Source organism: Salmo salar, chromosome ssa13 (genome assembly GCF_905237065.1).
Source record: "Salmo salar chromosome ssa13, Ssal_v3.1, whole genome shotgun sequence".
In the NCBI taxonomy this organism is placed as follows: domain Eukaryota; kingdom Metazoa; phylum Chordata; class Actinopteri; order Salmoniformes; family Salmonidae; genus Salmo; species Salmo salar.
In genome coordinates, this window is record NC_059454.1 from 2,787,249 (window position 1) to 2,859,337 (window position 72,089).

General features: G+C 44.3%; 1 protein-coding gene and 1 long non-coding RNA gene across 2 annotated transcripts; both read right to left on the reverse strand.

The window, feature by feature from the left end:
• Window positions 1–8,644: 8,644 nt before the first annotated feature.
• On the reverse strand, window positions 8,645–29,338 carry LOC106593306 (troponin T, cardiac muscle isoforms). The gene is made up of 9 exons (XM_045692800.1): window positions 29,137–29,338; window positions 28,065–28,086; window positions 11,342–11,405; window positions 11,118–11,234; window positions 10,138–10,215; window positions 9,882–9,989; window positions 9,671–9,777; window positions 9,246–9,377; window positions 8,645–9,133 (listed from the first exon to the last, which is right to left on the reverse strand). The coding sequence occupies exons 3-9, from the start codon at window positions 11,393–11,395 to the stop codon at window positions 9,100–9,102; spliced, it is 630 nt and encodes a 209-aa protein (XP_045548756.1). The 5' UTR covers window positions 11,396–11,405; window positions 28,065–28,086; window positions 29,137–29,338; the 3' UTR covers window positions 8,645–9,099.
• A 3,735-nt stretch (window positions 29,339–33,073) lies between these two features.
• LOC106591910 (uncharacterized) lies at window positions 33,074–41,443 on the reverse strand. Its single transcript, XR_001325521.2, has 4 exons — window positions 41,317–41,443; window positions 40,393–40,431; window positions 39,541–39,551; window positions 33,074–33,367 (listed from the first exon to the last, which is right to left on the reverse strand). It is a non-coding gene; the product is annotated as an uncharacterized lncRNA (long non-coding RNA).
• Window positions 41,444–72,089: the final 30,646 nt, after the last annotated feature.

Genomic DNA, 72,089 nt, shown 5'->3' on the forward strand with positions numbered 1-72,089 from the left:
ATGGTGTGTGGTGTGTGTTTGGAGGTGGTGCTTGAAAAAGGCAATCCGAGGGAGCGTAGATTCGGAATTCTGCCCAACTGCAGCCACTGTTATTGTCTGGAGTGTATCCGCACGTGGAGAAGGGTGAAATCTCACGATATCAAAACCGTTAAATTGTGCACGGAGTGCCGAACTAGGTCGCACTTTTTCATCCCGAGTGATCAATGGGTCGAAGATAAAGAGGACAAGCTGAAACTGATACAGACTTACAAAGATTTCCTTGCAAGTAAACCATGTCGATACTATGATCGAGGTCCTGGTACTTGCCACTTTGGCTCAAAGTGCTTCTACAAACACCACTGGCAGTGGGGAGTCCAGCTCCAGAGTTTCCAGCCCCAGAGTATACATCCCACGTGGACTATGGTGTGGCCAGAGCGCGATTACACATGGCCATTGACATCTGAGACCGAACAAGAGGAGACCGGGTACCCGTTTTACCTGAATCAAATGTTGCTCATGTTGCTGGCTGATGACAATTGAACTTATTCTGCCTATTAAACGGCTGAGTTTAGAGCTACATCTATTATCCTCCACACAAAGTCACAACCTAGGGCTGAACTGACTTTATTTGTAATATTTGTAATAGAGTTATGTTGTCATATATTGTACCTGCAAGGTTCTGTGTTATAATAATATCAGGTTGTCTCTGTTTGATACTAATTGCTATTTCGTATACCTTGGATGATGTTTATTGTGTTGATGTATCATTATTACAAAATAAAGTCCGGACATTGACAAAGTGTTCGACTATGCTTTCTTTATTTTAACATCACAGCACAAGGACAAGTTCATACATACATTCACACATACACCAGAGTGCGGCGACATTTGTAAGCGTTCTTGAAAGAGGTAGCTCCGGACCCAGGGTAGCCGATTCTGCTTAAGTCGGCTCGATATCCTTTGGCTCGATAGCTGCAGTTTCCAGGGGTGGACCTGCTGGTATCTGGAGACTCTGCGTTCCCGTTACGGATCCTGTGCACCGGTCTAAACCGGACTCGTCCCTCTTGTCTCCCTTTCCTTGCTCTCACAGGGACACCAAGTCGATCCTTAACCGAGACACCCAGTCGATCCTTAACCGAGACACCCAGTCGATCCTTAACCGAGACACCCAGTCGATCCTTAACCGAGACACCCAGTCGATCCTTAACCGAGACACCCAGTCGATCCTTAACCTCTATGGGCTAGGTGGGACGCTAGCGTCCCACCTGTGGTGCACTCCATCAACAGCAGGTGCATTTCAAGAGCGGCAAATTTGAATCCAAATAAATGTCAAAATTCAAATTTTTCAAACATACAACTATTTTACACCCTTTGAAAGATAAACATCTCCTTACTCTAACCACGTTTTATGATTTCAAAAAGGTTTTACGGCGAAAGCATAAATTTAGAGTATGTTAGGACAGTACATTTACAAGAGTTGTGTGTAATGTTTTGTCAATTCAAAGACAGGGTCACCAAAACCATAAAACCAGCTAAAATGATGCACTAACCTTTTACAATCTCCATCAGATGACACTCCTAGGACATTATGTTAGACAATGCATGCATTTTTAGTTCTATCAAGTTCATATTTATATCCAAAAACAGCGTTTTACTATGGCATTGATGTTGAGGAAATCGTTTCCCTCCAATAACCGGCAGTCAAGTCAACACCACAAATTAAATAATTAAAATTAGAAAACATTGGTAAAATATTATATTGTCATTTAAAGAATTATAGATTTACATCTCTTGAACGCAATCAACTTGCCAGATTTAACCTGTTAGGGCTAGGGGGCAGTATTGACACGGCTGGATAAAAAACATACCCGATTTAATCTGGTTACCACTCCTACCCAGTAACTAGAATATGCATATACTTATTACATATGGATAGAAAACACCCTAAATTTTCTAAAACTGTTTGAATGGTGTCTGTGAGTATAACAGAACTCAAATGGCAGGTCAAAACCTGAGAGATTCCTTTACAGGAAGTGGCCTGTCTGACCATTTCTTGAACTTCTTTTCCATCTCTATCATTTACTAAGGATCTCTGCTCTAACGTGACACTTCCCACGTCGTCCATAGGCACTCAGAGCCCGGGAAAAAACAGAATGTCGTCATTCCAGCCCCAGGCTGAAACACATTATCGCCTTTCTCAAGTGGCCGATCAAGGGACACTGGCTTATGCGCGTGACCCCGACCGCCCCCGCCTTTGGGATTTTTTCCTCTGTTTGCCGAAAAGGAGATTCCCTGTCGGAATATTATCGCTTTTCTACGGAAAAATGTCGTAAAAATTGATTTTAAACAGCGGTTGACATGCTTCGAAGTACGGTAATGGAATATTTAGAATTTTATTGTCACGAATTGCGCCATGCGCGCGACACTTCTTTACTATTTTGGATAGTGTCTGGAACGCACGAACAAAACGCCGCTATTCGGATATAACGATGGATTATTTTGGACCAAACCAACATTTGTTATTGAAGTAGCAGTCCTGGGTGTGCATTCTGACGAAGACAACAAAAGGTAATCAAACTTTTATAATAGTAAATATGATTATGGTGAGTGCTAAACTTGCCGGGTGTCTAAATAGCGAGCCCGTGATGCCTGGGCTATGTACTTAGAATATTGCAAAATGTGCTTTCACCAAAAAGCTATTTTAAAATCGGACATATCGAGTGCATAGAGGAGGTCTGTATCTATAATTCTTAAAATAATTGTTATGCTTTTTGTGAACGTTTATCGTGAGTAATTTAGTAAAATGTTAGCGAATTCCCCGGAAGTTTGCTAGTTCTGAACGTCACATGCTAATGTAAAAAGCTGGTTTTTGATATAAATATGAACTTGATTGAACAAAACATGCATGTATTGTATAACATAATGTCCTAGGGTTGTCATCTGATGAAGATCATCAAAGGTGAGTGCTGCATTTAGCTGTCTTCTGGGTTTTGGTGACATTATATGCTGGCTTGAAAAATGGGTAACTGATTATTTCTGGCTTGGTACTCTGCTGACATAATCTAATGTTTTGCTTTCGTTGTAAAGCCTTTTTGAAATCGGACAGTGTGGTTAGATTAACGAGAGTCTTGTCTTTAAATGGCTGTAAAATAGTCATATGTTTGAGAAATTGAAGTAATAGGATTTTTAAGGTTTTGAAAATCGCGCCACAGGCTGGCAGTGGCTGTTACGTAGCCTAGCCACCTAGCCCATAGAGGTTAAAAATAACCTTACTGGGAAATCACACTTTGCAATAATCTGAGCACTGCGCCCAGAAAAATACGCGTTGCGATACAGACTAGACGTCATGTTGGGGAGATCTAAAATCGAAAATACTATGTAAATAATCCATTACCTTTGATTCTCTTCATCAGATGTCACTTCCAGGTATCACAGGTCCATAACGAATGTAGTTTTGTTCAAAAAAGCTCATAATTTATGTCCAAAAATCTCCGTCTTGTTAGCACATGATCTAAGCCAGCCGGACTTCTCGTCATGAACGAGGGGAAAAAATATATTTACGTTCGTTCAAACATGTCAAACGTTGTATAGCATAAATCATTAGGGCCTTTTTTAACCAGAACATGAATAATATTCAAGGTGGACGAATGCATACTCTTTTATAACGTATTGGAACGAGGGTACCCAACATGAACTCGCGCGCCAGGTGTCTAATGGGCCATCATCGTTCCATGGCTCTTGTTCGGTCAGATCTCCCTCCAGAAGACTCAAAGCACTTTGTAAATGCTGGTGACATCTAGTGGAAGCAATAGGAAGTGCCAAAATATTCCTCAGCCTCTGTGTTTTTCAATGGGATAGGTTTAAAGGTAATACAACACATCAGGTATCCACTTCCTGTCAGAAAATGTCTCAGGGTTTTGCCTGCCAAATGAGTTCTGTTATACTCACAGACACCATTCAAACAGTTTTAGAAACTTTAGAGTGTTTTCTATCCATATATAATAAGTATATGCATATTCTAGTTACTGGGTAGGATTAGTAACCAGATTAAATCGGGTAAAAAAAAAATATCCAGCCGTGCAAATACTGCCCCCTAGCCCTAACAGGTTAACCGAGACACGTTCCTTGCAATTGGAGACACTTGGGGTTGTGCTTTGGGAAGAACAGTTGAAACTTAGGTTCTTGACTCCCACTCGATCCCTTATTGATAGGGTCTTTATCTTGCACGACAAGTTGTCGACTTCCAAGGGTCGTCTTTTCCTTGGGGCAGATGGAGTGCATTGCCTCCGATCTACAAATAGTTTCTTCGCCAACACCTTTCGTAGCGTATTGCACAGGTTCCGATGTTGTGTAGCGAAAGATGCTCTGTAATCATCCATCAGTTCTCTGTGTGAGATGGCTAGAAACCTATCCAAGGTGACATGCTTGAAGTTGTCACTGTGAAAACATTGGTCCCATTCTGTCAGATAGGACTGTACAGCCATGTCTTGCAGATGTGGCTATTGTGTAGGAACCTATGTTGAGATGTGTACAATGTTAAATACAAACTATCTTTGGGGTAGGTAGGCTTTATACACTTTCACTACATTGTCCTGGTTGGAGACATCCGCCACGGTTGACCACAGTAGCCCCGGTCAGAGTGCTTAGACACTTAGGTGATTCGACCCAATCGGATGTCTTAGAGCTGGCTGCTGAGTCAGCCCTGATCGGATATTACAGATCCCATAGACACATCATGGGTAGGACACTTCAGCCCTGGTTGGTGATATGAGCCGTTATCCTTGATGTATTCTCCATCTGATAGACCTTGGTGAAAGAATATATATATATACAGTCACATAGGGCAGATACACTTACACATCTCCACAGCTCAGAGAGACACCAGAGTAGATCAACAACATGGAGTTGACTAATAAATTCAAAATGGCCAAATACCTCATGAGAAACAAAGACATGTTCCAGAAGCTGGTTGCCGCAATTCAAGACCACAGAAACATCCCTCTAGAAGGTACACAAAGAGAACCACTACGCATTATGCTTAGGAGGAATAAGTCAGAAACCTTTGTGAAATATCCCGAGACTCTGATGAATAAAATGTACTCCTACTTGGGCAGGGAGGTTGCCTGGACTCTTATCGTGGACACACTCCGAAAGCACCATGTTGACTTCAGAGTCACTGACAACGAAGCGCACGGCCTTGAAGGGCTGGCTAAGCATGATATGTATCGTGATTCGAACCTACGTTCAACATTGGAAACCACACTGGTCAACCTCAGTCACGCTGATGTGAACCGAGTGAAACTGTTGCTGTCATGGGAGATTGTCAAGGGGTACAATCATATTCCCTATGGTGTCATTGAGATGAAAGATATTTACGGCCTAGCAGATAGGATTTACTCTTTCCACTTTCAACACGCAGTCTATGTGATGACTCTGATCCTGCCACATATAGAGCAAATGGACCTTGTCGTGGAACTAACCTCGGCATCAACTGAAAAGAGGCAAAGAACCAGAGTGGCCCTGAACCCAAAGTGATGCCCGGTGACAACATATTGTACGGCTCTCCGCATCACAGAAAGGTGTTATCTTTATCATGTCAATGTATATGTAACCCATCTTTTTGTATATGTGAAATAAACCCCATACCTGACATATGTACCAATAGTGATTGGTTATTGTGTCTTCATTGTGCTATACAAATATAACCACATTTCATGTTGATGATACGCAAGAAACAAGTGTTAACCTGTTATGGCTAGGGGGCAGTATTTTCACGGCTGGATAAAAAACGTACCCGATTTAATCTGGTTACCACTCCTACCCAGTAACTAGAATATGCATATACTTATTACATATGGATAGAAAACACCCTAAAGTTTCTAAAACTGTTTGAATGGTGTCTGTGAGTATAACAGAACTCATTTGGCAGGTCAAAACCTGAGAGATTCCTTTACAGGAAGTGGCCTGTCTGACCATTTCTTGAACTTCTTTTCCATCTCTATCATTTACTAAGGATCTCTGCTCTAACGTGACACTTCCCACGTCGTCCATAGGCGCGAATTGCGCCATGCTCGTCACCCTTATTTACCCTTTCGGATAGTGTCTTGAACGCACGAACAAAACGCCGCTGTCTGGATATAACGATGGATTATTTTGGACCAAACCAACATTTGTTATTGAAGTAGCAGTCCTGGGTGTGCATTCTGACGAAGACAACAAAAGGTAATCAAACTTTTATAATAGTAAATCTGATATTGGTGAGTGCTAAACTTGCCGGGTGTCTAAATAGCTAGCCCTGTGATGCCGGGCTCATTATTTTCCAGTAATGAGTTGATATGCAATTATGAATAAAATATTTCAAAATATGAATACAATCCATTTCTTTCCAAAAGTTTGTCTGATGAGTATACACTTTGAGTTTATACTTCTAATGCTTCCTATTTGTCATTTGAGCAAATATTAATTACGTCTATCCTTATATGTACTCATATACACAATGTCCTTATAAACCATATGTTCTTATAAACCACCACATACAAGGCTTTGGCTCCCGAGTGGTGCAGCGGTCTAAGGCACTGCATCTCAGTGTGAGAGGTGTCACTATACAATAGACACCCTGGTTTGAGTCCAGGCTGTATCACTGGCTGTGATTGGGAGTCCCATAGGGCGGCGCACAACTGGCCCAGCGTTGTCCGGGTTTGGCCGGTGTAGGACGTCATTGTAAATAAGAATTTGTTCTTAACTGACTTGCCTAGTTAAATAAAGGTTACACATACTCAGCCTTGTCTCAGGGCAGTAAGTTGGTGGCTGGAGATATCCCTCTAGTGGTGTGGAGGCTGTGCTTTGGCAAAGTGGGCGGGGTTATATCCTGCCTGCTTGGCCATATCCGGGGATATCGTCGGACCGGACCACAGTGTTTCCCGACCCCTCCTGTCTCAGCCGCCAGTATTTATGCTGCAATAGTTTATGTGTCGAGGGGCTAGGGTCAGTCTGTTATATCTGGAGTATTTCTCCTGTCTTATCCGGTGTCCTGTGTGAATTTAAGTATGCTCCCTCTAATTCTCTCTCTCCCTCCCCTCCCGGAGGACCAGAGCCCTGGGACCATGCCTCAGGACTACCTGGCCTGATGACTCCTTGCTGTCCCCGGTCCACATGGTCGTGCTGCTGCTCCAGTTTCAACTATTCTGCCTGCGGCTATGGAACCCTGACCTGTTCACTGGACATGCTACCTGTCCCAGACCTGCTGTTTTCAACTCTGAATGCTCGGCTATGAAAAGCCAACTGACATTTACTCCTGAGGTGCTGACCTGTTGCACCCTCTACAACCACTGTGATTATTATTATCTGACCCTGCTGGTCATCTATTGTAACGGCTTGTCTGTTGTGTGGCGGAAAGAAGCGCAGGAAGCAGCGAACACTGTGTGGTAATTTTAATAAACCACAAGCACAAAATAAAAGGTTTCCCAACAACAGGGAAAATACACGCAAAATACAAGCACAGTCGAACAAAACGCAGTCGACACACAGAAAGACAATCCCGCACAATAGGGAGCGGGCCAGCTGAACTAAATAGCCCTCTTAATGACTAACTCAGGGCAGGTGAGAAAACATAAAAAAAGGGAAAAACAAAAAGGGAATCGGTGGTAGCTAATAGGCCGGTGACGACGACCGCCGAGCGCCACCCGAGCAGAAGGGGGTGCCACCGTCAGTAGGAATCGTGACATCTATGAACATCTTGGCCATGTTCTGTTATAATCTCCACCCGGCACAGCCAGAAGAGGACTGGCCATCCCTCAGAGCCTGGTTCCTCTCTAGGTTTCTTCCTAGGTTCCTGTCTTTCTAGAGAGTTTTTCCTAGCCACCGTGCTTCTACATCTGCATTGCTTGTTGTTTGGGGTTTTAGGCTGGGTTTCTGTATAGCACTTAGTGACATCAGCTGATGTAAAAAGGGCTTGATAAATACATTTGATTGATATGAATGTATGTCCTTATAAACCACCATAGGAATGTTTGCAAAGACTGCAATCACGGTAAATGCTGCATGTGTCGACTCAAGAGGAAATGACCGTCACATTTCAATCGCGATACTGCTCAGATCTTCAGCGCTACAGATTGAATGGAGCCCTAATACTGTATTTGACTGTTAGGGCTTGTGCTCTGCTCCCAAACCCCTGACAACCCCCCGACAACACACATACAAACACATACACACACACCATCACAGATCAAAAATGAGATGAAGTATTTTATTTACACCACACACTATGGGGAAAGAAACAGAAAATATCAAACCAGGTTTGGGAGAGGAAGGAAGAGGGTAAGGAGACGAGGGAGGGACGGGGAGAAGGATGTAAGGAGAGAGTTGTAGGAAGAGAGAGAGATGCGGGAAGGAGAGAGAGATGTAGAAAGAGAGAGATGTAGGAAGGAGAGAGAGATGTAGGAAGAGAGAGACGTAGGAAGGAGAGAGATGTAGGAAGGAGAGAGAGATGTAGGAAGGAGAGAGATGTAGGAAGGAGAGAGAGATGTAGGAAGGAAAGAGATGTAGGAAGAGAGAGATGTAGGAAGTAGAGAGAGATGTAGGAAGGAGAGAGAGATGTAGGAAGGAGAGAGAGATGTAGGAAGGAGAGAGAGATGTAGGAAGGAGAGAGATGTAGGAAGGAGAGAGATGTAGGAAGGAGAGAGAGATGTAGGAAGGAGAGAGAGATGTAGGAAGGAAGGAGAGAGAGATGTAGGAAGGAGAAAGATCAGACAATAGACAGAAAGGCCAGACAGCTGATCTCCTCAGCCAGTCTACTTCAGTCCACCTTCAGTCTACTTCAGTCCCTCTTCAGTCTACTTCAGTCCCTCAGCCAGTCTACTTCAGTCCCTCAGCCAGTCTACTTCAGTCCCTCAGCCAGTCTACTTCAGTCCCTCAGCCAGGCTAATTCAGTCCCTCAGCCAGGCTAATTCAGTCCCTCAACCAGTCTACTTCAGTCCCTCAGCCAGTCTACTTCAGTCCCTCAGCCAGTCTACTTCAGTCCCTCAACCAGTCTACTTCAGTCCCTCTTCAGACTACTTCAGTGCATCTTCAGTCTACTTCAGTCCATCTTCAGTCCCTCTTCAGTGCCTCTTCAATATCTCTCTACTTCCTCAGGCCTCTCTTGGTTCTCTTGGTGCTGCAGAATAGAGGACACTTAGTTACACAGTGTGTGTGTGTGTGTGTGTGTGTGTGTGTGTGTGTGTGTGTGTGTGTGTGTGTGTGTGTGTGTGTGTAAGGGTTGTCCGTACGTCTTCTGGTGGTCTGACACTCTGTTGCGGAGGACGTTGATGTCATACTTCTGTCTGCTAATCTGATACTGCAGATCAAACTTCTCAGCCTCCAGCTGCTGCTGCCACAGCCACAGCTCCTGGGCCTTGTCTCTACACAGAGACAGAGAGGTTAGGATCTAGTAGTATAGTATAGTGCTGCTGCCACAGCCACAGCTCCTGGGCCTTGTCTCTACACCGAGACAGAGAGGTTAGGATCTAGTAGTATAGTATAGTATAGTATAGTATAGTATAGTATAGTATAGTATAGTATAGTATAGTACTGCTGCCACAGCCACAGCTCCTGGGCCTTGTCTCTACACAGAGACAGAGAGGTTAGGATCTAGTAGTATAGTACACATAATTGTAGTAGTATAGTATAGTATAGTATTGTTGTAGTACTGTACTTCAGTTTGTCCTGGCTCATGTTCTCGATGTCCAAAGACTTTCGTCTGTCCTGTAGAATCTTCTTCTTCTTCTCTCTTTCTGTCTGTCTCTTCCCTCTGACCTCCATCTAGTCATGTCATAATAATGAGATACATTTATATAATAATAATGTAATAACGACTTAATATAATAATCTACTGATAATGTATATACAGTGTATTATAATAGTACCTTCTGCATGTAGCCTCCAAAGTGTAAGCTGGTCAACGTCTTCTTCTTCTTAGCATCATCATCTGCTTTCCTCTTTGCCTCCTCCTCCTCTTTACGAGTCCTCTCGTCCTGGAGAGAGAAGGAGAGAGAAGGAGAGAGAAGGAGAGAAAGCACGCGAGAGAGAGAGAGAGAGAGCGAGAGAGATCACCCATAAAAGCTGCTATTCAGGTTCAATACCCGGCCTGATACACAGTGTCACTGAGACTCTCTCTCTTACCTCCAACCTCTTCTGTCGTTCTTTCTCTCGTTCGCTGCGGATCCTTTGCTGCTCTGATCGTTCAGAACGTCGCTTCTCCTAGAGAGAATATCCAGATCCCTAACTTTAGGAATAACATGACCGTAGTGTACAATGCTCTCTAAAAGTAAATACTAGCTAGTTTGAGTGACAGGGGTCAAAGGAGGGACTAATTTGACTGTCAGGAGTCTGGGGAGGGGCTAATTTGACTGTCAGGAGTCTGGGGAGGGGCTAATTTGACTGTCAGGAGTCTGGGGAGGGGCTAATTTCACTGTCAGGAGTCTGGGGTGGGGCTAGTTTGACTGTCAGGAGACTGGGGAGGGGCTAGTTTGACTGTCAGGAGTCTGGGGAGGGGCTAATTTGACTGTCATGAGTCTGGGGAGGGGCTAATTTGACTGTCAGGAGTCTGGGGAGGGGCTAGTTTGACTGTCAGGAGTCTGGGGCGGTGCTAGTTTGAGTAACAGGGGTCTGGGAGGGGCTAGTGTTAGTGACAGATGTCTGGGGCGGTGCTAGTTTGAGTAACAGGGGTCTGGGAGGGGCTAGTTTTAGTGACAGGTGTCTGGGGCGGTGGTAGTTTGAGTGACAGGGGTCTGGGAGGGGCTAGTTTTAGTGACAGGAGTCTGGGAGGGACTAGTTTGAGTGACAGGGGTCTGGGAGGGGCTAGTTTGAGTGACAGGGGTCTGGGAGGGGCTAGTTTGAGTGACAGGGGTCTGGGAGGGGCTAGTTTGAGTGACAGGGGTCTGGGAGGGGCTAGTTTGAGTGACAGGAGTCTGGGAGGGACTAGTTTGAGTGACAGGGGTCTGGGAGGGACTAGTTTGAGTGACAGGGGTCTGGGAGGGACTAGTTTGAGTGACAGGGGTCTGGGAGGGACTAGTTTGAGTGACAGGGGTCTGGGAGGGGCTAGTTTTAGTGATAGGGGTCTGGAACTGGGCTAGTTTGAGTGACATGTCTGTGCCACTCACAATCCTGTCTGTGAGGTTGATAAGCTCCTCCTCCTCCTTCTTCCTGCTTTCAAAGTGAACCTCGATCAGTGTCTGCAGCTCATTCAGATCCTTCTCCATGCGCTTTCTGTGGATGTCCTGCAGAAATAAAAACAATAACAACAACAACAAAAGATCCTTCTCCATACTCTTCCTGTCCGGCAGAGATGATAACAACGGTATAGTATATCCAGTCACATACTTACATCAAAATCTACCTTCTCTCCATCTGGGATCTTAGGTGGGATGAGGTTGGGCATTATGAACGGCCTGAGAGAGGGAGAGAGAGAGGGAGAGGATGAGAGAGGAAGAGGGAGAGAGAGAGAGAGAGAGAGAGAGAGAGAGGGAGAGGATGAGAGAGAGAGGAAGAGGGAGGGAGAGAGAGAGAGAGAGAGAGAGAGGGGAAGAGGTTAGAGGAAGAAGGAGAGAGGGAGTTAGGGAGAGAGGGAGAGGGGGAGAGAAAGGGAGAGGGAGAGAGGAATATAATCAACTTCAACTACAGGAAACGGAGGGCTGAACGTGCCCCCATTTACATCAACAGGGCTGTAGTGTGGCAGGTCGAGAGCTTCAAATTCCACAGTGTCCACATCACTTAGGATCTATCATGGTCCACACACATCAACACAGTCGTGAAGATGGCACGACAATGCCTCTTCCCCCCCTCAGGAGGTTAAAAATATCTCAAAACCTTCTACAGCTTCAGCATCGAGAGCATCTTGACTGCTTGGCATCCGACCGCAAGGTGCTACAGAGGGTAGTGCTACAGAGGGTAGTGCTACAGAGGGTACAGAGGGTAGTGCTACAGAGGGTAGTGCTACAGAGGGTACAGAGGGTAGTGCTACAGAGGGTAATGCGAACGGCCCAGTACATCACTGGGGCCGAGCTCCCTGCCATACTCTATAGCAGGCGGTTTCAGAGAAAGGCCCAAATTTATTTTAGACTCCAGCAAGCCAAGCCACAGACTGTTCTCTTTGCTACCGCACGGCAAGCTGTGCCAGTGAACCAAGTCTGGAACCAACAGACCCCTGAACAGCTTCTACCCCCAAGCCATAAGAATTCTAAACAAGACTGCTGAATAACTAACAGATTTATTACCCGGACTACCTGCATTAACTCTATGCACACACACTGGATTCTACCCACACACTGGACTCTACCCACACACTGGATTCTACCCACACACTGGATTCTACCCACACACTGGACTCTACCCACACACTGGAATCTATCCACACACTGGATTCTACCCACAGACTGGACTCTACCCACACACTGGACTCTACCCACACACTGGACTCTACCCACACACTGGACTCTACCCACAGACTGGACTCTACTCAAACTGGACTCTACCCACAAACTGGACTCTACCCACAAACTGGACTCTACCCACACACTGGATTCTACCCACACACTGGACTCTACCCACACACTGGACTCTATCCACACACTGGACTCTATCCACACACTGGACTCTATCCACACACTGGACTCTATCCACAAACTGGACTCTACCCACACACTGGACTCTACCCACACACTGGACTCTACACACACTGGACTCTACCCACACACTGGATTCTACCCACACACTGGACTCTACCCACAGACTCGATTCTACCCACACACTGGACTCTACCCATACACTGGACTCTACCCACAGACTCGATTCTACCCACAGACTCGATTCTACCCACACACTGGACTCTATCCACACACTGGACTCTACCCACACACTGGACTCTACCCACACACTGGACTCTACCCACACACTGGACTCTACCCACACACTGGACTCTACCCACACACTGGACTCTACCCACACACTGGACTCTACCCACACACTGGACTCTACCCACACACAGGACTCTACCCACACACTGGACTCTACCCACAGACTCGATTCTACCACACACTGGACTCTATCCACACACTGGACTCTACCCACACACTGGACTCTACCCACACACACTGGACTCTACCCACACACTGGACTCTACCCACACACTGGACTCTACCCACACACTGGACTCTACCCACACACTGGACTCAACACACTCTGAACTCTACACACACTGGACTCTACCCACACACTGGACTCTACCCACACACTGGACTCTACCCACAGACTCGATTCTACCCACACACTGGACTCTACCCATACACTGGACTCTACACACACACTGGACTCTATCCACACACTGGACTCTATCCACACACTGGAGTCTACCCACAGACTCGATTCTACCCACACACTGGACTCTACCCACACACTGGAATCTACCCACACACTGGACTCTATCCACAGACTCGATTCTACCCACAGACTGGACTCTACCCACACACTGGACTCTACCCACACACTGGACTCTACCCACACACTGGACTCTACCCACACACTGGACTCTACCCACACACTGGACTCAACACACTCTGAACTCTACACACACTGGACTCTACCCACACACTGGACTCTACCCACACACTGGACTCTACCCATACACTGGACTCTACACACACACTGGACTCTATCCACACACTGGACTCTATCCACAGACTGGAGTCTACCCACAGACTCGATTCTACCCACACACTGGACTCTACCCACACACTGGAATCTACCCACACACTGGACTCTACCCACACACTGGACTCTACCCACAGACTCGATTCTACCCACACACTGGACTCTACCCATACACTGGACTCTACCCACACACTGGACTCTATCCACAGACTCGATTCTACCCACAGACTGGACTCTACCCACACACTGGACTCTACCCACACACTGGACTCTACCCACACACTGGACTCTACCCACACACTGGACTCAACACACTCTGAACTCTACACACACTGGAATCTATCCACACACTGGATTCTACCCACAGACTGGACTCTACCCACACACTGGACTCTACCCACACACTGGACTCTACCCACAGACTGGACTCTACTCAAACTGGACTCTACCCACAAACTGGACTCTACCCACAAACTGGACTCTACCCACACACTGGATTCTACCCACACACTGGACTCTACCCACACACTGGACTCTACCCACACACTGGACTCTATCCACACACTGGACTCTATCCACACACTGGACTCTACCCACACACTGGACTCTACCCACACACTGGACTCTACCCACACACTGGACTCTACCCACACACTGGACTCAACACACTCTGAACTCTACACACACTGGACTCTACCCACACACTGGACTCTACCCACACACTGGACTCTACCCACAGACTCGATTCTACCCACACACTGGACTCTACCCATACACTGGACTCTACACACACACTGGACTCTATCCACACACTGGACTCTATCCACACACTGGAGTCTACCCACAGACTCGATTCTACCCACACACTGGACTCTACCCACACACTGGAATCTACCCACACACTGGACTCTATCCACAGACTCGATTCTACCCACAGACTGGACTCTACCCACACACTGGACTCTACCCACACACTGGACTCTACCCACACACTGGACTCTACCCACACACTGGACTCAACACACTCTGAACTCTACACACACTGGACTCTACCCACACACTGGACTCTACCCACACACTGGACTCTACCCATACACTGGACTCTACACACACACTGGACTCTATCCACACACTGGACTCTATCCACACACTGGAGTCTACCCACAGACTCGATTCTACCCACACACTGGACTCTACCCACACACTGGAATCTACCCACACACTGGACTCTACCCACACACTGGACTCTACCCACAGACTCGATTCTACCCACACACTGGACTCTACACATACACTGGACTCTACCCACACACTGGACTCTATCCACAGACTCGATTCTACCCACAGACTGGACTCTACCCACACACTGGACTCTACCCACACACTGGACTCTACCCACACACTGGACTCTACCCACACACTGGACTCAACACACTCTGAACTCTACACACACTGGAATCTATCCACACACTGGATTCTACCCACAGACTGGACTCTACCCACACACTGGACTCTACCCACACACTGGACTCTACCCACACACTGGACTCTACCCACAGACTGGACTCTACTCAAACTGGACTCTACCCACAAACTGGACTCTACCCACAAACTGGACTCTACCCACACACTGGATTCTACCCACACACTGGACTCTACCCACACACTGGACTCTATCCACACACTGGACTCTATCCACACACTGGACTCTATCCACACACTGGACTCTATCCACAAACTGGACTCTACCCACACACTGGACTCTACCCACACACTGGACTCTACACACACTGGACTCTACCCACACACTGGATTCTACCCACACACTGGACTCTACCCACAGACTCGATTCTACCCACACACTGGACTCTACCCATACACTGGACTCTACCCACAGACTCGATTCTACCCACAGACTCGATTCTACCCACACACTGGACTCTATCCACACACTGGACTCTACCCACACACTGGACTCTACCCACACACTGGACTCTACCCACACACTGGACTCTACCCACACACTGGACTCTACCCACACACTGGACTCTACCCACACACTGGACTCTACCCACACACAGGACTCTACCCACACACTGGACTCTACCCACAGACTCGATTCTACCACACACTGGACTCTATCCACACACTGGACTCTACCCACACACTGGACTCTACCCACACACACTGGACTCTACCCACACACTGGACTCTACCCACACACTGGACTCTACCCACACACTGGACTCTACCCACACACTGGACTCTACCCACACACTGGACTCAACACACTCTGAACTCTACACACACTGGACTCTACCCACACACTGGACTCTACCCACACACTGGACTCTACCCACAGACTCGATTCTACCCACACACTGGACTCTACCCATACACTGGACTCTACACACACACTGGACTCTATCCACACACTGGACTCTATCCACACACTGGAGTCTACCCACAGACTCGATTCTACCCACACACTGGACTCTACCCACACACTGGAATCTACCCACACACTGGACTCTATCCACAGACTCGATTCTACCCACAGACTGGACTCTACCCACACACTGGACTCTACCCACACACTGGACTCTACCCACACACTGGACTCTACCCACACACTGGACTCAACACACTCTGAACTCTACACACACTGGACTCTACCCACACACTGGACTCTACCCACACACTGGACTCTACCCATACACTGGACTCTACACACACACTGGACTCTATCCACACACTGGACTCTATCCACACACTGGAGTCTACCCACAGACTCGATTCTACCCACACACTGGACTCTACCCACACACTGGAATCTACCCACACACTGGACTCTACCCACACACTGGACTCTACCCACAGACTCGATTCTACCCACACACTGGACTCTACCCATACACTGGACTCTACCCACACACTGGACTCTATCCACAGACTCGATTCTACCCACAGACTGGACTCTACCCACACACTGGACTCTACCCACACACTGGACTCTACCCACACACTGGACTCTACCCACACACTGGACTCAACACACTCTGAACTCTACACACACTGGACTCTACCCACACACTGGACTCTACCCACACACTGGACTCTACCCACAGACTCGATTTTACCCCCACACTGGACTCTACACACACTGGACTCTACCCACACACTGGACTCTACCCACAGACTCGATTCTACCCACACACTGGACTCTACCCACACACTGGACTCTATCCACACACTGGACTCTACCCACACACTGGACTCTACCCACACACTGGACTCTACCCACACACTGGACTCTATCCACACACAGGACTCTACCCACACACTGGACTCTACCCACAGACTCGATTCTACCCACACACTGGACTCTACCCACACACTGGACTCTACACACACTGGACTCTACCCACACACTGGACTCTACCCACACAATGGACTCAACACACTCTGGACTATACACACACTGGACTCTACCCACACACTGGACTCTACCCACACACTGGACTCTACCCACACACTGGACTCTATCCACACACTGGACTCTATCCACACACTGGACTCTATCCACACACTGGACTCTACCCACACACTGGACTCTACCCACACACTGGACTCTACCCACAGACTGGAGTCTACCCACATACAGGATTCTACCCACACAATGGAGTCTACCCACATACAGGATTCTACCCACACAATGGAGTCTCCACACTCATACACTCACACTCACAAACACTTTCACACTCACCGCATATGCTGATCTCAGTCACTTTCCCCCTACCTATATGTAGAATATATATCTACCTCAATTACCTCGTACCACTGCACATCGACTTGGTAATGGTACTCCCTGTATAAAGCCATGTTAGTTTCTACTCCCTGTATATATATTTGGCCATGTTATTTTCTACTTCCTATATATATATAAAGCCATGTTATTTTCTACTTCCTATATTATTTTCATGTTATTTTCTACTTCCTGTATATAGCCATGTTATTTTATACTCCCTGTATATAGCTGTCACGTCCTGACCATAGAAAGCTGTTATTTTCTATGGTAGAGTAGGTCAGGGCATGACAGGGGGTGTTTTCTAGTTTAGATTTTCTATGTTGTTATGTTCTAGTTTTTGTATTTCTATGTTGTTGTTTTTTGGGATGATCTCCAATTAGAGGCAGCTGGTCATTGTTGTCTCTAATTGGAGATCATACTTAAGTAGTTGTTTTTCCCACCTGGTTTTGTGGGAGATTGTTTTTGAGTTAGTGTATGTTGCACCTCTTCGTCACGGTTTGTTGTTTTTGTTTATTAGTTTATTTGTATGTCTTGCATAGTTTCACAGTGAAAATAAAATGTGGAACGATACGCACGCTGCGCTTTGGTCCCATTCTTCAGACAGCCGTGACAATAGCCATGTTATTTTCTACTCCCTGTATATAGCCATGTTATTTTCTACTCCCTGTATATAGCCATGTTATTTTCTACTCCCTGTATATAGTCATGTTATTTTCTACTCCCTGTATATAGCCATGTTATTTTTACTAATTATATTTATTTCTTATTCACTGTGCAACTATGTTATTTTTTCAATTTAAAAAAAAAGGACTCGTAAGTAGGCATGTCACTGTTAGTCTACACCAGCATGTGACAAATATGCTTTGATTTGATTTGAACCCAGTCTCTCAGAGCGTTCGATGTCAGCCAACTGACACCCTTATCAGACCATAGTAAAATCCCAATCTACTTGAACAGAGCAATACTCAACCATAAAGCATCGAAGCCGAACAAACTGCATAAGGTTAAAGAAATGCTATAAAGTAAGGAGGATAATGTAGAAACCTACGAAAAAACAATTGGTCAACAACAAATCCAATCCCTCCTAGACAACTTCCTGAACAATAATAAAGGTTTAAAGTTAGCAGAAGGAAACGTGAACAATATATTTGTTAAGATATATATATTTTTATTTTATTTATTTTTATTTCACCTTTATTTAACCAGGTAGGCTAGTTGAGAACAAGTTCTCATTTGCAACTGCGACCTGGCCAAGATAAAGGATAGCAATTCGACACATACAACAACACAGAGTTACACATGGAATAAACAAAACATACAGTCAGTAATATAGTGGAACAAAAGAAAACAAAAAGTTTATATACAGTGAGTTCAATTGAGGTAAGTAAATGAGGTAAGTAATTACAATATAGCAATTAAACACTGGAATGGTAGATGTGCAGAAGATGAATGTGCAAGTAGAGATTCTGGGGTGCAAAGGAGCAAGAAATAAATAAATACAGTACGGGGATGAGGTAGGTAGATAGATGGGCTGTTTACAGATGGGCTATGTACAGGTGCAGTGATCTGTGAGCTGCTCTGACAGCTGATGCTTAAAGCTAGTGAGGGAGATATGAGTCTCCAGCTTCAGAGATTTTTGCAGTTCATTCCAGTTATTGGCAGCAGAGAACTGGAAGGAAAGACGACCAAAGGCGGAATTGGCTTTGGGGGTGACCAGTGAGAAATACCTGCTGGAGCCCGTGCTATTGGTGGGTGCTGCTATGGTGACCAGTGAGCTGAGATAAGGGGGGACTTTACCTAGCAGGGTCTTGTAGATGACCTGTAGCCAGTGGGTTTGGCGACGAGTATGAAGCGAGGGCCAGCCAACGAGAGCGTACAGGTCGCAGTGGTGGGTAGTGTATGGGGCTTTGGTGACAAAACGGATGGCACTGTGATAGACTGTATGCAATTTGTTGAGTAGAGTGTGGGAGGTTATTTTGTAGATGACATCGCCAAAGTTGAGGATCGGTAGGATGGTCAGTTTTACGAGGGTATGTTTGGCAGCATTAGTGAAGGATGCTTTGTTGCGATATAGGAAGCCAATTCTAGATTTAATTTTGGATTGGAGATGCTTAATGTGAGTCTGGCAGGAGAGTTTACAGTCTAACCAGACACCCAGGTATTTATAGTTGTCCGAGCCGTCCAGAGTAGTGATGCTGGACGGGCGGGCAGATGCAGGCAGTGATCGGTTGAACAGCATGCATTTAGTTTTACTTGCATTTAAGAGCAGTTGGAGGCCACGGAAGGAGAGTTGTAAGGCATTAAAGCTCGTCTGGAGGTTAGTTAACACAGTGTCCAAAGAGGGGCCAGAAGTATACAGAATGGTGTCGTCTGCGTAGAGGTGGATCAGAGAATCACCAGCAGCAAGAGCGACATCATTGATGTATACAGAGAAGAGAGTTAGCCTGAGAATTGAACCCTGTGGCACCCCCATAGAGTCTGCCAGAGGTCCGGACAACAGGCCCTCGGATTTGACACACTGAACTATATCAGAGAAGTATTTGGTAAACCAGGCGAGGAAATCATTTGAGAAACCAAGGCTGTCGAGTCTGCCAATAAGAATGTGATGATTGACAGAGTCGAAAACCTTGGCCAGGTCGATGAATACGGCTGCACAATAATGTCTCTTATCGATGGCGGTTATGATATCATTTAGGACCTTGAGCGTGGCTGAGGTGCACCCATGACCAGCTCTGAAATAAAATGCATAGCGGAGAAGGTACGGTGGGATTCGAAATGGTCGGTGATCTGTTTGTTAACTTGGCTTTCGAAGACCTTAGAAAGACAGGGTAGGATAGATATAGGGCTGTAGCAGTTTGGGTCTAGAGTGTCACTCCCTTTGAAGAGGGGGATGACCGCAGCAGCTTTCCAATCTTTGGGAATCTCAGACGATACGAAAGAGAGGTTGAACAGGCTAGTAATAGGGGTTGCAACAATTTCGGAAGATTATTTTAGAAAGAGAGGGTCCAGATTGTCTAGCCCGGCTGATTTGTAGGGGTCCAGATTTTGCAGTTCTTTCAGAACATCAGCTATCTGGATTTGGGTGAAGGAGAAATGGTAGGGGCTTCTGCAGGTTGCTGTGGAGGGTGCCGGGCAGCTGGCCGGGGTAGGGGTAGCCAGATGGAAAGCATGGCCAGCCGTAGAGAAATGCTTATTGAAATTCTCAATTATAGTGGATTTACCGGTGGTAACAGTGTTTCCTAGCCTCAGATCAGTGGGCACACTCCACTGGCTTCCAGTTGAAGCTCTCATCCACAACAAGACCATGGTGCTTACCTACGGAACAGCAAGAGGAACTGCCCCTCCCTGTGTGGTTCAGTTGGTAGAGCATGGCACTGACAATGCCAGGGTTGTGGGTTCAATTTCCATGGGGGGATCAGTATGAAAAAAATATAAAAATGTATGCACTCACTACTGAAAGTCGCTCTGGATAAGAGTGTCTGCTAAATGTATCTTCAGGCTCATACTCTGCACTCTGTTCTGCCACCTCTGGGATGTTGGCACTCTCACCCCTATGGGTGAGCAGCATATATACAAATACTAATCCAACACTAGCACTTGACCACCCCCCCCCTTGCTAGTTATGGCTTTTAGTGAGGAAAATTGTAGTTACTATGCCTGTGATATGTGATTGTTCCACCTAGCTATTTTAAGATGAATGCACTATCTGTAAGTTGCCCTGGATAAGAGCGTCTGCTAAATTACTCAAATGTGAATATAAATCTGGTTATTCTGTTCCCAACCAAGGAGGGCCTTCAGCAGCACTTAGATCTTCTGCACAGATTCTGTTAGACTTGGGCCCTGACAGTGAATCTCAGTAAGACAAAAATAATGGCGTACCAAAAAAGGTCCAGTTGCCAGGACTACAAATTCTATCTAGACAGAGATGCCCTAAAGCACACAAAGATCTATATCTACCTCAGCCTAAACATCAACACCACTTATAACTTCTACCAGGCTGTGAACAATCTAAAATATAAGGCTAGAATGGCCTTCTATGGTCTGGGGTCCAATCACTAACCAAGAACTCCCATCAAAAGGAACATAAAACCCGACATCCCAATTAGGATCTGGCTAAAAAACTTAAATCAGTTATAGAACCCATTGCCCTCTATGTTTGTGAGGTCTGGGGTCCACTCACTAACCAAGAACTCCCAAAATGGGACAAACACCCAATTGAGACTCTGCAAGCAGAATTCTGTGTACAACGCAAAACACCAACCAATGGATGCAGAGCAGAACTAGGACTATACCTGCTAGTTATCAACACCCAGAAAAGAGCTGTTAAAGGAAGCGATGCCCACACATTCCTCCACAAAGCCTTCACCTACAGAGAAATGAACCTGGAGAAGAGTCCCCTCAGCCAGCTGGTTCCCCAGGACATCAACACAATTAGACCCCATAGAGCCCTCACCTACAGAGAGATTAACCTGGAGAAGAGTCCCATCAGCCAGCTGGTTCCCCAGGACATCAACACAATTAGACCCCATAGAGCCCTCACCTACAAAGAGATTAACCTGGAGAAGAGTCCCATCAGCCAGCTGGTTCTGGTTCACCAGGACATCAACACAATTAGACCCCATAGAGCCCTCACCTACAGAGAAATGAACCTGGAGAAGAGTCCCCTCAGCCAGCTGGTTCCCCAGGACATCAACATAATTAGACGCCATAGAGCCCTCACCTACAGAGAGATTAACCTGGAGAAGAGTCCCCTCAGCCAGCTGGTTCCCCAGGACATCAACACAATTAGACCCCATAGAGCCCTCACCTACAGAGAGATTAACCTGGAGAAGAGTCCCATCAGCCAGCTGGTTCCCCAGGACATCAACACAATTAGACCCCATAGAGCCCTCACCTACAGAGAAATGAACCTGGAGAAGAGTCCCCTCAGCCAGCTGGTTCCCCAGGACATCAACACAATTAGACCCCATAGAGCCCTCACCTACAGAGAGATTAACCTGGAGAAGAGTCCCCTCAGCCAGCTGGTTCCCCAGGACATCAACACAATTAGACCCCATAGAGCCCTCACCTACAGAGAGATTAACCTGGAGAAGAGTCCCCTCAGCCAGCTGGTTCTGGTTCCCCAGGACATCAACACAATTAGACCCCATAGAGCCCTCACCTACAGAGAAATGAACCTGAAGAGTCCCCTCAGCCAGCTGGTTCCCCAGGACATCAACACAATTAGACCCCATAGAGCCCTCACCTACAGAGAGATGAACCTGGAGAAGAGTCCCCTCAGCCAGCTGGTTCCCCAGGACATCAACACAATTAGACCCCATAGAGCCCTCACCTACAGAGAGATTAACCTGGAGAAGAGTCCCATCAGCCAGCTGGTTCTGGTTCCCCAGGACATCAACACAATTAGACCCCATAGAGCCCTCACCTACAGAGAGATTAACCTGGAGAAGAGTCCCCTCAGCCAGCTGGTTCTGGTTCCCCAGGACATCAACACAATTAGACGCCATAGAGCCCTCACCTACAGAGAGATTAACCTGGAGAAGAGTCCCCTCAGCCAGCTGGTTCCCCAGGACATCAACACAATTAGACCCCATAGAGCCCTCACCTACAGAGAGATTAACCTGGAGAAGAGTCCCCTCAGCCAGCTGGTTCTGGTTCCCCAGGACATCAACACAATTAGACCCCATAGAGCCCTCACCTACAGAGAAATGAACCTGGAGAAGAGTCCCCTCAGCCAGCTGGTTCTGGTTCTCCAGGACATCAACACCCAGAAAATATCTTTAAAAGGAAGCGATGCCCACACATTCCTCCACAAATCAAATCAAATTGTATTGGTCACACACACATGGTTAGCAGATGTTAATGCGAGTGTAGCGAAATGCTTGTGCTTCTAGTTCCGACAATGTAGTAATATCTAACCATTAATCTAACAAATTCACAACAACTACCTATACACACAAATGTAAGGGATGAATAAGAATATGTACATATAAATATATGGATGAGCAATGGCCGTGCGGCATAGGCAAGATGCAGTAGATGGTATAGAGCACTATACACATATGAAATGAGTGATGTAGGATATGTAAACATTAGTAAAGTGGCATTATTTAAAGTGACTAATGATAGGCATAGGCAAGATGCAGTAGATGGTATAGAGCAGTATATACATATGAGATGAGTAATGTAGGATATGTAAACATTATTAAAGTTGCATTACTTATTAAGGTGACTAGTGATACCTTTATTAAGTCCATTTATTAAAGTTGCCAGAGATTTGACTCTGTATGTTGACAGCAGCCTCTCTATGTTAGTGATGGCTGTTTAACAGTCTGATGGCCTTGAGATACAAGCTGTTTTTCAGTCTCTCGGTCCCAGCTTTGATGCACCTGTACTGACCTTGCCTTCTGGATGATAGCGGGATGAACAGGCAGTGGCTCGGGTGGTTGTTGTCCTTGATGATGTTTTTGGCCTTCCTGTGACATCGGGTGCTGTAGGTGGTGGGGGGTGATCCCTCTGCTGTTTCCTGAAGTCCACGATTATCTCCTTTGTTTTGTTGATGTTAAGTGAGAGGTTATTTTCCTGACACCACACTCCGAGGGGCCTCACCTCCTCCCTGTTGGCTGTCTCGTCGTTGTTGGTAATCAAGCCTACCACTGTAGTGTCGTCTGCAAAAATGATGACTGAGTTGGAGGCGTGCATGGCCACGCAACCATGGGTGAACAGGGAGTACAGGAGAGGGCTGAGAACGCTCCCTTGTGGGACCCCAGTGTTGAGGATCAGCGGGGTGGAGATGTTGTTTCCTACCTTCACCACCTGTGGGTGACCCGTCAGAAAGTCCAGGACCCAGTTGCACAGGGCAGGGTCGAGACCCAGGGTCTCAAGCTTAATGACAAGTTTGGAGGGTACTATGGTATTAAATGCAGAGCTGTAGTCAATGAACATCATTCTTACATAGGTATTCCTCTTGTCCAGATGGGATAGGGCAGTATGCAGTGTGATGGTGATTGCATCGTCAGTGGACCTATTGGGGTGGTAAGCAAATTGGCGTGGGTCTAGGGTATCAGGTAGGGTGGAGGTGATATGCTCCTTGGCTAGTCTCTCAAAGCACTTCATGATGACAGAAGTGAGTGCAACGGGGCAATAGTCATTTAGTTCGTTTACCTTTGCTTTCTTGGGAACAGGAACAATGGTGGCCATCTTGAAGCATGTGGGGACAACAGACTGGGGTAGGGATTGATTAAATATGTCCATAAACACACCAGCCAGCTGGTCTGCGCATGCAATGAGGATGCGGCTGGGGTTGCCGTCTGGGCCGGCAGCCTTGCGAGGGTTAACACGTTTAAATGTTTTACTCACGTCAGCCACGGAGAAGGAGAGCCCACAGGCTTTGGTACCGGGCCATGTCAGTGGCACTGTATTGTCCTCAAAGCGAGCAAAGAAGTTGTTTGATTTGTCTGGGAGCAAGATGTCGATGTTCACGACAGGGCTGGTATTCTTTTTGTAATCTGTGATTGACTGTAGACCCTGCCACATATTGTAACGGCTCGGTAGTCGGGTAGGAGGAATGAGGTGCAGGAAGCAGCGAACACATGGAGTGGTGTTTTTAATCACACAGGATAAACAAAAGTTCCCAACCATAGGGAATAAAATACAAAATAGACGACCAGGTAAAGCCGACGAACAACACTTCGTCAAAGAAAACAAATTAATCCCGCACAAACAACAGACGGGCCAGCTGAACTAAATACCCCCTCTAATAGCTAATTGGCCACAGGTGCCCAAAACCAAAAAAAGGGAAAACCAAAAAGGGATCGGTAGTAGCTAATAGGCCGGTGACGACGACCGCCGAGCGCCACCCGAGTAGGAGGGGGCGCCACCGTCGGTGGGAATCGTGACACATATGTCTCGTGTTTGAGCCGTTAAATTGCGACTCTGCTTTGTCTCTACAGTCGTGGCCAAAAGTTTGGGGAATGACACAAATATTCATTTTCACAAAGTCTGCTGCCTCAGTTTGTATGATGGCAATTTGCATGCCAGTAAGATTGCACCCAAATCAACCATTTATCGGATTTATCAAGAACTTCAAGGAGAGCGGTTCAATTGTTGTGAAGAAGGCTTCAGGGCGCCCAAGAAAGTCCAGCAAGCGCCAGGACCGTCTCCGAAAGTTGATTCAGCTGCGGGATCGGGGCACCACCAGTACAGAGCTTGCTCAGGAATGGCAGCAGGCAGGTGTGAGTGCATCTGCACGCACAGTGAGACTTTTGGAGGATGGCCTGGTGTCAAGAAGGGCAGCAAAGAAGCAACTTCTCTCCAGAAAAAACCATCAGGGACAGACTGATATTCTGCAAAAGGTACAGGGATTGGACTGCTGAGGACTGGGGTAAAGTCATTTTCTCTGATGAATCCCCTTTCCGATTGTGTGGGGCATCCGGAAAAAGCTTGTCTGGAGGAGACAAGGTGAGCGCTACCATCAGTCCTGTGTCATGCCAACAGTAAAGCATCCTGAGGCCATTCATGTGTGGGGTTGCTTCTCAGCCAAGAGAGTGGGCTCACTCACAATTTTGCCTAAGAACACAGCCATGAATAAAGAATGGTACCAACACATCCTCCGAGAGCAACTTCTCCCAACCATCCAGGAACAGTTTGGTAACGAACAATGCCTTTTCCAGCATGACGGAGCACCTTGCTATAAGGCAAAAGTGATAACTAAGTGGCTCGGGGAACAAAACATCGATATTTTGGGTCCATGGCCAGGAAACTCCCCAGACCTTAATCCCATTGAGAACTTGTGGTCAATCCTCAAGAGGCGGGTGGACAAACAAAAACCCACAAATTCTGACAAACTCCAAGCATTTATTATGCAAGAATGGGCTGCGATCAGTCAGGATGTGGCCCAGAAGTTAATTGACAGCATGCCAGGGCGGATTGCAGAGGTCTTGAAAAAGAAAGGGTCAACACTACAAATATTGACTCTTTGCATCAACTTCATGTAATTGTCAATAAAAGCCTTTGACACTTATGAAATGCTTGTAATTATACTTCAGTATTCCATAGTAACATCTGACAAAAATATCTAAAGACACTAAAGCAGCAAACTTTGTGAAAATTTATATTTGTGTAATTCTCAAAACTTTTGGCCACGACTGTATACTGACGCTTTGCTTGTTTGATTGCCTTGTGGAGGGAATAGCTGTACTGTTTGTATTCGGTCATGTTTCCAGTCGCCTTGCCATGATTAAAAGTGGTGGTTCGCGCTTTCAGTTTTGCACAAATGCTGCCATCAATCCATGGTTTCTGGTTAGGAAATGTTTTAATAGTCATATTGGGTACGACATCTCCGATGCACTTGCTAATAAACTCGCTTACCGAGTCAGCGTATACATCAATGTTGTTGTCTAAGGCTATCCAGAACATATCCCAGTCCACGTGATCGAAGCAGTCCTGAAGCGTGGAATCCGATTGGTCAGACCAGCGTTGGACAGACCTGAGCACAGGCGTTTCCTGTTTAAATTTCTGTCTATAGGCTGTGAGCAACAAAATGGAGTCATGGTCAGATTTGCAGGGCGGGGGAGGGCTTTGTATGCATCGTGGAAGTTAGAGTAGCAATGATCCAGAATGTTAGCAGCCCGTGTCGCGCATTTGATATGCTGATAGAATTTAGGAAGTCTCGTTCCCAGGTTAGCTTTGTTAAAATCCCCGGCTACAATAAATGCATGTTCTTTCAGGGCCGACGAGGTATCTGCTTGGGGGGGTACATACACGGCTGTGACTATACTCGAAGAGAATTCAATTGTAAGCACTCATCTACAGAGAGATGAACCTAGAGGCGAGTCCCCTCAGCCAGCTGATTCTGGGGTTCACAAACACAAACACACCCCACAGAGCCCCAGGCCAGCAACACTTTTAGACCCAACCAAATTAAGAGAAAGCAAAAAGATAACTATTTGACACACTGGAAATAATCAACCAAAAAACAGCAAATTGGAATGCTATCTGGCCATCAACAGAGAGTACACAGTGGCAGAATACGTGACCACTGTGACTGACCCAAAATTAAGAAAATCTTTGAGTATGTATAGAATATAGAAATCCAACACTGATAAACTCCCATATTTGTGAGGAGAAATACCACAGTGTGCAGTCACAGCAGCAAGATTTGTGGTCCGTTGAAATGAGAAAAGGGCAACCAGTGGAGCACAAACAACATTGTAAATACAACCTATATTTATCTGTTTATTTATCTTCCCTCACTATTCATACTACAACTATTTGTACATTGCTAAAACACTGTAGCTGATAATAAAACACGTAAAATGTCTTTCTTTTTTAAACCTTTTTAAGTGCAATGTTTACTGTTAATTTCTAACGTTCTTTTGTTAATGTTACATTTGTTTCTTCTCAATTTTGTTCATTGTTTATTTCACTAAATATATGTTTCCCATGCCGATAAATCCCATTGAATTGGGAGAGAAAGAGAGAGAGAGAGATAGAGAATAAGAATGGACAACAACTCCCAGCATGTATTCCATATTCCAATCCAATCTAACCTTCCATACCCCCCATCCATTCATTAACATGTTGGAGGACTTACTTGAATTTAGGTTTGGCCTCCTCTGTGGATGATGAGAGAGAGGTGGAGAGAGAAAAAAATAGTCATTAGAGATGTCCAGGTGTGACAGAGAGACAGACAGAGAGACAGACAGATGGACACAGTCACATACTGTAGGAATGAATGGGGTAACATCATCGATGGGTTTGTCCATTTTGAGTGGGGGTCCAAAATTATTGGCACCCTATGATAAAGATGAGCAAAAAATATTATCCTGGTGTGTTTCCAAAAAGCTCTGACCAAAGCACCGGTTTCAATCCAAATGCCAATGCCGTTTAGCAAACTCTATGCGTTTACATTGGTTGGATGACATGAAAATAGAGCTCTTTGGCCATTCATACCAGTGGTGGTTTTGGTGTCAAAATAAGGATGCATAAGCAGAAAAGAACCCCATCCCTAATGTAAAATATGGGGATCGATCTTTGATGTTATGGGGCTATTTGCTTCCACTTGTTAAGGTCAACGGCATCATGAACTTTATCCAGTACCAGGACATTTTTTGCCAACAAACCTGGTTGCCTCTGCCAGAAGGCTAAAACTTGGCCGCAAGTGGATCTTCCAGCAAGACAATAAACCATAGCAGACATCAAAATCCACAACTAGTGTGTTCTCCAACTCATAAAATATTTTAGGAAAAGGCTCAGTGCCGTTTTAGTTGCAAGGTGAGATATTGAAAGGTATTGAAAACAGAGATGTCAATAATTGCAACCCCTACCTTAAAAAATAAAAAATAGTTGTTGAACAAAATCTCTTTCCATGAGAAAGATTTATTATTTTAGTGTGAAATATTTTATTTTCCCTTTTTTTTTGCATACAACAATACCTCAGTATTTGTGTTATTTACTTCATACAGTGTTTTTTGCTCATCTTTATCAAGGTGGCAGTAATTTTGGACCCCACCTTATATAAACAGTCTATGCTTGAACCGCATCCCTCCTAGCCGGCCTCGCTGTTGGTTTTGAGTGGGGCATTTAGCGTTCACCACCGGTGCTAACTCTACCTGGGCAACAGCCACAGGACCGAGCGATGCAAAACGAGCTTGCCAATTATTTACCTTCTCCCTCCTCTGCCCCCTCCCCTTCATCTGCATGCTCCTCCTCTCCCTCCTGTGGCTCCTCCCCTGCATCAGGAAAAGAAAAAGAACACTGTTAAAGACAAGAGGTGTGTGTGTCTGTGCACGTGTGTGGAGGGTAATGTTATATATATTCTACTGAGGTAGGTTGTAGTAGGGTTATGTTATATACAGTGAATTCTGAAAGTATTCAGACCCCTTGACTTTTTCCACATTTTGTTACGTTACAGCCTTAGACTAAAATGGAGGAAATCGTTTTTTCCCCCTCATCAATCTACATACAATACCTCATAATGACATCACAATACCCCATAATGACATCACAATACCTCATAATGAAATAGCAAAAAACGTTTTTTTGACATTTTTGCAAATGTATTAAAAACATATTTTTTTTAATATATCACATTTACATAAGTATTCAGACCCTTTACTCAGTGCTTTTTTGAAACACCTTTGGCAGTGATTACATCCTCGAGTCTTTTTGGGAATGACGCTACAAGCTTGGCACACCTGTATTTGGGGAGTTTCTCCCATTCTTCTCTGCAGATCCTCTCAAGCTCTGTCAGGTTGGATGGTGAGCATTGCTGCACAGCTAGTTTCAGATCTCTCCAGAGATGTTAGATTGGGTTTAAGTCCGGGCTCTGGCTGGGCCACTCAAGGACATTCAGAGACAAGCCCCAAAGCCACTTCTGCGTTGACTTGGCTGTGTGCTTAGGGTTGTTGTCCTGTTGGAACTTGAACCTTCGCCTCAGTCTAAAGTCCTGAGCACTCTGGAGCAGGTTTTCATCAAGAATCTCTCTGTACTTTGCTCTGTTCTTCTCTCCCTCGATCCTGACTACTCTCCCAGTCCCTGCCGCTGAAAAAACATCCCCACAGCATGATGCTGCCACCACCAGGCTCCACCGTAGGGATTGTGCCAGGTTTCCATCTTGGTTTCATCAGAGCAAAGAATCTTGTTTCTCATGGTCTGAGATACCTTTCGGTGCCTTTTGGTAAACTCCAAGCGGGCTGTCATGTGCCTTTTACTGAGGAGTGGCTTCCGTCTCTACCATAAAGGCATGATTGGTGGAGTGCTGCAGCGATGGTTGTCCTTGTGGAAGGTTGGAAGGTGGAAGGATGGAAGGTTTTCCCATCTCCACAGAGGAGCTCTGGAACTCTGCCAGAGTGACCATCGGGTTCTTGGTCACTTCCCTGACCAAGCCCCTTCTCCGCCGATTGCTCAGTTTGGCCAGGCAGTCAGCTCTAGGAAGAGTCTTGGAGGTTCCAAACTTCTTCCATTTAAGAATTTTATTTTATTTATTTTATTTCACCTTTATTTAACCAGGCAGGCCAGTTGAGAACAAGTTCTCATTTACAACTGCGACCTGGCCAAGATAAAGCAGTGCGACAAAAACAACAACACAGAGTACCACATAAACAAACGTACAGTCAATAACACAAAATAAAAGAAAAATAGAAAGATCTATGTACAGTGTGTGCAAATGTAGAAGAGTATGGAGGTAGGCAATAAATAGGCCCTAGAGGCGAAAATAATTACAATTTATCATTAACACTGGAGTGATAGATGTGCAGATGATGATGTGCAAGTAGAGATACTGGGGTGCAAAATAGCAAGAGGGTAAGTAATAAAATGGCGATGAGGTAGTTGGATGGGCTATTTACAGATTGGCTGTGTACAGGTACAGTGATCGGTAAGCTGCTCTGACAGCTGATGCTTAAAGTTTGAGAGGGAGATATAAGACTCCAGCTTCAGAGATTTTTGCAATTCGTTCCAGTCATTGGCAGCAGAGAACTGGAAGGAAAGGCAGCCAAAGGAAGTGTTGGCTTTGGGGATGACAAGTGCAATTTACCTGCTGGAGCGCGTGCTACGGATAGGTGTTGCTATGGTGACCAGTGAGCTGAGATAAGGCGGGGCTTTACCTAAAAAAAGACTTATAGATGACCTGGAGGCAGTGGGTTTGGCGATGGATATGTAGTGAGGACCAGCCAACGAAAGCATACAGGTCGCAGTGGTGGGTAGTATATGGGGCTTTGGTGATAAAACGGAGGGCACTGTGATAGACTACATCCAGTTTGCTGAGTAGAGTGCTGATGGAGAATGATGGAGGCGACTGTGTTCTTGGGGACCTTCAATTCTACATAAATGTTTTTGTACTCCATCCCAGATCTGTTTCTCGACACGATCCTGCTCAGAGCTCTACTGACAATTTCTTCAACCTCATGGCTTGGTTTTTGCTCTGACATGCACTGTCAACTGTGGGACCTTATATAGACAGGTGTGTGCCTTTCCAAATCATGTCTAATCAATTGAATTTACCACAGGTGGACTCAAATCAAGTTGTAGAAACAGCTCAAGAATGATCAATGGAAACAGGATGCACCTGAGCTCAAGTTTTAGACTTATAGCAAAGGGTCTGAATACTAATGTAAATAAGGTATTTCTGTATTCAATTTTTATCATTTTGCAAACATTTCTAAAAACCTGTTTATGCTTTCTAATTATGAGGTACTGTGTGTAGATTGATAACAAAAAATACATATTTAATCAATTTTAGAAAAAGACTACGAAATGTGTCACGGCTGTTTGAAGGAGCGGACCAAAATGCAGCGTCGGTTTCGTTCCACATATTTATTAGTTAGTGAAACTTAATGCAATAATAAAGATAAACTTACAGACAAAACAACACACCGTGCCACAGAGAGGAAAACACACTACTCAAAAAATATAATCACCCACAAAACAGGAAGAGAAAAACCCCTACTTAAATATGATCTCTAATCAGAGGCAATGAGGATCAGCTGCCTCCAATTAGAGATCAACCCCAAACAATCCCAACATAGAAATAGAACAACTAGAACTAAAACATAGAAATATAAAACATAGAACAACCAAAAAACACCACCTGTCACGCCCTGCCCTACTCTACTAATGAAAATGACATCTTACTAGGGTCAGGACGTGACAATGTGGAAAAAGTCAAAGGGTTGGAATACTTTCAGAATGCACTGCATATTCTACTGAGGTGGGGTCTAGTAGGGTTATGTTATATATATATTATACTGAGGTGGGGTCTAGTAGGGTTATATTATATATATTATACTGAGGTGGGGTCTGGTAGGGTTATATTATATATATTATACTGAGGTAGGGTCTAGTAGGGTTATATTATATATATATATTATACTGAGGTAGGGTCTAGTAGGGTTATATTATATATATTATACTGAGATAGGGTCTAGTAGGGTTATATTATATATATATTATACTGAGGTAGGGTCTAGTAGGGTTATGTTATATATATATATTATACTGAGGTAGGGTCTAATAGGGTTATATTATATATATATATTATACTGAGGTGGGGTCTAATAGGGTTATATTATATATATTATGCTGAGGTAGGGTCTGGTAGGGTTATATTATATATATTATACTGAGGTAGGGTCTAATAGGGTTATATTATATATATTATACTGAGGTAGGGTCTGGTAGGGTTATATTATATATATTATACTGAGGTAGGGTCTGGTAGGGTTATATTATATATATTATACTGAGGTAGGGTCTAGTAGGGTTATATTATATATATTATACTGAGGTGGGGTCTAGTAGGGTTATATTATATATATATTATACTGAGGTAGGGTCTAGTAGGGTTATAATATATATATTATACTGAGGTAGGGTCTAGTAGGGTTATATTATATATATTATACTGAGGTAGGGTCTAGTAGGGTTATATTATATATATTATACTGAGGTAGGGTCCGGTAGGGTTATATTATATATATTATACTGAGGTAGGGTCTAATAGGGTTATATTATATATATTATACTGAGGTGGGGTCTAGTAGGGTTATATTATATATATTATACTGAGGTGGGGTCTAGTAGGGTTATGTTATATATATTATACTGAGGTAGGGTCTAGTAGGGTTATATATATATTATACTGAGGTAGGGTCTAATAGGGTTTTGCTGTATTTTCTACTGAGGTAGGGTCTGGTAGGGTTATGTTATATTTTCTTCTGAGGTAGGGTCTGGTAGGGTTATGTTATTTTTCTACTGACGTAGGTTAATGTTCTATTTTTAGATACTAGTAGTGCTACGCTCTCTTTCATAAGCCCCTCTCACTTGACTTCTGACCTGGCTCCTCATTGGTCTCCTCTTCCTCCTCTATGGCTGGCTCCTCTTCTTCCTGTTCGTCCTCTAGGACACATAAAGTGAGAGAGTGATAGACAGGCAGAAAAGCCTATCTCCTCCCCTTCTCCCTAAGGTGTGCACTTGTTCACTTCAAGACATTGGATTGGTGTAAAGTTATGGTAGAAACTACGACTTCACCATTCCAAAGCTTTTAAATCCTTGAGTAGGAGTGAACGAGTGCACACTTGTAGGGAGAAGGGGATAAGAAGAGCATCAAAATGTATAAAATGACTAAAATGTAAAATCAGTAGAAAATCAGTAGAGAAGTAGGACCGATCACATTTGAAACCATATTGTCCATACCCCTTTCCTGCAGTTGAATGACCAGAGCGGCCTCATTGGTGGAATGTTAATAATGTTCATAATTTCATAATTATCTGAAATTCCTGTGTTTAATGTCAAACGGTTTTGTTGTATTTCAGTCTTCTGTGATGTATAGAAAGTGAAATACTGGGATGCAAACTCCAAATTGATTAAATTTCAACTCTATGTTTGACATTGTATGGATGTTTTCTTTTTTTAAGCCCATAGCCATGTGTGTGAGGTGTTACTTTTGTTTCAAAGTAGATTTGTTTAAGAGAACCAAGAAACCCCCTGTGTGCTCCTGATTAAGCCCACTGCAATCAACATTTACAAATAGCTCTACCATGACCTGTTCTATCAAGTTCTATCATTTTTGACTAATTTCAGTTCATGTGACAAAACAATATATTATTTAATATTTCTCTTTGTCTTGTCTGTTCCAGAGGTGAAACGAATACAACAAAACACATACACACACACAGACAGACACACAGACACACAGAGGCACACATACAGACACAGACATACAAAGCAAGATGGCACCGACAGAGATGGTCGCCTCGCTTCTAGTCCTTAGGAAACTATGTAGTATTTTTATGTGTTATTTCTTACATTGTTAGCCCAGAAAATCTGAAGTGTCAATTCATACAGCCGGGAAGAACTATTGGATATCAGAGCAACGTCAACTTACCAACATTACAACCAGGAATACGACTTTCCCGAAGCGGATCCTTTGTTCAAACCACGCAAGGCATTCAAACTGTTTTCAGAGGCTGACTCAAAACAACGTTGCCACAGGAGAGGTAAATGGAGCGGCCTTCTGGTCAGACTTTGGAGGCACGCACACCACCCACCGCTTCCGAGTATTTTACTCGCTAATGTCCAGTCTCTAGATAACAAAGTAGACGAAATAAAGGCAAGAGTTGCTTTCCAGAGAGACATCTAGGATTGTAACATACTCTGTTTCATGGAAACATGACTCTCTGGGGACATGCTGTCGGAGTCGGTACAGCAACCAGGATTCTTTGTGTGTTGCTCTGACAGGAATAAACATCTCTCAGGGAAGAAGAAGGGCAGGGGTGTATGTTTCATGATTAACGACTCATGGTGTAATTGTAACAACATACAGGAACACAAGTCCTTCCGTTCACCGGACCTAGAATTCCTCACAATCAAATGCCATCCGTATTATCACCCAAGAGAATTCTCGTTGGTTATTGTCACAGCGGTGAATATCCCCCCCAAGCCGACACCACGACAGCCCCTAAGGAACTCCACTAGACTCTAAGTCAAACTGGAAACCATATATCCGGAGACTACATGTATTGTAGCTGTGGATTCTAACAAAGCAAATTTGACATCCAGCCTATCTAAATTCTATCAGCATATCGATTGTAGTACCCGGGCTAGCAAAACACTGGATCACTGCTACTGTAACGGTCGTCGTAGGAAGTGGACCACGGCGCAGCGGGTTGAGTGCTCATTTTAACTTTATTAAGAACACTCACGAAACAAAAATAAGAAAACGGACGACAACAGTAATGCAGGCTATACACAGCTATGCACAAACAACCTCCCACAATTCCCATAACAAACACACCCCTATACATAGGACCTTCAATCAGAGGCAACGAGGAACAGCTGCCTCCAATTGAAGGCCCAATCCCAATAAACTAAACATAGAACTAAACACCCTAGATCTAACATAGAAATACACAACATAGAACCTAACCAAAAACCCCAGACTAATCTAAACAAACACCCCTCTACAAAACACATATACCAACAAACCCCGAACCACATAAAACAAACACCCCCTGCCACGTCCTGACCAAACTATAATAACAAATAACCCCTTTACTGGTCAGGACGTGACAGCTACTCTAACTTCTGCGATGCATACAAGGCCCTCCCCTGCCCTCGATTCGGAAAATCCAACCACAACTCCACTTTGCTTCTCCACTCCTATAGGCAGAAACTCAAACAGAATGTACCCGTGACTAGGATCATTCAACGCTGGTCTGACCAATCGGAATCCACGATTCAAGATTATTTTGATCACGCGGACTGGGACATGTTCCGGGTAGCCTCAGAGAATAATATAGATTTATTTGCTGATTCGGTGAGTGAGTTTATAAGGAAGTGCATAGGAGATGTTGTTCTCAATGTGACTATTAAAACCTACCCTATCCAGAAATCTTGGATAGATGGCGGCATTCACGCAAAACTGAAGCGCTAACCACCGCATTTAACCTTGGAAAGATGACCGGGAATATGGCTGAATACAAACAGTGTAGTTATTCCCTCTGCAAGGTAATCAAACAAGCGAAACGTCAGTATAGGGACAAAGTGGAGTCGCAATTCAACAGCTCAGACACAAAACATATGTGGCAGGGTCTACAGGCAATCATGAACTACAAAAAGAAAACCAGCCACGTCACGGACACCGACATCTTGCTTCAAGACAAACTAAATACCTTCTTTGGCTGATTTTAGGATAACAGAGTGCCACCATCGCGGCCCAATACCAAGGAGTGCACCCCTCCCTTTCCTTCTCCGTGGCCGACGTGAGTAAAACATTTAAACATGTTAACCCTCGCAAGGCTGCTGGCCCAGACGACATCCCAAGCCGCATCCTCAGAGCTTGCGCAGACCAGCTGGCTGGTGTGTTTATGGACATATTCAATCTCTCCCTATCCCAGTCTGCTGTCCCCACATCCTTCAAGATGGACACCATTGTTCCTGTACCCAAGAAGGAAAAGGTAACAGAACTGAATGACTATTGCCCCGTTGCACTCAATTCTGTCGTCATGAAGTGCTTTGAGAGAATAGTCAAGGATCATATCACCTCCACCTTTCCTGTCACCCTAGACCAGGGGTGGGCAACTCCAGTCCTCAAGGGCCTGATTGGTGTCACAGTTTTGCCCAGCCCCAGCTAACACACCTGACTCCAATAATCACCTAATCATGATCTCAGTTTAGAATGCAATCAGCTGTGTTTGCTTGGGATGGAGAAAAAGTGTAACACCAATCAGGCCCTCGAGGACTGGAGTTGCCCACCCCTGCCCTAGACCCACTCCAATTTGTATACCGCCCCAACAGGTCAAACAGGTCTACAGACAATGCAATCATCATCACACTGTGCACTGCCCTATCCCATCTGGACAAGAGGAATACCTATGTAAGAATGCTGTTCCTTGACTATAGCTCAGCATTCAACACCATAGTACCCTCCAAGCTCATCATTAAGCCCTTGGTCTCAACCCCTACCTGTGCGATTGGGTCCTGGACTTCCTGACAGGCCGCCCCCAGGTGGTGAAGGTAGAAAACAACATCTCCACTTCACTGATCCTCAACACAAGGGCCCCACAAGGGTGCGTGCTCAGCCCCCTCCTGTACTCCCTGTTCACCCATGTCTGCGTGGCCATGCACACCTCCAACTCGATCATCAAGTTTGCAGACAACACAACAGTAGTAGGCTTGATCACCAACAACGACGAGACAGCCAATAGGGAGGAGGTGAGGGCAATCGAAGTGTGGTGTCAGGAAAACAACCTCTCACTCAACGTCAACAAAACAAAGGAGATAATCGTGGAAACAACAGTGGGTGCCCCCCTCCCAATCCACATCGAAGGGACAGAAGAGAAGGTAGAAAGTTTAAAGTTCCTCGGCATACACATCACGGACAAACTGAAATGATCCACTCATACAGTGTGGCGCAACAGCATCTCCTCATCCTTAGGAGGATGAAGAAATGTGGCTTGTCACCTAAAACTCTCACAAACTTCTACAGATGCACAATTTAGAGCGTCCTGTCGGCTGTATCACCGCCTGGTACGGCAACTGCACCTCCCACAACCGCAGGGCTCTCCAGAGGGTAGTGCGGTCTGAACAACGCATCACCGGGGGCAAACTATCTGCCCTCCAGGACACCTACAGCACCCGATGTCACAGGAAGGCCAAAAAAATCATCAAGGACAACATCCACCCGAGCCACTGCCTGTTCACCCCACTATCATCCAGAAGGCGAGGTCAGTACAGGTGCATCAAAGCTGGGACCGAGAGACTGAAAAATTGCTTCTATCTCAAGGCCATTAGACTGTTAAACAGCCATCACTAAGACAGAGAGGCTGCTGCCTACATACAGACTTGAAATCATTGGCCGCTCTAACAAAGAGATCACTCGTCACTTTATCAATGCCACTTTAATAATGATGTTTACATATCTTGCATTACTCATCTCATATGTATATACTGTATTTTACCCCATCTATTGCATCTCGTCTATGCCGGTCAGTCAGGGCCCATCCATATATTTATATGTACATATTTTTTTCCATCCTTTACTTAGATTTGTGTGTATGAGGTAGTTGTTGTGGAATTGGTAGGTTACTTGTTAGATATTAATGCATGGTCGGAACTAGAAGCACAAGCATTTCGCTACACTCGCATTAACATCTGCTAACCATGTATATGTGACCAATAACATCTGCTAACCATGTGTATGGACCAATAACATCTGCTAACCATGTGTATGGACCAATAACATCTGCTGACCATGTGTATGGACTAATAACATCTGCTAACCATGTGACCAATAACATCTGCTAACCATGTGTATGGACCAATAACATCTGCTAACCATGTGTATGTGACCAATAACATCTGCTAACCATGTGTATGGACCAATAACATCTGCTAACCATGTGTATGTGACCAATAACATCTGCTAACCATGTGACCAATAACATCTGCTAACCATGTGTATGTGACCAATAACATCTGCTGACCATGTGTATGGACCAATAACATCTGCTGATCATGTGTATAGACCAATAACATCTGCTAACCATGTGTATGGACCAATAACATCTGCTAACCATGTGTATGGACCAATAACATCTGCTAACCATGTGTATGTGACCAATAACATCTGCTAACCATGTGTATGTGACCAATAACATCTGCTAACCATGTGACCAATAACATCTGCTGACCATGTGTATGGACCAATAACATCTGCTAACCATGTGTATGGACCAATAGCATCTGCTAACCATGTGACCAATAACATCTGCTAACCATGTGTATGGACCAATAACATCTGCTAACCATGTGTATGTGACCAATAACATCTGCTAACCATGTGACCAATAACATCTGCTAACCATGTGTATGGACCAATAACATCTGCTAACCATGTGTATGGACCAATAACATCTGCTAACCATGTGTATGGACCAATAACATCTGCTAACCATGTGACCAATAACATCTGCTAACCATGTGTATGGACCAATAACATCTGCTAACCATGTGACCAATAACATCTGCTAACCATGTGTATGGACCAATAACATCTGCTAACCATGTGTATGGACCAATAACATCTGCTAACCATGTGACCAATAACATCTGATAACCATGTGTATGTGACCAATAACATCTGCTAACCATGTGACCAATAACATCTGCTAACCATGTGTATGGATCAATAACATCTGCTAACCATGTGACCAATAACATCTGCTAACCATGTGTATGGACCAATAACATCTGCTAACCATGTGTATGGACCAATACAATACAATTTGATATGATCTGATTTGATTTGACACACACACACACAATCACACACACACACACACACACACACACACACACACACACACACACACACACACTGACACACACACACACACACACACACACACACACACACACACACACACACACACACACACACACACACACACACACACACACACACACAATCACACACAAAGACATGCAAACACACAAACAAATGCAAACACACACACACATACAAACACGTACAAAACACACACACACACACACACACACAGAGAACTTACCATTCTGCTCCCTGTGGATGAATAGGAAATTAGAATCACAGAAAACAACAGACATTAGAAACAGAAATTCAACAAAATATAAAAGCAAGTGAAATGTGAGACTTTATAGGTAGGGATATGGTTGATAATATGATACTACATGTATACAGGTTAGTATATCTGGTTGATAATATGATACTACATGTATACAGGTTAGTATATCTGGTTGATAATGTGATATATATATATAAAATACTACTTGAGTAAAAGCATTTGGTTTTAAATATACTTAAATATACTCAAATGTCATTGGTCAAATTTAAATAAGTATCAAAAGTAAAAGTAAATGCTATAAACGATTTACATTTCCTTATATTTAGCAAGCTACACGGCACGATGGTCTTGTTATTTTAATGTACAGATAGCCAGGGGCACACTCCAACACTCAAACATCATCTACAAACAAAGCATTTATCGTCCGCCAGATCAGAAAAAGTATGGATGACCTTGTGTTCTCTTGATAAGTGTGTGAATTTGACAATTTTCCTGTCCTGCTACGCATCGAAATGCTAGAGTAAAGTACAGATACCCCTAAAAAATGATTAAGTAGTACTTCAAAGTATTTTTAATTAGTGACTTTACACCATTGTACATATTTTTTTTACATTTTAGTCATTTAGCAGACGCTCTTATCCAGAGCGACTTACAGTAGTGAATGCATACATTTCAATTCATATACTTTTTTCCCCCCCCATACTGGCCTCCCGTGGGAATCGAACCCACAACCCTGGCGTTGCAAACACCATTGCAAACACCAAACACCATGCTCTACCAACTGAGCCACATATATAATGTGTATGTGTAAAGACTTACTCAAACTCTTCAACCTCTTCATTGTCTGACATGGTTGCTCTGGTCGAGAGAAAACAAATACACACACACACATATAAATATCCATAAATATTACAATACATACATATACAGTTTATTACCATATATCAATACCTATTCATGGGTTTCACGGTCACATCACGCCGTTGGTATGAACCAACTTTTCAGGTTCCTCCACTCATTCTAAAAAGGTGCTAATGATGATTTTGTCCAAATTACAATACAGTGTCTTGGAAATAAAATTATATGCTAACATAGGCAAATAATTAGTTGGAACAACTTTGTTATCATTATAATGTCGCCAGATTCACTGTAGACAGAAAACAATGTTGTCATTAGCTAGCTAACCCTAACCCTAATAGAACATTCAACTATGTGGTGAAGTGACATAAAAACCCATGAATATACATATATAAACAGCCATATATGTGTATATTACATACATTAATTACATACATTAATATACAGCCATATATGTTCTGTATTACATTAATTACATGCATTAATATTCAGCCATATATGTTCTGTATTACATTATATTACATACATTAATATGCTGCCATATATGTTCTGTATTACATTATATTACATACATTAATATTCAGCCATATATGTTCTGTATTACATTATATTACATACATTAATATGCTACCATATATGTTCTGTAGTACATTATATTACATACATTAATATACATCTATACATGTTCTATATTACATTATATTACATACATTAATATACATCTATACATTTATATACATCTATACATCTTCTATATTACATTATATTACATACATGAATATACATCTATACATGTTTTCTATATTACATTATATTACATACATGAATATACAGCTATAGGTAGAAAGGTATATCTTTATAGAAAGGTACAGTGGTCAGACATACCTGACAGATGGAGAGAAGAACTGACTTCAGTTGAAAGTATTTTCCACTGATCAACAGAAACGTGACAATAGGCGAGAGAGAGAGAGAGAGAGAGAGAAGGGAGGAGGTGTTGGACCCTTTAGTGTGTATTAATAACCAGAGATAACAGCCTGAACATTCTGATAGGGTGAGGGTATTCTCTTATCATCCATCCCTAAAAAGGACTCTTCTGGAGGCAGACCTGTCCCTGACACACGCACACACACACACACACACACACACACACACACACACACACACACACACACACACACACACACACACACACACACACACACACACACACACACACACACACACACACACACACACACACACACAAAGACTCACCCACACAGACACTTAAAAGGAAGCGATGCCCACACATGCCACCACAAAGCACTCACCTACAGAGAGATGAACCTAGAAATGAGTCCCCTCAGCCAGCTGATTCTGGGGTTCACAAACACAAACAGACTCCACAGAGACCCAGGACAGACACAACCAAATTATGAGAAAGCAAAAAGATAACTATTTGACACACTGGAAAGAATAAACCAGAGCAAATTGGAATGCTAAACAGAGAGTACACAGTAGCTGAATACCTGACCACTGTCACTGACCCAAAATGAAGAAAAGCTTTGACTATGTACAGACTTAGGGAGCAAAACCTTGCTATTGAGAGAGGTCTCCATAAGCAGACCTGGCTCTCAAGAGAAGACAGGATGTGTGCCCACTGTACAAAAAAAGAGGTGGAAACTGAGCTGCACTTCCTAACCTCCTGCCACATGTATGACCATATTAGAGACACATATTTCCCACAGATCACACAGACCCACAAAGAGTTTGAAAAGAAGTTCAACACTGATAAATTCCCATATAACACTTGAAATGTCTTTCTTTTGTTAACCTTTTTGAGTGCAATGTTTACTGTTAATTTCTAATGTTTTTTTGTTAATGTTACATTTGTTTCTTTTCAATTTTGTTCATTGTTTATTTCACTAAATATATGTTTCCCATGCCGATAAATCCCATTGAATTGGGAGAGAAAGAGAGAGAGAGAGATAGAGAATTAACTCCCAGCAGAGAGAGAGAAAGAGAGCGAGAGAGAGAGAGAGAGAGAGAGCAAGAGAGAGAGAGAGAGAATGGAGGAGGTGTTGGACCCTTTAGTGTGTATTAATAACCAGAGATAACAGCCTGAACATTCTGATAGGGTGAGGGTATTCTCTTATCATCCATCCCTAAAAAGGACTCTTCTGGAGGCAGATCTGTCCCTGACCCATCTACTTCAGTAGAGCAACCAGGAGGGTTAGGGTTACAAGTAATTCCATATATAATCTATAGGTTCTCTTGTTTTTACTTCAGTAAAGAACACAAGAGGATATAAAATGTTTTATTCATGGCGAAAGGTTAGACACATTCTTAGGAGTTAGGTTTAGGGGTTAGGGGTCAGACAAGGTAGGATAGGGGTTAGGGTTACGGGTTACTGGTCAGACATGGTAGGATAGGGGTTAGGGTTACGGGTTACGGGTTACTGGTCAGACATGGTAGGATAGGGGTTAGGGTTACGGGTTACTGGTCAGACATGGTAGGGTTACAGGTCAGGGTTAGGAGTCAGACATGGTAGGATTTAGGGTTAAAGGTCAGACATGGTAGGATTTAGGGTTAGGGGTCAGACATGGTAGGATTTAGGGTTAGGGTTAGGGGTCAGACATGGTAGGATAGGGGTTAGGGGTGTGTGAGTGAGTGTGTTTATTACTGATGACAGAGTGAGTGCGTTTGTGCATTTTTATCCCCATAACTCTAATTCTAACCATATCCTCTACCATAAATGATGTGTACCTAGTGTTAACTCTAACCCCTACCATACAGGATGTGTACCTAGTTAACTCTAACCCTAACCCCTACCATACAGGATGTGTACCGAGTGTTAACTCTAACCCCTACCATACAGGATGTGTACCTAGTGTTAACTCTAACCCCTACCATACAGGATGTGTACCTAGTGTTAACTCTAACCCCTACCATACAGGATGTGTACCTAGTGTTAACCCTAACAATTACCATACAGGGTGTGTACCTAGTGTTAACTCTAACCCCTACCATACAGGATGTGTACCTAGTGTTAACTCTAACTCTAACCCCTACCATACAGGATGTGTACCTAGTGTTAACTCTAACCCCTACCATACAGGGTGTGTACCTAGTGTTAACTCTAACCCCTACAATACAGGATGTGTACCTAGTGTTAACTCTAACCCTAACCCCTACCATACAGGAAGTGTACCTAGTGTTAACTCTAATCTCTAACATACAGGATGTGTACCTAGTGTTAACTCTAACCCCTACCATTCAGGATGTGTACCTAGTGTTAACTCTAACCCCTACCATACAGGGTGTGTACCTAGTGTTAACTCTAACCCCTACCATACAGGATGTGTACCTAGTGTTAACTCTAACCCCTGCCATACAGGGTGTGTACCTAGTGTTAACTCTAACCCCTACCATACAGGATGTGTACCTAGTGTTAACTCTAACCCCTACCATACAGGATGTGTACCTAGTGTTAACTCTAACCCCTACCACCATACAGGATGTGTACCTAGTGTTAACTCTAACCCCTACCATACAGGATGTGTACCTAGTGTTAACTCTAACCCCTACCATACAGGGTGTGTACCTAGTGTTAACTCTAAGAACTCTAACCCCTACCATACAGGATGTGTAGCTAGTGTTAACTCTAACCCCTACCATACAGGATGTGTACCTAGTGTTAACTCTAACCCCTACCATACAGGATGTGTACCTAGTGTTAACTCTAACCCCTACCATACAGGGTGTGTACCTAGTGTTAACTCTAACCCCTACCATACAGGATGTGTACCTAGTGTTAACTCTAACCCCTACCATACAGGGTGTGTACCTAGTGTTAACTCTAACCCCTACCATACAGGATGTGTACCTAGTGTTAACTACTAACCCCTACCATACAGGGTGTGTACCTAGTGTTAACTCTAACCCCTACCATACAGGATGTGTACCTAGTGTTAACTCTAACCCCTACCATACAGGATGTGTACCTAGTGTTAACTCTAACCCCTACCATACAGGATGTGTACCTAGTGTTAACTCTAACCCCTACCATACAGGATGTGTACCTAGTGTTAACTCTAACCCCTACCATACAGGGTGTGTACCTAGTGTTAACTCTAACTCTAACCCCTACCATACAGGATGTGTACCTAGTGTTAACTCTAACCCCTACCATACAGGGTGTGTACCTAGTGTTAACTCTAACCCCTACCATACAGGATGTGTACCTAGTGTTAACTCTAACCCCTACCATACAGGGTGTGTACCTAGTGTTAACTCTAACCCCTACCATACAGGATGTGTACCTAGTGTTAACTCTAACCCTAACCCCTACCATACAGGGATGTGTACCTAGTGTTAACTCTAACCCCTACCATTCAGGATGTGTACCTAGTGTTAACTCTAACCCCTACCATACAGGGTGTGTACCTAGTGTTAACTCTAACCCCTACCATACAGGATGTGTACCTAGTGTTAACTCTAACCCCTGCCATACAGGGTGTGTACCTAGTGTTAACTCTAACCCCTACCATACAGGATGTGTACCTAGTGTTAACTTAACCCTAACCCCTACCATACAGGATGTGTACCTAGTGTTAACTCTAACCCCTACCATACAGGATGTGTACCTAGTGTTAACTCTAACCCCTACCATACAGGGTGTGTACCTAGTGTTAACTCTAACCCCTACCATACAGGGTGTGTACCTAGTGTTAACTCTAACCCCTACCATACAGGATGTGTACCTAGTGTTAACTCTAATCCTAACCCCTACCATACAGGATGTGTACCTAGTGTTAACTCTAACTCTAACCCCTACCATACGGGATGTGTACCTAGTGTTAACTCTAACCCCTACCATACAGGGTGTGTACCTAGTGTTAACTCTAACCCCTACAATACAGGGTGTGTACCTAGTGTTAACTCTAACCCCTACCATACAGGATGTGTACCTAGTGTTAACTCTAACCCCTACCATACAGGGTGTGTACCTAGTGTTAACTCTAACCCCTACCATACAGGATGTGTACCTAGTGTTAATCTAACCTAACCCCTACCATACAGGATGTGTACCTAGTGTTAACTCTAACCCCTACCATACAGGGTGTGTACCTATTGTTAACTCTAGCCCCTACCATACAGGATGTGTACCTAGTGTTAACTCTAACCCCTACCATACAGGATGTGTACCTAGTGTTAACTCTAACCCCTACCATACAGGGTGTGTACCTAGTGTTAACTCTAACTCTAACCCCCACCATACAGGATGTGTACCTAGTGTTAACTCTAACCCCTACCATACAGGGTGTGTACCTAGTGTTAACTCTAACCCCTACCATACAGGATGTGTACCTAGTGTTAACTCTAACTCTAACCCCTACCATACAGGGTGTGTACCTAGTGTTAACCCTAACCCCTACCATACAGGATGTGTACCTAGTGTTAACTCTAACCCTTACCCCTACCATACAGGATGTGTACCTAGTGTTAAATATAACCCTAACCCCTACCATACAGGATGTGTACCTAGTGTTAACCCTAACCCCTACCATACAGGGTGTGTACCTAGTGTTAACTCTAACTCTAACCCCTACCATACAGGATGTGTACCTAGTGTTAAATATAACCCTAACCCCTACCATACAGGATGTGTACCTAGTGTTAACCCTAACCCCTACCATACAGGGTGTGTACCTAGTGTTAACTCTAACCCCTACCATACAGGATGTGTACCTAGTGTTAACCCTAACCCCTACCATACAGGATGTGTACCTAGTGTTAACTACTAACCCCTACCATACAGGATGTGTACCTAGTGTTAACTCTAACTCTAACCCCTACCATACAGGATGTGTACCTAGTGTTAACTCTAACCCCTACCATACAGGGTGTGTACCTAGTGTTAACTCTAACCCCTACCATACAGGATGTGTACCTAGTGTTAACTCTAACCCTAACCCCTACCATACAGGATGTGTACCTAGTGTTAACTCTAACCCTAACCCCTACCATACAGGATGTGTACCTAGTGTTAACTCTAACCCTAACCCCTACCATACAGGATGTGTACCTAGTGTTAACCCTAACCCCTACCATACAGGATGTGTACCTAGTGTTAACTCTAACTCTAACCCCTACCATACAGGATGTGTACCTAGTGTTAACTCTAACCCTAACCCCTACCATACAGGGTGTGTACCTAGTGTTAACTCTAACCCCTACCATACAGGATGTGTACCTAGTGTTAACTCTAACCCTAACCCCTACCATACAGGGTGTGTACCTAGTGTTAACTCTAACCCCTACCATACAGGATGTGTACCTAGTGTTAACTCTAACCCCTACCATACAGGATGTGTACCTAGTGTTAACTCTAACCCCTACCATACAGGGTGTGTACCTAGTGTTAACTCTAACCCCTACCATACAGGATGTGTACCTAGTGTTAACTCCTAACCCCTACCATACAGGGTGTGTACCTAGTGTTAACTCTAACCCCTACCATACAGGATGTGTACCTAGTGTTAACTCTAACCCTAACCCCTACCATACAGGATGTGTACCTAGTGTTAACTCTAACTCTAACATACAGGATGTGTACCTAGTGTTAACTCTAACCCCTACCATACAGGATGTGTACCTAGTGTTAACTCTAACTCTAACCCCTACCATACAGGGATGTGTACCTAGTGTTAACTCTAACTAACCCCTACCATACAGGATGTGTACCTAGTGTTAACTCTAACCCCTGCCATACAGGGTGTGTACCTAGTGTTAACTCTAACCCCTACCATACAGGATGTGTACCTAGTGTTAACTCTAACCCCTACCATACAGGATGTGTACCTAGTGTTAACTCTAACCCTAACCCCTACCATACAGGATGTGTACCTAGTGTTAACTCTAACCCCTACCATACAGGATGTGTACCTAGTGTTAACCGTAACCCCTACCATACAGGATGTGTACCTAGTGTTAACTCTAACCCCTACCATACAGGGTGTGTACCTAGTGTTAACTCTAACCCCTACCATACAGGATGTGTACCTAGTGTTAACTCTAACAACCCCTACCATACAGGATGTGTACCTAGTGTTAACTCTAACCCCTACCGTACAGGATGTGTACCTAGTGTTAACTCTAACTCTAACCCATACCATACAGGATGTGTACCTAGTGTTAACCCTAACCCCTACCATACAGGGTGTGTACCTAGTGTTAACTCTAACCCCTACCATACAGGATGTGTACCTAGTGTTAACTCTAACCTAACCCCTACCATACAGGATGTGTACCTAGTGTTAACTCTAACTCTAACCCCTACCATACAGGATGTGTACCTAGTGTTAACTCTAACCCTAACCCCTACCATACAGGATGTGTACCTAGTGTTAACTAACTAACCCCTACCATACAGGGTGTGTACCTAGTGTTAACTACCTAACCCCTACAATACAGGGATGTGTACCTAGTGTTAACTCTAACCCTAACCCCTACCATACAGGGTGTGTACCTAGTGTTAACTCTAACCCCTACCATACAGGATGTGTACCTAGTGTTAACTCTAACCCCTACCATACAGGGTGTGTACCTAGTGTTAACTCTAACCCCTACCATACAGGGTGTGTACCTAGTGTTAACTCTAACCCCTACCATACAGGGTGTGTACCTAGTGTTAACTCTAACCCCTACCATACAGGATGTGTACCTAGTGTTAACTCTAACCCCTACCATACAGGGTGTGTACCTAGTGTTAACTCTAACTCTAACCCCTACCATACAGGATGTGTACCTAGTGTTAACTCTAACCCCTACCATACAGGGTGTGTACCTAGTGTTAACTCTAACCCCTACCATACAGGATGTGTACCTAGTGTTAACTCTAACCCTAACCCCTACCATACAGGATGTGTACCTAGTGTTAACTCTAACCCCTACCATACAGGGTGTGTACCTAGTGTTAACTCTAACCCCTACCATACAGGATGTGTACCTAGTGTTAACTCTAACCCCTACCATACAGGGTGTGTACCTAGTGTTAACCCTAACCCCTACCATACAGGATGTGTACCTAGTGTTAACTCTAACCCTTACCCCTACCATACAGGATGTGTACCTAGTGTTAAATCTAACCCTAACCCCTACCATACAGGATGTGTACCTAGTGTTAACCCTAACCCCTACCATACAGGGTGTGTACCTAGTGTTAACTCTAACCCCTACCATACAGGATGTGTACCTAGTGTTAACTCTAACTCTAACCCCTACCATACAGGATGTGTACCTAGTGTTAACTCTAACTAACCCCTACCATACAGGGTGTGTACCTAGTGTTAACTCTAACCCCTACCATACAGGATGTGTACCTAGTGTTAACTCTAACCCCTACCATACAGGATGTGTACCTAGTGTTAACTCTACTAACCCCTACCATACAGGATGTGTACCTAGTGTTAACTCTAACCCCTACCATACAGGATGTGTACCTAGTGTTAACTCTAACTCTAACCCCTACCATACAGGATGTGTACCTAGTGTTAACTCTAACCCCCTACCATACAGGGTGTGTACCTAGTGTTAACTCTAACCCCTACCATACAGGATGTGTACCTAGTGTTAACTCTAACCCCTACCATACAGGATGTGTACCTAGTGTTAACTCTAACCCCTACCATACAGGATGTGTACCTAGTGTTAATCTAACTCTAACCCCTACCATACAGGATGTGTACCTAGTGTTAACTCTAACCCCTACCATACAGGATGTGTACCTAGTGTTAACTCTAACCCCTACCATACAGGATGTGTACCTAGTGTTAACTCTAACTCTAACCCCTACCATACAGGATGTGTACCTAGTGTTAACTCTAACCCTAACCCCTACCATACAGGATGTGTACCTAGTGTTAACTCTAACCCTAACCCCTACCATACAGGATGTGTACCTAGTGTTAACCCTAACCCCTACAATACAGGATGTGTACCTAGTGTTAACTCTAACCCCTGCCATACAGGGTGTGTACCTAGTGTTAACCCTAACCCCTACCATACAGGATGTGTACCTAGTGTTAACTCTAACCCCTACCATACAGGGTGTGTACCTAGTGTTAACTCTAACCCCTACCATACAGGGATGTGTACCTAGTGTTAACTCCTAACCCCTACCATACAGGATGTGTACCTAGTGTTAACTCTAACCCCTACCATACAGGGTGTGTACCTAGTGTTAACTCTAACCCTAACCCCTACCATACAGGATGTGTACCTAGTGTTAACTCTAACCCCTACCATACAGGATGTGTACCTAGTGTTAACTCTAACCCCTACCATACAGGGTGTGTACCTAGTGTTAACTCTAACTCTAACCCCTACCATACAGGATGTGTACCTAGTGTTAACTCTAACCCCCTACCATACAGGGTGTGTACCTAGTGTTAACTCTAACCCTAACCCCTACCATACAGGATGTGTACCTAGTGTTAACTCTAACCCTAACCCCTACCATACAGGATGTGTACCTAGTGTTAACTCTAACCCCTACCATACAGGATGTGTACCTAGTGTTAACTCTAACTCTAACCCCTACAATACAGGGTGTGTACCTAGTGTTAACTCTAACCCCTACCATACAGGGTGTGTACCTAGTGTTAACTCTAACCCCTACCATACAGGATGTGTACCTAGTGTTAACTCTAACCCCTACCATACAGGATGTGTACCTAGTGTTAACTCTAACCTAACCCCTACCATACAGGATGTTTAACTCTAACCCCTACCATACAGGATGTGTACCTAGTGTTAACTCTAACTCTAACCCCTACCATACAGGATGTGTACCTAGTGTTAACTCTAACCCCTACCATACAGGGATGTGTACCTAGTGTTAACTCTAACCCCTACCATACAGGATGTGTACCTAGTGTCTAACTCTAACCCCTACCATACAGGATGTGTACCTAGTGTTAACTCTAACCCTAACCCCTACCATACAGGATGTGTACCTAGTGTTAACTCTAACCCTAACCCCTACCATACAGGATGTGTACCTAGTGTTAACCCTAACCCCTACCATACAGGATGTGTACCTAGTGTTAACTCTAACTCTAACCCCTACCATACAGGATGTGTACCTAGTGTTAACCCTAACCCCTACCATACAGGATGTGTACCTAGTGTTAACTCTAACCCTAACCCCTACCATACAGGGTGTGTACCTAGTGTTAACTCTAACCCCTACCATACAGGATGTGTACCTAGTGTTAACTCTAACTCTAACCCCTACCATACAGGATGTGTACCTAGTGTTAACTCTAACCCCTACCATACAGGGTGTGTACCTAGTGTTAACTCTAACCCTAACCCCTACAATACAGGGTGTGTACCTAGTGTTAACTCTAACCCTAACCCCTACCATACAGGATGTGTACCTAGTGTTAACTCTAACCCCTACCATACAGGGTGTGTACCTAGTGTTAACTCTAACCCCTACCATACAGGGATGTGTACCTAGTGTTAACTCTAACCCCTACCATACAGGATGTGTACCTAGTGTTAACTCTAACCCCTACCATACAGGGATGTGTACCTAGTGTTAACTCTAACCCTAACCCCTACCATACAGGATGTGTACCTAGTGTTAACTCTAACCCCTACCATACAGGGTGTGTACCTAGTGTTAACTCTAACCCCTACCATACAGGGTGTGTACCTAGTGTTAACTCTAACCCCTACCATACAGGATGTGTACCTAGTGTTAACTCTAACCCTAACCCCTACCATACAGGATGTGTACCTAGTGTTAACTCTAACCCCTACCATACAGGATGTGTACCTAGTGTTAACTCTAACCCTAACCCCTACCATACAGGATGTGTACCTAGTGTTAACTCTAACCCCTACCATACAGGATGTGTACCTAGTGTTAACTCTAACTCTAACCCCTACAATACAGGGATGTGTACCTAGTGTTAACTCAACCCTAACCCCTACCATACAGGATGTGTACCTAGTGTTAACTCTAACCCCTACCATACAGGATGTGTACCTAGTGTTAACTCTAACCCCTACCATACAGGATGTGTACCTAGTGTTAACTCTAACCCTAACCCCTACCATACAGGGTGTGTACCTAGTGTTAACCCTAACCCCTACCATACAGGATGTGTACCTAGTGTTAACTCTAACCCCTACCATACAGGATGTGTACCTAGTGTTAACTCTAACCCCCTACCATACAGGATGTGTACCTAGTGTTAACTCTAACCCCTACCATACAGGGTGTGTACCTAGTGTTAACTCTAACCCCTACCATACAGGATGTGTACCTAGTGTTAACTCTAACCCCTACCATACAGGGTGTGTACCTAGTGTTAACTCTAACCCCTACCATACAGGATGTGTACCTAGTGTTAACTCTAACTCTAACCCCTACCATACAGGGTGTGTACCTAGTGTTAACCCTAACCCCTACCATACAGGATGTGTACCTAGTGTTAACTCTAACCCTAACCCCTACCATACAGGATGTGTACCTAGTGTTAACTCTAACCCCTACCATACAGGATGTGTACCTAGTGTTAACTCTAACCCCTACCATACAGGATGTGTACCTAGTGTTAACTCTAACTCTAACCCCTACAATACAGGGTGTGTACCTAGTGTTAACTCTAACCCTAACCCCTACCATACAGGATGTGTACCTAGTGTTAACTCTAACCCCTACCATACAGGATGTGTACCTAGTGTTAACTCTAACCCCTACCATACAGGATGTGTACCTAGTGTTAACTCTAACCCTAACCCCTACCATACAGGATGTGTACCTAGTGTTAACTCTAACCCCTACCATACAGGATGTGTACCTAGTGTTAACTCTAACTCTAACCCCTACAATACAGGGTGTGTACCTAGTGTTAACTCTAACCCTAACCCCTACCATACAGGATGTGTACCTAGTGTTAACTCTAACCCCTACCATACAGGATGTGTACCTAGTGTTAACTCTAACCCCTACCATACAGGATGTGTACCTAGTGTTAACTCTAACCCCTACCATACAGGATGTGTACCTAGTGTTAACTCTAACCCCTACCATACAGGGATGTGTACCTAGTGTTAACTAACCCTAACCCCTACCATACAGGGTGTGTACCTAGTGTTAACTCTAACCCCTACCATACAGGGATGTGTACCTAGTGTTAACTCTAACCTAACCCCTACCATACAGGGATGTGTACCTAGTGTTAACTCTAACCCCTACCATACAGGGTGTGTACCTAGTGTTAACTCTAACCCCTACCATACAGGATGTGTACCTAGTGTTAACTCTAACCCCTACCATACAGGATGTGTACCTAGTGTTAACTCTAACCCCTACCATACAGGATGTGTACCTAGTGTTAACTCTAACCTCTAACCCCTACCATACAGGGTGTGTACCTAGTGTTAACCCTAACCCCTACCATACAGGATGTGTACCTAGTGTTAACTACCCTAACCCCTACCATACAGGATGTGTACCTAGTGTTAACTCTAACCCTAACCCCTACCATACAGGATGTGTACCTAGTGTTAACCCTAACCCCTACCATACAGGATGTGTACCTAGTGTTAACTCTAACTCTAACCCCTACCATACAGGGTGTGTACCTAGTGTTAACTCTAACCCTAACCCCTACCATACAGGATGTGTACCTAGTGTTAACCCTAACCCCTACCATACAGGGTGTGTACCTAGTGTTAACTCTAACCCCTACCATACAGGATGTGTACCTAGTGTTAACCCTAACCCCTACCATACAGGATGTGTACCTAGTGTTAACTCTAACCTAACCCCTACCATACAGGATGTGTACCTAGTGTTAACTCTAACCCCTACCATACAGGATGTGTACCTAGTGTTAACTCTAACTCTAACCCCTACCATACAGGATGTGTACCTAGTGTTAACCCTAACCCCTACCATACAGGGTGTGTACCTAGTGTTAACTCTAACCCCTACCATACAGGATGTGTACCTAGTGTTAACCCTAACCCCTACCATACAGGATGTGTACCTAGTGTTAACTCTAACCCCTACCGTACAGGATGTGTACCTAGTGTTAACTCTAACTCTAACCCCTACCATACAGGGTGTGTACCTAGTGTTAACTCTAACCCCTACCATACAGGGATGTGTACCTAGTGTTAACTCTAACCCCTACCATACAGGGTGTGTACCTAGTGTTAACTCTAACCTAACCCCTACCATACAGGATGTGTACCTAGTGTTAACTCTAACCCTAACCCCTACCATACAGGATGTGTACCTAGTGTTAACTCTAACCCTAACCCCTACCATACAGGGTGTGTACCTAGTGTTAACTCTAACCCCTACCATACAGGATGTGTACCTAGTGTTAACTCTAACTCTAACCCCTACAATACAGGGTGTGTACCTAGTGTTAACTCTAACCCTAACCCCTACCATACAGGATGTGTACCTAGTGTTAACTCTAACCCCTACCATACAGGGTGTGTACCTAGTGTTAACTCTAACCCCTACCATACAGGGTGTGTACCTAGTGTTAACTCTAACCCCTACCATACAGGATGTGTACCTAGTGTTAACTCTAACTAACCCCTACCATACAGGGTGTGTACCTAGTGTTAACTCTAACCCTAACCCCTACCATACAGGATGTGTACCTAGTGTTAACTCTAACCCCTACCATACAGGGTGTGTACCTAGTGTTAACTCTAACTCTAACCCCTACCATACAGGATGTGTACCTAGTGTTAACCCTAACCCCTACCATACAGGATGTGTACCTAGTGTTAACTCTAACCCTAACCCCTACCATACAGGATGTGTACCTAGTGTTAACTCTAACCCTAACCCCTACCATACAGGATGTGTACCTAGTGTTAACTCTAACCCCTACCATACAGGATGTGTACCTAGTGTTAACTTAACTCTAACCCCTACAATACAGGGTGTGTACCTAGTGTTAACTCTAACCCTAACCCCTACCATACAGGATGTGTACCTAGTGTTAACCCTAACCCCTACCATACAGGGTGTGTACCTAGTGTTAACTCTAACCCCTACCATACAGGATGTGTACCTAGTGTTAACTCTAACCCCTACCATACAGGATGTGTACCTAGTGTTAACTCTAACCCCTACCATACAGGAATGTTAACTCTAACCCCTACCATACAGGATGTGTACCTAGTGTTAACTCTAACTCTAACCCCTACCATACAGGATGTGTACCTAGTGTTAACTCTAACCCCTACCATACAGGGTGTGTACCTAGTGTTAACTCTAACCCCTACCATACAGGATGTGTACCTAGTGTTAACTCTAACTCTAACCCCTACCATACAGGATGTGTACCTAGTGTTAACTCTAACCCTAACCCCTACCATACAGGATGTGTACCTAGTGTTAACTCTAACCCTAACCCCTACCATACAGGATGTGTACCTAGTGTTAACCCTAACCCCTACCATACAGGATGTGTACCTAGTGTTAACTCTAACTCTAACCCCTACCATACAGGATGTGTACCTAGTGTTAACTCTAACCCCTACCATACAGGGTGTGTACCTAGTGTTAACTCTAACCCTAACCCCTACCATACAGGGATGTGTACCTAGTGTTAACTCTAACCCCTACCATACAGGATGTGTACCTAGTGACTCTAACTCTAACCCCTACCATACAGGATGTGTACCTAGTGTTAACTCTAACCCCTACCATACAGGATGTGTACCTAGTGTTAACTCTAACCTAACCCCTACCATACAGGATGTGTACCTAGTGTTAACTCTAACCCTAACCCCTACCATACAGGATGTGTACCTAGTGTTAACTCTAACCCCTACCATACAGGATGTGTACCTAGTGTTAACCCTAACCCCTACCATACAGGGTGTGTACCTAGTGTTAACTCTAACCCCTACCATACAGGATGTGTACCTAGTGTTAACTATAACCCCTACCATACAGGGTGTGTACCTAGTGTTAACTCTAACCCTAACCCCTACCATACAGGATGTGTACCTAGTGTTAACTCTAACCCCTACCATACAGGGATGTGTACCTAGTGTTAACTCTAACCCCTACCATACAGGGTGTGTACCTAGTGTTAACTCTAACCCCTACCATACAGGATGTGTACCTAGTGTTAACTCTAACTCTAACCCCTACCATACAGGATGTGTACCTAGTGTTAACTCTAACCCCTACCATACAGGGTGTGTACCTAGTGTTAACTCTAACCCTAACCCCTACCATACAGGATGTGTACCTAGTGTTAACTCTAACCCCTACCATACAGGATGTGTACCTAGTGTTAACTCTAACCCCTACCATACAGGGGTGTGTACCTAGTGTTAACTCTAACCCCTACCATACAGGGTGTGTACCTAGTGTTAACTCTAACCCCTACCATACAGGATGTGTACCTAGTGTTAACTCTAACCCCTACCATACAGGGTGTGTACCTACTGTTAACTCTAACCCCTACCATACAGGGTGTGTACCTAGTGTTAACTCTAACTCTAACCCCTACCATACAGGATGTGTACCTAGTGTTAACTCTAACCCCTACCATACAGGATGTGTACCTAGTGTTAACTCTAACCCCTACCATACAGGGTGTGTACCTAGTGTTAACTCTAACCCCTACCATACAGGATGTGTACCTAGTGTTAACTCTAACCCCTACCATACAGGATGTGTACCTAGTGTTAACTCTAACCCTAACCCCTACCATACAGGATGTGTACCTAGTGTTAACTCTAACCCTAACCCCTACCATACAGGATGTGTACCTAGTGTTAACTCTAACCCCTACCATACAGGATGTGTACCTAGTGTTAACTCTAACCCTAACCCCTACCATACAGGGTGTGTACCTAGTGTTAACTCTAACCCCTACCATACAGGATGTGTACCTAGTGTTAACTCTAACCCTAACCCCTACCATACAGGGTGTGTACCTAGTGTTAACTCTAACCCCTACCATACAGGTTGTGTACCTAGTGTTAACTCTAACCCCTACCATCCAGGATGTGTAACTAGTGTTAACTCTAACCCCTACCATACAGGATGTGTACCTAGTGTTAACTCTAACCCCTACCATACAGGATGTGTACCTAGTGTTAACCCTAACAATTACCATACAGGGTGTGTACCTAGTGTTAACTCTAACTCTAACCCCTACCATACAGGATGTGTACCTAGTGTTAACTCTAACCCCTACCATACAGGGTGTGTACCTAGTGTTAACTCTAACCCCTACCATACAGGATGTGTACCTAGTGTTAACTCTAACCCTAACCCCTACCATACAGGATGTGTACCTAGTGTTAACTCTAATCTCTAACATACAGGATGTGTACCTAGTGTTAACTCTAACCCCTACCATACAGGATGTGTACCTAGTGTTAACTCTAACCCCTACCATACAGGGTGTGTACCTAGTGTTAACTCTAACCCCTACCGTACAGGATGTGTACCTAGTGTTAACTCTAACCCTAACCCCTACCATACAGGATGTGTACCTAGTGTTAACTCTAACCCTAACCCCTACCATACAGGATGTGTACCTAGTGTTAACTCTAACCCTAACCCCTACCATACAGGATGTGTACCTAGTGTTAACCCTAACCCCTACCATACAGGATGTGTACCTAGTGTTAACTCTAACTCTAACCCCTACCATACAGGATGTGTACCTAGTGTTAACTCTAACCCTAACCCCTACCATACAGGATGTGTACCTAGTGTTAACTCTAACCCCTACCATACAGGGTGTGTACCTAGTGTTAACTCTAACCCCTACCATACAGGGATGTGTACCTAGTGTTAACTCTAACCCCTACCATACAGGATGTGTACCTAGTGTTAACTCTAACCCCTACCATACAGGGATGTGTACCTAGTGTTAACTCTAACCCTAACCCCTACCATACAGGATGTGTACCTAGTGTTAACTCTAACCCCTACCATACAGGGTGTGTACCTAGTGTAATTAACTCTAACCCCTACCATACAGGGTGTGTACCTAGTGTTAACCCTAACCCCTACCATACAGGATGTGTACCTAGTGTTAACTCTAACCCTAACCCCTACCATACAGGATGTGTACCTAGTGTTAACTCTAACCCTAACCCCTACCATACAGGATGTGTACGTAGTGTTAACTCTAACCCCTACCATACAGGATGTGTACCTAGTGTTAACTCTAACTCTAACCCCTACAATACAGGGTGTGTACCTAGTGTTAACTCTAACCCTAACCCCTACCATACAGGATGTGTACCTAGTGTTAACTCTAACCCCTACCATACAGGATGTGTACCTAGTGTTAACTCTAACCCCTACCATACAGGATGTGTACCTAGTGTTAACTCTAACCCCTACCATACAGGATGTGTACCTAGTGTTAACTTAACCTAACCCCTACCATACAGGATGTTAACTCTAACCCCTACCATACAGGATGTGTACCTAGTGTTAACTCTAACTCTAACCCCTACCATACAGGATGTGTACCTAGTGTTAACTCTAACCCCCTACCATACAGGGTGTGTACCTAGTGTTAACTCTAACCCCTACCATACAGGATGTGTACCTAGTGTTAACTCTAACTCTAACCCCTACCATACAGGATGTGTACCTAGTGTTAACTCTAACCCTAACCCCTACCATACAGGATGTGTACCTAGTGTTAACTCTAACCCTAACCCCTACCATACAGGATGTGTACCTAGTGTTAACACCTAACCCCTACCATACAGGATGTGTACCTAGTGTTAACTCTAACTCTAACCCCTACCATACAGGATGTGTACCTAGTGTTAACTCTAACCCCTACCATACAGGGATGTGTACCTAGTGTTAACTCTAACCCTAACCCCTACCATACAGGGATGTGTACCTAGTGTTAACTCTAACCCCTACCATACAGGATGTGTACCTAGTGTTAACTCTAACTCTAACCCCTACCATACAGGATGTGTACCTAGTGTTAACTCTAACCCCTACCATACAGGATGTGTACCTAGTGTTAACTCTAACTCTAACCCCTACAATACAGGGATGTGTACCTAGTGTTAACTCTAACCCTAACCCCTACCATACAGGATGTGTACCTAGTGTTAACTCTAACCCCTACCATACAGGGTGTGTACCTAGTGTTAACCCTAACCCCTACCATACAGGGTGTGTACCTAGTGTTAACTCTAACCCCTACCATACAGGATGTGTACCTAGTGTTAACTACTAACCCCTACCATACAGGGATGTGTACCTAGTGTTAACTCTAACCCTAACCCCTACCATACAGGATGTGTACCTAGTGTTAACTCTAACCCCTACCATACAGGGATGTGTACCTAGTGTTAACTCTAACTCTAACCCCTACCATACAGGGATGTGTACCTAGTGTTAACACCTAACCCCTACCATACAGGATGTGTACCTAGTGTTAACTCTAACCCCTACCATACAGGATGTGTACCTAGTGTTAACTCTAACCCTAACCCCTACCATACAGGATGTGTACCTAGTGTTAACTCTAACCCTAACCCCTACCATACAGGATGTGTACCTAGTGTTAACTCTAACTCTAACCCCTACCATACAGGATGTGTACCTAGTGTTAACTCAAACCCTAACCCCTACCATACAGGATGTGTACCTAGTGTTAACCCTAACCCCTACCATACAGGATGTGTACCTAGTGTTAACTCTAACCCCTACCATACAGGATGTGTACCTAGTGTTAACTCTAACTCTAACCCCTACCATACAGGGTGTGTACCTAGTGTTAACCCTAACCCCTACCATACAGGATGTGTACCTAGTGTTAACTCTAACCCTAACCCCTACCATACAGGATGTGTACCTAGTGTTAACTCTAACCCCTACCATACAGGATGTGTACCTAGTGTTAACTCAACCTAACCCCTACCATACAGGGTGTGTACCTAGTGTTAACTCTAACCCCTACCATACAGGGTGTGTACCTAGTGTTAACTCTAACCCCTACCATACAGGGATGTGTACCTAGTGTTAACTCTAACCCCTACCATACAGGATGTGTACCTAGTGTTAACTCTAACCCCTACCATACAGGATGTGTACCTAGTGTTAACTCTAACCCTAACCCCTACCATACAGGATGTGTACCTAGTGTTAACTCTAACCCTAACCCCTACCATACAGGATGTGTACCTAGTGTTAACCCTAACCCCTACCATACAGGATGTGTACCTAGTGTTAACTCTAACTCTAACCCCTACAATACAGGGATGTGTACCTAGTGTTAACTCTAACCCTAACCCCTACCATACAGGATGTGTACCTAGTGTTAACTCTAACCCCTACCATACAGGGTGTGTACCTAGTGTTAACTCTAACCCCTACCATACAGGGTGTGTACCTAGTGTTAACCCTAACCCCTACCATACAGGATGTGTACCTAGTGTTAACTCTAACCCTAACCCCTACAGGATGTGTACCTAGTGTTAACTCTAACCCCTACCGTACAGGATGTGTACCTAGTGTTAACTCTAACTCTAACCCCTACCATACAGGATGTGTACCTAGTGTTAACTCTAACTCTAACCCCTACCATACAGGATGTGTACCTAGTGTTATCTCTAACCCCTAACATACAGGATGTGTACCTAGTGTTAACTCTAACCCTAACCCCTACCATACAGGGTGTGTACCTAGTGTTAACTCTAACCCCTACCATACAGGATGTGTACCTAGTGTTAACTCTAACTCTAACCCCTACCATACAGGATGTGTACCTAGTGTTAACTCTAACCCTAACCCCTACCATACAGGATGTGTACCTAGTGTAATAACCCTAACCCCTACCATACAGGATGTGTACCTAGTGTTAACTCTAATCCTAACCCCTACCATACAGGATGTGGTTAACTCTAACCCCTACCGTACAGGATGTGTACCTAGTGTTAACTCTAACCCTAACCCCTACCATACAGGATGTGTACCTAGTGTTAACTCTAACTCTAACCCCTACCATACAGGATGTGTACCTAGTGTTAACTCTAACCCCTATCATACAGGATGTGTACCTAGTGTTAACTCTAACCCTAACCCCTACCATACAGGGTGTGTACCTAGTGTTAACTCTAACCCCTACCATACAGGATGTGTACCTAGTGTTAACTCTAACCTAACCCCTACCATACAGGATGTGTACCTAGTGTTAACTCTAACCCTAACCCCTACCATACAGGATGTGTACCTAGTGTTAACTCTAACCCTAACCCCTACCATACAGGATGTGTACCTAGTGTTAACTCTAATCCTAACCCCTACCATACAGGATGTGTACCTAGTGTTAACTCTAACCCCTACCATACAGGATGTGTACCTAGTGTTAACTCTAACTCTAACCCCTACCATACAGGATGTGTACCTAGTGTTAACTCTAACCCTAACCCCTACCATACAGGATGTGTACCTAGTGTTAACTCTAACCCCTACCATACAGGATGTGTACCTAGTGTTAACTCTAACCCCTACCATACAGGATGTGTACCTAGTGTTAACTCTAACCCCTACCATACAGGATGTGTACCTAGTGTTAACTCTAACCCCTACCATACAGGATGTGTACCTAGTGTTAACTCTAACCCCTACCATACAGGGTGTGTACCTAGTGTTAACTCTAACCCCTACCATACAGGGTGTGTACCTAGTGTTAACTCTAACCCCTACCATACAGGATGTGTACCTAGTGTTAACTCTAACTCTAACCCCTACCATACAGGATGTGTACCTAGTGTTAACTCTAACCCCTACCATACAGGATGTGTACCTAGTGTTAACCCTAACCCCTACCATACAGGATGTGTACCTAGTGTTAACTCTAACCCTAACCCCTACCATACAGGATGTGTACCTAGTGTTAACTCTAACCCTAACCCCTACCATACAGGGTGTGTACCTAGTGTTAACTTACTAACCCCTACCATACAGGATGTGTACCTAGTGTTAACTCTAACCCCTACCATACAGGGATGTGTACCTAGTGTTAACTCTAACCCCTACCATACAGGATGTGTACCTAGTGTTAACTCTAACCCCTACCATACAGGATGTGTACCTAGTGTTAACTCTAACCCCTGCCATACAGGGTGTGTACCTAGTGTTAACTCTAACCCCTACCATACAGGATGTGTACCTAGTGTTAACTCTAACCCCTACCATACAGGATGTGTACCTAGTGTTAACTCTAACCCTAACCCCTACCATACAGGGATGTGTACCTAGTGTTAACTCTCTAACCCCTACCATACAGGATGTGTACCTAGTGTTAACTCTAACTCTAACCCCTACCATACAGGGTGTGTACCTAGTGTTAACTCTAACCCCTATCATACAGGATGTGTACCTAGTGTTAACTCTAACTCTAACCCCTACCATACAGGGATGTGTACCTAGTGTTAACTCTAACCCCTACCATACAGGATGTGTACCTAGTGTTAACTCTAACTCTAACCCCTACCATACAGGATGTGTACCTAGTGTTAACTCTAACCCTAACCCCTACCATACAGGATGTGTACCTAGTGTTAACTCTAACCCCTACCATACAGGATGTGTACCTAGTGTTAACTCTAACCCCTACCATACAGGGTGTGTACCTAGTGTTAACTCTAACTCTAACCCCTACCATACAGGGATGTGTACCTAGTGTTAACTCTAACCCCTACCATACAGGGATGTGTACCTAGTGTTAACTCTAACCCCTACCATACAGGGATGTGTACCTAGTGTTAACTCTAACCCCTACCATACAGGATGTGTACCTAGTGTTAACTCTAACCCCTACCATACAGGATGTGTACCTAGTGTTAACTCTAACCCCTACCATACAGGATGTGTACCTAGTGTTAACTCTAACCCCTACCATACAGGATGTGTACCTAGTGTTAACTCTAACCCCTACCATACAGGGATGTGTACCTAGTGTTAACTCTAACCCCTACCATACAGGATGTGTACCTAGTGTTAACTCTAACTCTAACCCCTACCATACAGGGTGTGTACCTAGTGTTAACTCTAACCCCTACCATACAGGATGTGTACCTAGTGTTAACTCTAACCCTAACCCCTACCATACAGGATGTGTACCTAGTGTTAACTCTAACCCCTACCATACAGGATGTGTACCTAACGTTAACTCTAACCCTAACCCCTACCATACAGGATGTGTACCTAGTGTTAACTCTAACCCTAACCCCTACCATACAGGATGTGTACCTAGTGTTAACCCTAACCCCTACCATACAGGATGTGTACCTAGTGTTAACTCTAACTCTAACCCCTACAATACAGGGTGTGTACCTAGTGTTAACTGTAACCCTAACCCCTAATATACAGGATGTGTACCTAGTGTTAACTCTAACCCCTGCCATACAGGGTGTGTACCTAGTGTTAACTATAACCCCTACCATACAGGATGTGTACCTAGTGTTAACTCTAACCCCTACCATACAGGATGTGTACGTAGTGTTAACTCGAACCCCTACCATACAGGATGTGTACCTAGTGTTAACTCTAACCCTAACCCCTACCATACAGGGATGTGTACCTAGTGTTAACTTTAACCCCTACCATACAGGATGTGTACCTAGTGTTAACTGTAACCCCTACCATACAGGATGTGTACCTAGTGTTAACTCTAAACCCCTACCATACAGGATGTGTACCTAGTGTTAACTCTAACCCCTACCATACAGGGTGTGTACCTAGTGTTAACTCTAACCCCTACCATACAGGGATGTGTACCTAGTGTTAACTCTAACCCCTACCATACAGGATGTGTACCTAGTGTAAACTCTAACCCTAACCCCTACCATACAGGATGTGTACCTAGTGTTAACTCTAACCCCTACCGTACAGGATGTGTACCTAGTGTTAACTCTAACCCCTACCATACAGGATGTGTACCTAGTGTTAACTCTAACCCCTACAGTACAGGATGTGTACCTAGTGTTAACTCTAACCGCTACCATACAGGATGTGTACCTAGTGTTAACTCTAACCCTAACCCCTACCATACAGGATGTGTACCTAGTGTTAACTCTCTAACCCCTACCATACAGGATGTGTACCTAGTGTTAACCCTAACCCCTACCATACAGGATGTGTACCTAGTGTTAACTCTAACTCTAACCCGTACAATACAGGGTGTGTACCTAGTGTTAACTCTAACCCCTAACATACAGGATGTGTACCTAGTGTTAACTCTAACCCCTGCCATACAGGGTGTGTACCTAGTGTTAACCCTAACCCCTACCATACAGGGATGTGTACCTAGTGTTAACTCTAACTCTAACCCCTACCATACAGGATGTGTACCTAGTGTTAACTCTAACCCCTACCATACAGGATGTGTACCTATTGTTAACTCTAACCCCTACCATACAGGATGTGTACCTAGTGTTAACTCTAACCCCTACCATACAGGATGTGTACCTAGTGTTAACTCTAACCCCTACCATACAGGGTGTGTACCTAGTGTTAACTCTAACTCTAACCCCTACCATACAGGATGTGTACCTAGTGTTAACTCTAACCCCTATCATACAGGGTGTGTACCTAGTGTTAACTCTAACCCTAACCCCTACCATACAGGGTGTGTACCTAGTGTTAACTCTAACCCCTACCATACAGGATGTGTACCTAGTGTTAACTCTAACCCCTACCATACAGGGTGTGTACCTAGTGTTAACTCTAACCCCTACCATACAGGATGTGTACCTAGTGTTAACTCTAACCCTAACCCCTACCATACAGGGTGTGTACCTAGTGTTAACCCTAACCCCTACCATACAGGATGTGTACCTAGTGTTAACTCTAAACCTAACCCCTACCATACAGGATGTGTACCTAGTGTTAACTCTAACCCTAACCCCTACCATACAGGATGTGTACCTAGTGTTAACTCTAACTCTAACCCCTACAATACAGGGTGTGTACCTAGTGTTAACTCTAACCCTAACCCCTACCATACAGGATGTGTACCTAGTGTTAACCCTAACCCCTACCATACAGGGTGTGTACCTAGTGTTAACTCTAACCCCTACCATACAGGATGTGTACCTAGTGTTAACCCTAACCCCTACCATACAGGATGTGTACCTAGTGTTAACTCTAATCCTAACCCCTACCATACAGGATTTAACTCTAACCCCTACCGTACAGGATGTGTACCTAGTGTTAACTCTAACTCTAACCCCTACCATACAGGATGTGTACCTAGTGTTAACTCTAACTCTAACCCCTACCATACAGGATGAGTACCTAGTGTTATCTATAACCCCTATCATACAGGATGTGTACCTAGTGTTAACTCTAACCCTAACCCCTACCATACAGGGTGTGTACCTAGTGTTAACTCTAACCCCTACCATACAGGATGTGTACCTAGTGTTAACTCTAACTCTAACCCCTACCATACAGGATGTGTACCTAGTGTTAACTCTAACCCTAACCCCTACCATACAGGATGTGTACCTAGTGTTAACTCTAACCCTAACCCCTACCATACAGGATGTGTACCTAGTGTTAACCCTAACCCCTACCATACAGGATGTGTACCTAGTGTTAACTCTAACTCTAACCCCTACCATACAGGATGTGTACCTAGTGTTATCTATAACCCCTATCATACAGGGTGTGTACCTAGTGTTAACTCTAACCCTAACCACTACCATACAGGGTGTGTACCTAGTGTTAACTCTAACCCCTACCATACAGGATGTGTACCTAGTGTTAACTCTAACCCCTACCATACAGGGTGTGTACCTAGTGTTAACTCTAACCCCTACCATACAGGATGTGTACCTAGTGTTAACTCTAACCCCTACCATACAGGATGTGTACCTAGTGTTAACTCTAACCCCTACCATACAGGATGTGTACCTAGTGTTAACTCTAACCCCTACCATACAGGATGTGTACCTAGTGTTAACTCTAACCCCTACCATACAGGGTGTGTACCTAGTGTTAACTCTAACCCCTACCATACAGGATGTGTACCTAGTGTTAACTCTAACTCTAACCCCTACCATACAGGGTGTGTACCTAGTGTTAACCCTAACCCCTACCATACAGGATGTGTACCTAGTGTTAACTCTAACCCTAACCCCTACCATACAGGATGTGTACCTAGTGTTAACTCTAACCCCTACCATACAGGATGTGTACCTAACGTTAACTCTAACCCTAACCCCTACCATACAGGATGTGTACCTAGTGTTAACTCTAACCCTAACCCCTACCATACAGGATGTGTACCTAGTGTTAACCCTAACCCCTACCATACAGGATGTGTACCTAGTGTTAACTCTAACTCTAACCCCTACCATACAGGGTGTGTACCTAGTGTTAACTGTAACCCTAACCCCTAATATACAGGATGTGTACCTAGTGTTAACTCTAACCCCTGCCATACAGGGTGTGTACCTAGTGTTAACTATACCCCTACCATACAGGATGTGTACCTAGTGTTAACTCTAACCCCTACCATACAGGATGTGTACGTAGTGTTAACTCGAACCCCTACCATACAGGATGTGTACTTAGTGTTAACTCTAACCCTAACCCTACCATACAGGGTGTGTAGCTAGTGTTAACTTTAACCCCTACCATACAGGATGTGTACCTAGTGTTAACTGTAACCCCTACCATACAGGATGTGTACCTAGTGTTAACTCTAACCCCTACCATACAGGATGTGTACCTAGTGTTAACTCTAACCCCTACCATACAGGGTGTGTACCTAGTGTTAACTCTAACCCCTACCATACAGGATGTGTACCTAGTGTTAACCCTAACCCCTACCATACAGGATGTGTACCTAGTGTAAACTCTAACCCTAACCCCTACCATACAGGATGTGTACCTAGTGTTAACTCTAACCCCTACCATACAGGATGTGTACCTAGTGTTAACTCTAACCCCTACCATACAGGATGTGTACCTAGTGTTAACTCTAACCCCTACCGTACAGGATGTGTACCTAGTGTTAACTCTAACCCCTACCATACAGGATGTGTACCTAGTGTTAACTCTAACCCTAACCCCTACCATACAGGATGTGTACCTAGTGTTAACTCTAACCCTAACCCCTACCATACAGGATGTGTACCTAGTGTTAACCCTAACCCCTACCATACAGGATGTGTACCTAGTGTTAACTCTAACCCTAACCCCTACCATACAGGATGTGTACCTAGTGTTAACTCTAACCCTAACCCCTACCATACAGGATGTGTACCTAGTGTTAACCCTAACCCCTACCATACAGGATGTGTACCTAGTGTTAACTCTAACTCTAACCCCTACAATACAGGGTGTGTACCTAGTGTTAACTCTAACCCTAACCCCTACCATACAGGATGTGTACCTAGTGTTAACCCTAACCCCTACCATACAGGGTGTGTACCTAGTCTTAACTCTAACCCCTACCTTACAGGATGTGTACCTAGTGTTAACCCTAACCCCTACCATACAGGATGTGTACCTAGTGTTAACTCTAACCCCTACCGTACAGGATGTGTACCTAGTGTTAACTCTAACTCTAACCCCTACCATACAGGATGTGTACCTAGTGTTAACTCTAACCCCTACCATACAGGGTGTGTACCTAGTGTTAACTCTAACCCCTACCATACAGGATGTGTACCTAGTGTTAACTCTAACTCTAACCCCTACCATACAGGATGTGTACCTAGTGTTAACTCTAACCCTAACCCCTACCATACAGGATGTGTACCTAGTGTTAACTCTAACCCTAACCCCTACCATACAGGATGTGTACCTAGTGTTAACCCTAACCCCTACCATACAGGATGTGTACCTAGTGTTAACTCTAACTCTAACCCCTACAATACAGGGTGTGTACCTAGTGTTAACTCTAACCCTAACCCCTACCATACAGGATGTGTACCTAGTGTTAACTCTAACCCCTACCATACAGGGTGTGTACCTAGTGTTAACCCTAACCCCTACCATACAGGGTGTGTACCTAGTGTTAACCCTAACCCCTACCATACAGGATGTGTACCTAGTGTTATCTATAACCCCTATCATACAGGGTGTGTACCTAGTGTTAACTCTAACCCTAACCCCTACCATACAGGATGTGTACCTAGTGTTAACTCTAACCCCTACCATACAGGGTGTGTACCTAGTGTTAACTCTAACTCTAACCCCTACCATACAGGGTGTGTACCTAGTGTTAACTCTAACCCCTACCATACAGGGTGTGTACCTAGTGTTAACTCTAACCCCTACCATACAGGATGTGTACCTAGTGTTAACTCTAACCCCTACCATACAGGGTGTGTACCTAGTGTTAACTCTAACCCCTACCATACAGGATGTGTACCTAGTGTTAACTCTAACTCTAACCCCTACCATACAGGGTGTGTACCTAGTGTTAACCCTAACCCCTACCATACAGGATGTGTACCTAGTGTTAACTCTAACCCTAACCCCTACCATACAGGATGTGTACCTAGTGTTAACTCTAACCCTAACCCCTACCATACAGGATGTGTACCTAGTGTTAACCCTAACCCCTACCATACAGGGTGTGTACCTAGTCTTAACTCTAACCCCTACCATACAGGATGTGTACCTAGTGTTAACCCTAACCCCTACCATACAGGATGTGTACCTAGTGTTAACTCTAACCTAACCCCTACCATACAGGATTTAACTCTAACCCCTACCGTACAGGATGTGTACCTAGTGTTAACTCTAACTCTAACCCCTACCATACAGGATGTGTACCTAGTGTTAACTCTAACCCCTACCATACAGGGTGTGTACCTAGTGTTAACTCTAACCCCTACCTTACAGGATGTGTACCTAGTGTTAACCCTAACCCCTACCATACAGGATGTGTACCTAGTGTTAACTCTAACCCCTACCGTACAGGATGTGTACCTAGTGTTAACTCTAACTCTAACCCCTACCATACAGGATGTGTACCTAGTGTTAACTCTAACCCCTACCATACAGGGTGTGTACCTAGTGTTAACTCTAACCCCTACCATACAGGATGTGTACCTAGTGTTAACTCTAACTCTAACCCCTACCATACAGGATGTGTACCTAGTGTTAACTCTAACCCTAACCCCTACCATACAGGATGTGTACCTAGTGTTAACTCTAACCCTAACCCCTACCATACAGGATGTGTACCTAGTGTTAACTCTAACCCTAACCCCTACCATACAGGATGTGTACCTAGTGTTAACTCTAACCCCTACCATACAGGATGTGTACCTAGTGTTAACTCTAACCCTAACCCCTACCATACAGGATGTGTACCTAGTGTTAACTCTAACCCCTACCATACAGGATGTGTACCTAACGTTAACTCTAACCCTAACCCCTACCATACAGGATGTGTACCTAGTGTTAACTCTAACCCTAACCCCTACCATACAGGATGTGTACCTAGTGTTAACCCTAACCCCTACCATACAGGATGTGTACCTAGTGTTAACTCTAACTCTAACCCCTACAATACAGGGTGTGTACCTAGTGTTAACTGTAACCCTAACCCCTAATATACAGGATGTGTACCTAGTGTTAACTCTAACCCCTGCCATACAGGGTGTGTACCTAGTGTTAACTATACCCCTACCATACAGGATGTGTACCTAGTGTTAACTCTAACCCCTACCATACAGGATGTGTACGTAGTGTTAACTCGAACCCCTACCATACAGGATGTGTACTTAGTGTTAACTCTAACCCTAACCCCTACCATACAGGGTGTGTAGCTAGTGTTAACTTTAACCCCTACCATACAGGATGTGTACCTAGTGTTAACTCTAACCCCTACCATACAGGATGTGTACCTAGTGTTAACTCAAACCCCTACCATACAGGATGTGTACCTAGTGTTAACTCTAACCCCTACCATACAGGGTGTGTACCTAGTGTTAACTCTAACCCCTACCATACAGGATGTGTACCTAGTGTTAACCCTAACCCCTACCATACAGGATGTGTACCTAGTGTAAACTCTAACCCTAACCCCTACCATACAGGATGTGTACCTAGTGTTAACTCTAACCCCTACCGTACAGGATGTGTACCTAGTGTTAACTCTAACCCCTACCATACAGGATGTGTACCTAGTGTTAACTCTAACCCCTACAGTACAGGATGTGTACCTAGTGTTAACTCTAACCCCTACCATACAGGATGTGTACCTAACGTTAACTCTAACCCTAACCCCTACCATACAGGATGTGTACCTAGTGTTAACTCTAACCCTAACCCCTACCATACAGGATGTGTACCTAGTGTTAACCCTAACCCCTACCATACAGGATGTGTACCTAGTGTTAACTCTAACTCTAACCCGTACAATACAGGGTGTGTACCTAGTGTTAACTGTAACCCTAACCCCTAATATACAGGATGTGTACCTAGTGTTAACTCTAACCCCTGCCATACAGGGTGTGTACCTAGTGTTAACCCTAACCCTTACCATACAGGGAGTGTACCTAGTGTTAACTCTAACTCTAACCCCTACCATACAGGATGTGTACCTAGTGTTAACTCTAACCCCTACCATACAGGGTGTGTACCTATTGTTAACTCTAGCCCCTACCATACAGGATGTGTACCTAGTGTTAACTCTAACCCCTACCATACAGGATGTGTACCTAGTGTTAACTCTAACCCCTACCATACAGGGTGTGTACCTAGTGTTAACTCTAACTCTAACCCCTACCATACAGGATGTGTACCTAGTGTTATCTATAACCCCTATCATACAGGGTGTGTACCTAGTGTTAACCCTAACCCCTACCATACAGGATGTGTACCTAGTGTTAACTCTAACCCCTACCGTACAGGATGTGTACCTAGTGTTAACTCTAACTCTAACCCCTACCATACAGGATGTGTACCTAGTGTTAACTCTAACCCCTACCATACAGGGTGTGTACCTAGTGTTAACTCTAAACCCTACCATACAGGATGTGTACCTAGTGTTAACTCTAAACCCCCTACCATACAGGATGTGTACCTAGTGTTAACTCTAACCCTAACCCCTACCATACAGGATGTGTACCTAGTGTTAACTCTAACCCTAACCCCTACCATACAGGATGTGTACCTAGTGTTAACCCTAACCCTAACCCCTACCATACAGGATGTGTACCTAGTGTTAACCCTAACCCCTACCATACAGGATGTGTACCTAGTGTTAACTCTAACCCTAACCCCTACCATACAGGATGTGTACCTAGTGTTAACTCTAACCCCTACCATACAGGATGTGTACCTAACGTTAACTCTAACCCTAACCCCTACCATACAGGATGTGTACCTAGTGTTAACTCTAACCCTAACCCCTACCATACAGGATGTGTACCTAGTGTTAACCCTAACCCCTACCATACAGGATGTGTACCTAGTGTTAACTCTAACTCTAACCCCTACAATACAGGGTGTGTACCTAGTGTTAACTCTAACCCCTACCATACAGGGTGTGTACCTAGTGTTAACTACTAACCCCTACCATACAGGATGTGTACCTAGTGTTAACTCTAACCCCTACCATACAGGATGTGTACGTAGTGTTAACTCTAACCCCTACCATACAGGATGTGTACCTAGTGTTAACTCTAACCCTAACCCCTACCATACAGGGTGTGTACCTAGTGTTAACTTTAACCCCTACCATACAGGATGTGTACCTAGTGTTAACTCTAACCCCTACCATACAGGATGTGTACCTAGTGTTAACTCAAACCCCTACCATACAGGATGTGTACCTAGTGTTAACTCTAACCCCTACCATACAGGGTGTGTACCTAGTGTTAACTCTAACCCCTACCATACAGGATGTGTACCTAGTGTTAACTCTAACCCCTACCATACAGGATGTGTACCTAGTGTTAACTCTAACCCTAACCCCTACCATACAGGATGTGTACCTAGTGTTAACTCTAACCCCTACCATACAGGATGTGTACCTAGTGTTAACTCTAACCCCTACCATACAGGATGTGTACCTAGTGTTAACTCTAACCCCTACAGTACAGGATGTGTACCTAGTGTTAACTCTAACCCCTACCATACAGGATGTGTACCTAACGTTAACTCTAACCCTAACCCCTACCATACAGGATGTGTACCTAGTGTTAACTCTAACCCTAACCCCTACCATACAGGATGTGTACCTAGTGTTAACCCTAACCCCTACCATACAGGATGTGTACCTAGTGTTAACTCTAACTCTAACCCGTACAATACAGGGTGTGTACCTAGTGTTAACTGTAACCCTAACCCCTAATATACAGGATGTGTACCTAGTGTTAACTCTAACCCCTACCATACAGGATGTGTACCTAGTGTTAACCCTAACCCCTACCATACAGGGTGTGTACCTAGTGTTAACTCTAACTCTAACCCCTACCATACAGGATGTGTACCTAGTGTTAACTCTAACCCCTACCATACAGGGTGTGTACCTATTGTTAACTCTAACCCCTACCATACAGGATGTGTACCTAGTGTTAACTCTAACCCCTACCATACAGGATGTGTACCTAGTGTTAACTCTAACCCCTACCAT

Excerpts from the sequence above, each read along its gene's own strand:
- LOC106593306 (XM_045692800.1), bottom strand. The coding sequence starts at position 11,395 with ATGCCCAACCTCATCCCACCTAAGATCCCAGATGGAGAGAAGGTAGAT. Across the intron at positions 9,778-9,881 it reads TTGGAGGCTACATGCAGAAG|ATGGAGGTCAGAGGGAAGAG; the intron begins GTACTATTATAA and ends TGACATGACTAG. Across the intron at positions 9,134-9,245 it reads GTGTCAGACCACCAGAAGAC|CACCAAGAGAACCAAGAGAG; the intron begins GTACGGACAACC and ends TCTATTCTGCAG.